The following is a 61,764-nucleotide window of genomic DNA, read 5'->3' on the forward strand; positions in this document are numbered from 1 at the left end:
CCTCTGTCCACCTATATCATCAAGAAATCGTTTATGGCCTTTCTCTGTTCATATAATCGGTCCAACATATAGAGGGTGGAATTCCAATGGGTGGAAACGTTGCATATCAGCCTATGTTGGGGGACGCCGTTCTGCCACTGCAGCTCAAAGAGTGTGTGCTTTGTGGTGTACGAGTGGCTGAAGTGCATGCAAAGTTTCCTGGCCATTTTCAGGATGTCTTGCAGATGGGGTGAAGACTTTAGGAACCGCTTTACAACCAGATTGAACACGTGCGCCACGCAGGGCGCATGGATCAGCCCTCCTTGACGCAGAGCCGACACTATGTCCGTTGTCGGTCACCATGGTTTCAGTTTTGAGTTGTTGAGGATTCAATTTCTTGATGAAGAACACGGAGCAGTTCCTCTCCTGTGTGACTCGCCCAGGCAAACTAGGTGCAGGACAGCGTGACACCGCCGTTCCCTGCACATGTGGTATGCTGGAGGGGCACTGTGAACTGTCCCTGCAGTGGAGGCTGAGGACACGGTGGAGGATGAGGAGGCAGAGTCGGACATTGTCACAGGACCAATGGCGTGAGAACGTGGAGTCGGAAGTGGAGTCACCTGGCCAAGTTACTGTTGTGACTGGGCAGGAACTACATTTTCCCAGTGGGCCGTAAAGGACATATATTGTTCTTGACCGTAGTTACAGCTCCACCTGTCGGCGCTGCCGTGCCCTTTAGCAGACACCGACAGGCTCAAGGACTGACCCACCTTCTGTTCTACATATGTGCGTAGGGCTGGTACTGCCTTTTGCGCAAAGAAATGACGGCTTGGGACTTGCTCACATTTAGATTAACCTTGGCCAATATGTAAAATAACCCTTTCATGTATTGTATATAGCAGATACCAGTATTGTTTAAAGAAGTTTCAACTGTAACATGTCACGCACTCCAGTAATTTTGATGTTCCCACCCCCAATGCCCTATAACACAATAGCAGGACTCTCCACCATCAGTTCTCTGAAAGGTGCAGAGTCCACCACTTGGAAAGGGAGGTACTGCAGCACCAGCAACTTGGCCAGGAACACATTCAGCTTCTGCGCCGTTGGATAAGTGCACGCATACTGTTGTCTCTTAGCAATCACTTTGGTGATCGATTGCTAACGGAATGACTGACGAGGAGTAGGAGGACGAGGAGCAGGAGCATGAGGACCAGCAGATGATGGGAAGGACAGCTTCCTTCGGCTGAGGTGGTGGAGCCTTGACTGCATGAAATTTGGTGCGTGCCACTAGGTCCACGACATCAGAGCCACTGTTCTTCCAGGCCACTTTATAGTGACGCTGCATGTGTTGACACAGGGCCATGGTGCCAACACCTTCTGCCCACAAATTCTGCAAATGGCCTTGTTAACCTCCTCTGGCGTCCTAACAAAAAATTGCCACACCGCCGAGTATGGCATTTTCCCCCCAACACTCCGCACTGACTGACTGCTACTGCTGCCTCTGTGAACCTCTGCACAGCTACTTTCCGGCCCGGTAGGCTCCAGCGAAGTGGGTGGTCTACCCCGGGCACGTTTGGCTCCCGACCTCCCACTGCTGCCAGCCTGCTGACTCACAGCCACGTTACCACCCTGCTGGCTCAGCAACTGCCTGACGCGCAAGCTGCGACCCTCTTCTCATGATGATGATGATGATGAAGCCCCTTCTACACCCGGCTCCCAAGTGCGATCGGCTACATCATCATTATCCGCTACTGTCTGCACGTCACTTATGTCCCGCTCAAGGGTCTAAGGGCCAGGAGACTGACCGCTTGCAACACCTGCTCCCACACAACTGTCATCATCAAAGTGACGGATGACTCCTCCAGATCTTAGCTGGGCAGTAGCTGCTGACTGTACTCTATTAGCTAGTCCTCGCTTAAAAGCATATAATACTTCTCGTGCTGAGGGAACTGAAAATGACAGAGGAAGGTTCAGGACAGGTGGGGGCGCAAGGCCTGCTCCCGGGCCATGCCAACTAAGCGTCGTGTCTGATGTTACTTGCGACGAACTCGAAGAACGAGTCAACCATTCAAGCACCGCTGGGATGCTGGTCAAGACACGACTGCTAGATGACACCGGGAGTTCAGGCCTCTAACTGCGACTCCTCCTGCCACCCCCCCCCCTTCTTCTGCTGCGACAGAAACATTTTGGCCACTGCCCTTTCCCTTTGAAGGGCCTGTCATCTGTCTGTCTGACATACTGTATAATAAAAGAATTATATTAAAATTAAAATAATATCCCCCCAAAAAGTGTGTAGTACAATGTAACGTCACTGCTGAACTGCAATTAAGACATATATATTTTTTTCTGATTAATAATTTCCCTCCCCGCCAAAAAAAATAACAATCACAATTCACTGCAGAACAGCAATTAAGACGTATTCTTTTTCCTATTACTACACCCCAAAAAAAGAAATATAACAATCACAATTCACAGCAGAACGGCTAATGGGACCTACGTATATTTCCTATTAAGGCCTCTTGCACACAAACGTGTGCACCCCGTGGCCGTGCTGCAGTCCGCAATGCACGAACACCCACTGTGGGGCAGCCGCAGCGGATCGTGGACCCATTCACTTTAATGGCTCCGCGATCCGCGATCCGCCGTTCTATCTTTTTGCGGAACGGAAGTTCAGGACGAAACCCCACGAGTGCTTCCTCCGTAGTGCTTCCGTAGGGTTCTGATCCGTGCTTCCGTTGCGCACCATTCCGCATCTCCGGATTTGCGGACCCATTGAATACGGCCACAGGGCTCACACGTTCGTGTGCAAGAGGCCTAATACAGCAAGTAAATGGCTGTAGTACAATATAACTTCACCGCTGAACGGCAATTAAGACATATATATATTTTTTCTGATTAATAAACTTAACCCCCCCCAAAAAAAAAATAACAATCACAATTCACTGCAGAACGGCAATTAAGATGTATTCTTTTTCCTATTAATACACCCCCCAAAAAAAATATAACAATCGCAATTCACCGCAGAACGGCTAATGGGATGTACGTATATTTCCTTCTAATACACCACGTAAATGGCTGTAGTACAATGTAACTTCACCGCTGAACGGTACTTATGACATATATTTTTATTTATTTTTTTCCTATTAATACTCCCCCCAAAAAGTAAAACAATGTAAAATCAACGCAGAACAGCTAATAGGATGTACGTATCTATCCTATTAATACACCCTGTAAATGGCTGTAGTACAATGTAACTTAACCTCTGAACGGCAATTATGACATATATTTTCCCTTCTTTTTTTTTCCTATTAATACACCCCCCAAAAAAAGTAAAACAATGTAAAATCAACGCAGAACGGCTAATAGGACGTACATATCTTTCCTATTAATACACATAATACACCCCATGAATGGCTGTATCACACAGAACTTGCACCTCAATCACAAGCAAGGTTTGCTGGAATTAGTCATGTATCATATAGTGCAAACAACCTAAAAGCAGCAGTATAACTGCAATTTGGATCCCCAATTAGTGCAGCAAGGTGTAATAGAATCGCTCCTATTACCCAGGCTGTATGCTCTCCTATTGCACCCTGTTCTCCTTTTATAGTGTAGATAATGCCTCCCTATCCTTTCCCTACACCTTGAATAATCTTTCTCTGAGGCTACATGCACACAAACGTTGTTTGTTTCCGTGTCTGTTCCGTTTTTTTTGCGGATAGGATGCGGACCCATTCATTTCAATGGGTCCGCAAAAAATGCGGACAGCACACTGTGTGCTGTTCGCATCAGTATGTCCGTTCCGTAGCCCCGCAACAAAAATAGAACATGTCCTATTCTTGTCCGTTTTAGGCATTGTTACAATGGATCCGCAAAAAAGAAATATAAATGGATGAATTTAAAGAGACAGGGGGCACACCAAATACTGCAGGGAGTGCAAAGGGTGGAAAAACAACATATGACAAATAATCTGACCCAAGAAAGAGTCAAAAGAGCCACCCCATAAATGCACATCCGACCATAAAAGGATATAAAAATATATATAAAGTTTATTGGACACAACAACACACACGCATTAAAAAATTGTATACAATGTAGAACAAAGTGCGGTATGCAATAAAATATATGTAACCGACACACACAGGTCCACTGTATTATAACATATAAATGTATGCGTTATCAACCAGCGTATACAGCAAAACAATAAATCACATAAAGCAAATATAAGGTGAGGTGAGGCCACTAGACTAAAGATACAAACAGACCGACATGGGGTCAAAATATCAAGAGCCAAACCTACATAGCCAGCTGGTGCAGTGGACCTGGAAACATAGCAAGCGCCCAACGCGTGTCGCCGGAGCAATCCGGCTTCCTCACCTTATATTTGCTTTATGTGATTTATTGTTTTGCTGTATACGCTGGTTGATAATGCATACATTTATATGTTATAATACAGTGGACCTGTGTGTGTCGGTTACATATATTTTTTTGAATACCGCACTTTGTTCTACATTGTATACAATTTTTTAATGCGTGTGTGTTGTTGTGTCCAATAAACTTTAGATATATTTTTATATCCTTTTATGGTCGGATGTGCATTTATGGGGTGGCTCTTTTGACTCTTTCTTGGGTCAAATATAAATGGATGGCATACGAATGTCATCCTTTTTTTTGCAGATCCGCAATTTGCGGACCGCAAAACACATACGGTCGTGTGCATGTAGCCTGAACTTATAAATTGCTTTTTTTCAGCACAATAAAGTCTTTCCTAGAACTGTCCCTAGCGCCTGCTGACTTCTCTCCCTGCACTAAGCACACTGGAAAATGGAAGAATCCAAGATGGCTGAGGCTATTTATAGGGCTGTGACATCACAGGGGTTGGCTGGCTGTTGATTGGCTGCATGCATGGCATTATGGGTGATCCCTCGTTCCCAGAGTTCTTTGCTCCATGTCCTAACACGTGCAGCAGCCACTTTAGGAAAAATTGTGATTCGTTACCACGAAGCATGAGGAAATTCGGCTTCAGTGCGAATCAAATTTTTCATGAAATTCTGATCGAATTCCACTACGTCAACTTCGATTCGCTCATCTCTAATGTCTACCATTGTGTAGCATCCCCCCTTCTTTTAACCACAGTGTGTAAACGTTTGGGAAGTGAGGAGACCAATTGCTGGAGTTTTGGGAGAGGAATGTTGTCCCACTCTTGTCTGATGATAGGATTCTAGCTGCTAAACAGTCCTGGGTCTTCTTTGTCAGATTTTTCGTTTCATGATGCAGCAAATGTTTTCTATAGGTGAAAGGTTTGGACGGCAGGCAGGCTGCACCTTGACTCTTCTTCTGTGAAGCCATGCTGTTATGATGGATGCAGGATGTGGTTTAGCGTTGTCTTGCTAAAGCCTTCCATGAATGAGACGTCTGGATAGAAGAATATGTTGTTCTAAGGCTACTTTCACACTAGCGGCAGGACAGATCCGACAGGCTGCTCACCTTGCCGGATCCGTCCTGCCGCTATTTCGCTGTGCCGCCGCCGCTCCATCCCCATTGACTGCATGTCCGACTTTTTAGTCCGGCGGCCTCTCGCTGTGCACTGCCGTGCTGCGCCGGAGATCCGCCCCCGTCCCCATTATAGTCAATGGGGATGGAGCGGCGCTCCGGCGAAATAGCGGCAGGACGGATCCGACAGGGTGAACAGCCTGTCGGATCCGTCCTGCCGCTAGTGTGAAAGTACCCTAAAACCTCTATATACTGTTCAGTATTGGTAGTGCCTTTCCACATGCCATAGGCACTAATGCAGCCCCGTACTATCAGAGATGCAGGCTTTTGAACTGTGCCCTGATAACAAGATGGATGGTGGTCTCTCTCCTCTTGTCTAGCTGATATTGGAGGTGTGCGCTTATCAGCTGAATCTAACCCCATCGGTCCCTATTTTTTTATATTATGCCCTTGGGCGTTGCCATTGCACTGGGACTCTGCGCTGGTCGCAACCAACGCTCCCCCACCTTACTCTGGGTGACAAGCCCAGGCAGTGTAGATGTTATCACCCTGAAATCTTGCGGCTGTGCTTGTGGCCACATCACCGCTGAAGCCAGTCTTTGACTGTAGCAGAGCCAGAAGAAGCCAAGCCAGGGACGGAACATGGACACAGTGGGGGCAGAGCTTAGGACTGGAATGACGGAGGCGTAGGTAAAGTATGAATCTTCTATTTAGAGTCCATTCACACGACCGTATCCATTGTGCGGTCTGCAAAACACAGATACTGGCCGCGTGTGCTCCGCACTTTGCGGTCCGGCACATTTCCGCCCTATGGTAGATATTACCTTTCTTGTTTGCAAAACGGACAAGAATAGTACAGGTTCTATCTTTTTTGAAGGCAGCGGATCGGACATACGGAATGCGGACAGCTCGGCTTTACAGCTCCACTTAAATGAATGGGTCCACATCAAAATAAGTGGATCGGATGCAGACTCAAAATACGGTGGTGTGAATGCACTTTTATGGAGTCAGGCTGCGGACAGTTGATAAAAACTAAGGGGGTCATTTATGACCAGATATATACCACTTTTGTGGCGTCTATCTGGTGCAGATTCTGTCGTACACGCCAGGTCTAAAAAAGTGGGCATGGCATGGGCGAGGATGTGCTGGCAGGCCTGTCTCATTCATCATGTTCTACACCTGGTTTAGGGTCCATTTACACGTCCGTAGTGCATTGCGGATACGCAATACACCTGGCCGGCACCCCCATAGAAAAGCCTAGTCTTGTCCGCAATTGCAGACAGGACATGTTTTATTTATTTCTGGTGCCGCGGACCGGAAGATCAGCGGCGCGCTCCGGAAATGTGGATGCGGACAGCACACTGTGTGCTGTCCGCATCCATTCAGTCCCCATAGAGAATGAATGGGTCCGCACAATTGCAGAACGGATGCGGACCACAATTGCAGACGTGTGAATGGAAGGCGTAGAAAATGGTCTAAATGTAAGACAGCGAGGAAGCTGTCTTAGGCCTCATGCACACGACCGTTGTGTGCATCCGCGTCTGTGGTTCCGTTTTCAGTTTTTTTTCGTGGCTCCATTGACTTTCAATGGGTCCGTGGAAAAATCGGAAAATGCACCGTTTGGCAGCCGCATCCGTGATCCGTGTTTCCTGGCCGTGAAAAAAATATGACCTGTCCTATTTTTTTCACGGTCAACGGTTCGCGGACCCATTCAAGTCAATGGGGCCGTGAAAAATCACGGATGCACACAAGATTGTCATCCGCGTCCGTGATCCGTGTCCGTTTTCCCTATCATTTTCAATGCAGTATTCCTGGAGAATATTGAAGGACTTGCTCACTGATTAGTGGTGAGCTGGTGACCTTCACTGTGCTAATGCCCACCACAGTAGAGGCAGGACTCCGGAAACACATGTGCCTCTGCTGGGTATCACATTGCTAGGCTTCTTACCCAGTTTCAGCCTCTTGCATCAGATATAACCCTATTACGGTGTGAGGAGACAGCGCCCCACCGCGGGGGACACCAGACTAACAGCGGGCGTCCTTGCCGGCCATGAAGTCACCTCTACACTCAGCGGTGGCCTTCGCCAGTCAATGGGATAGTAAAACTTCCACTGACCACAAGCTGCGCCCTGATTGGCTCGTCTCAGAACCCACCGTCCGTAAAAGGACAGCATGACCATATATGGGGGGCGTTGCCTCCTCCGGTGTGACCTCTGTGTGTGAATCACGGCAGTGACCGCACTGAGCTCTACTGATCGCAGCTGGAAGCATGGTGAGCGGCACGGAGAGCCACCCCGCCGGGATCCCCCTACCCCCCCCACGGGAAGCCATGGAGAGCCTGCACCAAGGTGAGACTGCAGACATTGGCTGGCTGCACCATAGGAGCTGACACTCATTCCTGCATTCCCAGTGCTATATATTCTACATGATGACAGTAATCCATGAGGGCTCTGCTCCTAGATCCAGTACTGTGTGATGGACTTGTCCCAAATCCATAAGCGAGATGGATCTGAGGGGTAGTCCTGAAAGGTAGGTACTGTACACACAGTGCTAGACTGTTGTGGTCCCTCAGCACGTGGATGTGTGTTCAAACTTGCAAGGTCACCTTTCCCATGCTGGGTGAAGATGAGGTGACCACCTCTAGGGGTGCTGGGTCACAACATGACTACTGGAGCGCTCCTGCAGGTGGACCATTGCTAGTCAAGTCCTGGTAAACAGAAGAGCCTGGGAGCATTTCCCTTATAATATTCACTTTTTACTAATTGATGGAGTTTGTAGTATTTCCAACATTGACATTACATCTGGGTCATGTAATGCGTTCGAAAAGTCTTCAGACTGTATTCAAACTTTATTAAGTCGTAGCCTTGTGCTAAAATAAGGAGTTTTTTATTTTTTTATTTTTTGCATTTTTCTTTCCTGTCTTTCTGGAGCCGTAACTTTTTTTATTTTTCCTTTCACATATCCATATGAGAGCTTGTTTTTTGCTGGACAAGTTGTACTTTCTAATGCCACGATTTAATACAATGTAGTGGGAATGAGCGAATCGACTTCGGATGAAAGATCTGAAGTCGATTCGCATAAAACTTTGTTTCAATTCTGTACGGAGTGAGCGCATCCGTACAGTATTAGAATGTATTGGCTCCGATGAGCCGAAGTTATTACTCGTGAGAATTCACGTAATAACTTCATTAATTGATTTCTACTGTAAAAAAAAACATTTCCCGAACTCGGGTTCGGTTCCAAGTGGTACCTTTGAAATGTTTTTTTTACAGTAGAAATTAATTTCTGAAGTTATTACCCGAAGTCTCACAAGACTTTGCAAAGTAATAACTTTGGCTCATGGGAGCCAATACATTCTAATACTGTACGGAGCGCTCGCTTCGTACAGTATTGAAACAAAGTTTTATGCAAATCGACTTCGGATGTTTCATCCGAAGTCCATTCGTTCATCCCTAATTAAAAATTTTAATTTTTTTTTCATATTTTAATTTACTTTTTTAGGTTTTTGTCTAGGAGGCTACAATGTCCACTACTTATTTATTTTATTTTTTTACAGAATCTTACTATACTCCCATAGAGAGTATAGTAATACATAGTTTTCTGATCTCCTGTGTTGGCCTGCCACCTACTGGCCAACATAGGAACTGCATCTCTAATAGGTTGGGTCTCTTCTGAGAGACCCAGCCTATTAAAATGAATGACCGGCATCCGCGATCGCTGCATAGGGATGCCGGTCTTAACCCGGAAGCACGCAGGTTTTTCACCCTTTAGATGCCGTGATCACACTTGAGATGTTTTATTGGGTTCAAGTCATGGCTCTGGCTGGGCCTCTCAAATACATTCACAGAGTTGTCCCTCCTGTGTTTTCTTGGTTGTGTGCTTAGAGTCATTGTATCTTTCATAGGTAAACCTTCTGCCCAGTCTGAGGTCCAGAACGCTCTGGATCATGTTTTCATTAAAAATATCTCTGTACTTTGCTCCATATGGCTTCTCCTCAACTCTGACCAGTCTCCCACAGCATGATGCTTCCACTACCATGCTTCTCTGTAAGGATTGTATTGGGCACTGTTTGGTTTCCTTCAAAAGTGACACTTGGAATTGAGGCTAAAAAGTTCAGTCTTGGTTTCATCAGACCAGAGAATCTTGTTTCTTTTTTTGCATCCCGTATGGCTGCAAAAAAATCTGAAATCACTCCTTGTGCATTCCGTTTCCGTATGTCCGCATGGCCATTCCTCAAAAAATATGTCCTATTCTTGCCTGTTTTGTGGACAAGGATAGGCATTGTTACAGAGGATTCGCAAAAAAAAAAACAGATGCAATACAGATGTCACATGGACGGCATCCATATTTTTTGCGGATCAGTGTTTAGCGCATGAGCCCTGAGAGTCCTTTAGGTGCTTGTTTGCAAACTTTCATGTGTCTTTTACTGAGGAGACACTTCTTTTGTCCACTCTGCCATAAGGCCCAGAATGCTCCAGTGATGGTTGACCTTCTGGAAGTTTCTCCTTTCTGCACACAGGATCTTTGGAGCTCAGCCAGAGTGACCATTGGGTTCTTGGTCACCTCTGATACTAAGGCCTCATGCACACGACCGTTGTGTGCATCCGCGTCCGTTCCGTCATTTTTCACAGTTTAGCGGAGGTCCCATTCATTTCTATGGAGCTGTGAAAAAAAACTGATAGTCCTCCGTTTTTTCTCCGCGTCTGTGATCCGTGATTCCAGTCCGTCAAAAAAATATAACCTGTCCTATTCTTGTCAGTGGAAAACGAGTCAATGGGTCCGTCAAAAAAAACGGATGCACAACTGGTATGTCATCTGCGTCAGTTTTTTTTCTACAAGACCTTGGTGCAATAAAATTACACTTTTCATTAACCTTCCTTTTTTCCCCCCTGTCAGACAAAAAAAAAGGAAGACACAAGGAAACACAACTGAAGCAAAATCGGACACGGACCACTGAAGCCAAATCACTGACAGTGAAAAAACACTGTCGTGTGGATGAGGCCTTAGGCCCTTCTCCTCCAATTACTTAGTTTGGTGGGGTGGCCATCTCTAGGAGTAGTCCTGGTTATTCCAAACTTCTATTTAAGAATTATGGAGGACATTGTGCTCTTGGGAGCTTTAAGTGCAACATAAATAATTTTTTTCCAGAACTGTGCCTTCACACCATCCTGTCACAGAGCTCTACAGGCAGTTCTTTCCTCCTCGTGGCTTGGTGATTTCTCCGATATGCATTTTTAGCTGTGAGACCACAGCTTCGTCTTCCCAAGTCATGTCCAATCCACTGAATTTACCACAGGTGGCTTCCAATCGAGGTGTAAAAACATGTCAAAGATGATCAAGAGAAATGGAAAGCCCTCAGAGCTAAATTTCTAGTGTTTAGCAAAGGATCTGAATACATGCAAAACCTTATTTTTTCCTTTTTTAAATATAATTGAAAACCTTTCTAAATTTCTGTTTTCACCTTCTTATCAAGGGTTACTGAGTGCAGATTGATCGGCGGAAACTTTTATATTTTTTTAGCCTGCAACATAACAAAATGTGAGAAAAGTGAAGGGGTCTAAAGACCTTCCGAGTGCACTGTATATATAGTAGCATCACTTGTGTATTACACCTAGGGGGGAATTTTATCATAAGGGGAATTTTTTTAAGTCTGTTTTTCCAGAGTCTGTGTTGCTGTCATTTGTGTCAAGTTGATCAAATGTTGCATAATGTTTGATAAATTTGGTGCCTCTTTAAAGGGATTTTCTCATCTCAACTTTTGTGGCATATGACTAGGGTATGACACAGATGTCAGATAGATGCGGGTCCCAGGGTTGCCAACCAGAATTTTTTCCTTGTTCTGGACAACCTATCCCAAAATCACGGACAGACAATATTTTTTACGGACAAATTGGAAAACCATAATGAATGATAAAGATTATAAGTAATCCATGTCTATAGCTCAATATACTGATAGGAACTCGTTACCAGCCTTTATGTGAGCTGTATAATGATGATAATTACCACCAAAATAATCTAGTCAAGTACCACCAGCCTCAAAAAATCACACAAATTTCTGGACGGTTGGCAACCCTGGTGAGTCCCAACTCTGGGACCTCCTCCTGTCTCCAGAATGGGGCCCCTCAAGTGCAGAGAGAGCAGCTGTGCATGTGGAGCCACACTGCATTCACCATTATGGGAGTTCTGAAAACAGCCGAGCGCTGGGTTGGCTATTTCCGGCAGTCCCATAGAGGTGAATGGAGAGGTGGCCGTGCATGTGCAGCTTGCTCTCCATTTATTGTTATGTGACTTCCGAAAATATCTTGCCGCGCTCGCTCAACTATTTTCCGAAGTCTCATAGCAGTGAATAGAGAGAGGTTGCCACTCATGTGCGTTGCGCTCTCCTTTCTGCAGATAGAAGCGGGTCCCTGAGGTGGGACCTGCATCTAATTCCTCGGAACCATCATGGCTCTTACATGGTGCCAGTGCCTTCACAAGCGGCAGAATTGGTTGCAGACTAACAATTCTATTCAGTGTGACTAGCAGAAATCCATGTGCTTGCCGCCAAAACAAACCAAGTCAAATGAGAGGACTGGCGCATGTGAAGCCGTCCTCTTTTATCAAATGTTCTGGATTATCTGAAAGTCCTAGAAAGATATATAACTAGAGAAGTTCCAGGAAGACAGTGCTAAGTAAGATCCTACCAATACAGTGTAAGGACCTTTTATAGGAATTATAAAAGCAAACTCGGAGCAGAGTATATCCTGGTTTACTTGTGGCTGCCATTTATAGATGGCGTCAAAGGCCAAAGTCCATATTTTTTTATAATTTTTTTTTCAATTTACACCTTCTTGATTGTAGTTTTACAACACCATATAAAACCATGTATAATGTCTATACAGATACGTGTTTCTCTCTACCGCCATAGAGCTTCCTGCTTAATGTGCATCTGGGCTTTCTAAAAAGTTATTTCCACATGTCTAGATTTTATAATACTTTTTACTAGTTAAGCCAGCTATTATAGGATAAGGCCCCATGCGCACAATCGGATCAGTTTTGCAGTCCGCAAATCGTGGATGTGGTTTGTGTTTCATCTGCATTGTTTGCGGACCCATTCACTTCAATGAGTCTGCATTTTGTGGACAAGCATAGGACATGTCCTATCTTTTTGAGGAGAAAACCTACAGATACAGAAAGCACACAGGTCTGCAGCCATATGTCCATTCCGCAAAAAGACAGATTTTATCCTCTTTATCCTCAAAATGCGAACCATGAACCCATTGAAAACAATGGGTCCGCAAATAAAAGGCGAAGGGCACACTGACTGCATCCGTATTTTGTAAACCTGCAACTTGGATGCGGTTGTGTACATGGGGCCTGATACAAAGAAGCTAGATTGGAGATAATTCCTACCCAGAAATCTCCTGTTTAGGTGCCCTATATAAAATTGGCAGTTGCAATTATCACCGTTGTACCACATGGAGGGCTGATACCTACTTGATGTGGGGCGGTCATATACAAATGTAGGCCTTATTGGTATGGTGTATTCAGTATGATGGCAATGTTTCCTTATAGTGTCCTCATTATAGGTCATCAGTATTTGGGGGTCCAATACCCGGGGCCCCCGCCAATCAGCTGTTTGTAAGGCCAGTGATGTCACCGTGTGTCGGTCAGATGGCCTAGGAGCAAGTCAGTCCTTTTCAAGTGAACAGCAGTGATGGGAGCCGGTCTGAAATCATATGCGGTCACCGGGAGCAGGCAGTTCCGAGAACAAACGCCGGGGGCCTTCATCGGGCTGTTCTCGGAACTTCCTGCTCCCGGTGACCGCATTTGATTTCAGACCGGCTCCCGTCACAGGTAAGGGTTTACCTGTGCATCGCCGGACGGGTGAGTCAAGATGGCAGCCCGCATGTGTTCGCTGGAGAACACTGCAAACTGATCATCACTGGTATACCAAGTACGTCCACTATCCAATGATTGGCGCTGTGCTTGGTAAGCTGACTGGAGGGTCGCAGCCTCCTCAAATAGCTGATCCTGAAGATAGTTCGTCAATATCATAATCTCAAAAAACCTCTTGAACACTAAGGTTGAATTGAAATGTGGTGTAAACATATATCATAAAATCTACGTGTGGATTTTTGTGCATTGATTTTTGAAGATTTTGAAATAAGATTGAGGTCAATGAATATAGTCTGTATGTAGACAACATGTAGAGGAGGCAAAAAAATCACATGCAGATAATGACTCCACATTTGAGTCGCGCATTTTTTCCCTTAAGATAAAATGGGGGAACGTTCACAGTGATCTCACCCTAGATATAGCTTTTTCCAAGGTAAGTATGCTCAGATATGTGACAGCTCACTATATATAAAAGAATGTTCTGCATCTGCAGAATGCTTTTCTGGAGGGTCTTCATAAGAGCTATGGCATCCGCGTACATCGCAAATATTTACCCCCAGGGGCTAAAATTTAAGAATGTAGCAATCATTTTCTGTTAGCGTTGATCTTGGAGTATTATCTCTGAGGAAGTCATGTTTGGCTGAAACCATGAGTCACGTTGAGAGGAGATCTCCAGTTACATGGTCAACATTTGTTTCTGTTACCAATTTAAACTGAGTTTGGATCTGGTTGGTTTCTGTGGCTAACGCCTCCACTCTATTTCACTTACATAGCGCTGACCTATTCCACAGCGCTGTACAAATCACTCACCGTCCCTGGTAGGGCTCACATTCTAAATTCCCTAAACGCACAAAAACTCCATGCAGATGTTGTCCTTGGTCAGATTTGAACCCAGGGCTACAGCGCTGCAAGGAGCCGGGGCTAACCACTGAGCCGCTTCTGCAAGATGCCGATGCTAACCACTGAGCCACCATGCTTCAATCTTTATATATGTTTCTTGCCTAAGAGGAGCTTCCAAATAGTAGAAACTATTAGTAGAGGCATTTGCAGTCCTTGCTCTCAGGGACCATGTAGGATGTTATGTGGTTGTCCTTAGCACAAGTTTCAGGTTTCGTACTAATCCTAGTAGATAAAGAAGACAAAGTGTTGTAAGGACAGGAATAAAATATTCAAGATTAACAGAAATAGAGAAATAGGCGAGGGAACAGGATATGTGTATGCCGGTATGTAGCGGGGTGGCAGAACAGTGTTGTCCACAGTCTCCATAACGGCTGAGTATGGCTGATACTTCTCTCTAGTTAAGGGCTCATGTACTCAAACGTATTTTTTGTCTGTTCCATTTTTATTTTATTTTTTTGCAGCCCGCATGTGGAACCACAAATTTCAATGGAGCCGCAAAAAAATGAAATGACTGTGTGCATTCCATATCCGTATGTCCGCATATAGAATATGTCCTATTCTTGTCGGTTTTGCAGACAAGGACAGGAATTGTTACAATGGATCCGCAAAAAATACGGATGTAACATGGACGTAATGCAGGTTGTGAAATCTGTGGCAAATCTGCAGCATAATCCTCTCCATTCTCCTGTATGGAGCCGCCGGTAGATTTTGTCATGGATTCATTGAGAATTTTTCTGCTGCTTTTTTCGATCTATGCACATGCCCTCTGTAGGGAGTTTGACTTCTTGGGCCTGAAAGTATAATTGTCATTTCAGTTTATTTTTAATATAGTTCTCCGGATCCAGCATTGCCGGATACTGCCGCCTGCCCGCTGGAGATTCGGCCGCTACCTGGCAAATATGTCGGAAATCGGCTAGGCAAAAACCGTTGCACGCAGTGTTTTTTGTCTGGCCTGTTCCCGGCATTTTCTGACGGAACAGCCAGGTAGTTGTGAAACCAGCCTTAACCATTTTTGTAAGGGTACTTTCACACTGGCGGCAAGGAACTCCGGTGGGTGAACAGACTGTCGGATCCGTGCTGCCGCTAGTGCACGCGTGCCCTCGGACTACCGCTCCGGCCCATTGACTATAATAGGGGCGGGCCGGAGTTCCGGCGGCAGCGCGGCAGACATGCCGAGATGTATTTTTATTACTGCAACCTACACAAAAGACTATTAGCCTCCATTCAGAATAAATACCAAAATCTTTATTAGATACACAATTAATACAGTACATATAAAAACATATGGAAACAATTAGCAGCAAGTAGGACCCCCCAGATGAGAATCCCAAGGGGGCCACAGAGCCGGCCAGCCACAACAAATGGAAAGAGTTAACAATCAAACAATACCTGGCCGGCTCTTAGGCCCCCTTGGGATTCTCTTATGGGGGCTCCTACTTACTGCTAATTGTTTCCATATGTTTTAATATGTATTAATTGTGTATCTAATAAAGATTTTGGTATTTATTCTGAATGGAGGCTAATAGTCTTTTGTGTAGGTTGTAGTTTAAGGCTACTTTCACACTAGCAGCACGGACCTCCGGCAGGCTGTTCCGTCAGGTGAACAGCCTGTCGGATCCGTCCTGCCGCTAGTGACAGTGTGCCCCCAGACTTCCACTCCGTCCCCATTATGAGGGCGGGGGCCGAGTTCCGGCAGAGGCACGGCGAGAGGCTGCCGAAATAAAACTACGACATGTCCGGCATTTATTCCGGTAGCCTCTCGCCGTGCGCTGCCGTGCCTCGCCGTAACTCTGCCCCCATTATAGTCAATGGGGATGGAGCGGCAGTCTGGGGGCACACGGTCACTAGCGGCAGGACGGATCTGGCAGGCTGTTCACCCGACGGAACAGCCTGCCAGAGGTCCGGGCCGCTAGTGTGAAAGTAGCCTAAACTGACAGTAGTCCCTCCAGTAATAACTATATAGGCACCCGAGTTTATTATTTGGTATTACAATGTATTTTTATTAGGCAAAGATGTTTCTTCTTAGAAAGCTGTTCCTGAGCATTGCTAAGGTGAATCTATTTAATCTGTCTTCAGCATTTTACTGACCGCTGAAGATGCTTGTGTGTAACATGCAGAGGCTTCCAGTCTGTCTCTTGTCACTACCCCGGTCACTGACTGTTATGTATATGTGCCCTATCATTACCCATCACCCTGCCTATCTGACTTCTACATAAAGGTGTCTTTAGCGCTCAGAAGAACTGAAGACTCCTTAGAAACGCTCAGTTAGCGCTTTGCTAAGAAGACCCTTTACACTGTTTTCTAGTACAAAGAAACGTCTTTCCCTAATAAAGTATATTACAAATATCTGTTACACTTTAAATGAGGAAAGGGGTCTTGTTTGCAGCACAGAGGTGGCAGCGCAATTTTTACTGTGTACAGTTTATTAATAATGAAATAATTATAATTCCAGATATTTCCAGAGTGACAGAAGGAAAAGCTAACAAGAATATAACTCCAGTAGGAGACACACCGAGTTCTCAGGATCTGTTTAATGTGACTGTTAACCTACCTGGAGGAGACAGTATTGAAATACAGGTGAGTGTTCACACATAAAATGTATGTGACCAGAGATATTTGTGGGGGTCCGGCCGGGTAATATACTGTGTACAGTACATACCACACCTGACTTTGTTTTTTATATTTTACTAATTTACTCAATTAAGTTTCTTCTAAACCAGGGATCCAGCACTCCAGCTGTTCTGAAACTACAACTCCCAGAATCCTTGTTTTACTTCTGTGGGAGTTACAAGGACAGTCGAGTAAGTGTGCATGCTGGGAGTTGTAGTTTCACAGCAGCTGGAGTGCCAACGGTTGCTGATCCCTGTTTTAAACTTTAGCTTATGATAATTCCATTACCTGTCATTGTATAAAATGGACGTTTAGGGGGACAGTTATCAAAAACCGCCGTTTTACACTGGTCTTTGATAACCCCTGCGCCTCGCCATAAATTAGGCTCATCCCCCAGCAGTTTGTGCTCCAGAATGAAATATATGGCAGCCCGGAGCTGCTGTAAATTTCTGTCTTCATTTGAACCAGATATATGTATTGGGCCTGCTAGCCTCTCCCTTTTTTGGAAATTGGCAAGGGCAGCGAAAAAAAACCTCCATCTGCAACAAATTTTGTCACAAGAGGAGTTTAAAGGATGCGAAGGAAAACTGCCACAGGGAGATGATAAATCTGCTCCGATGTACCTGGTAATGTTAGGAGGATTACATGAAGAGGCGAGCTCCGAGATGCAGAAGTAACAGACACAAGGTCATCGCTGCACATTAGTCATACAAATAATTGCATTTACATTGACCTTTACTTTGCTGCTGGATCCAAGGTTGTTGTTTTTTCCAGTTTCCTTGAACTCCATGGAGCAGATGTACCATTGATGCCTAAAATGTAGACAGTGTAGACTGTGGTCACAGTAGCTATGATGAAGATGGTGCACGGCTGGACACTCTTGTGTCACCTTACTTGCTTAAAAAAAACAGTGCCTTGAAAAAGTATTCATACCAATTGAACTTTTCCATATTTTTTCACATTACACCCACAAACTTAGGCTACATGCACACGACAGTTGTTTTTTGCGGTCCGCAAATAGCGGAACTGTGTTCCTGTTTTTTTTACATCCATTCCGTTTGTCTGCAAATTTTGTAGGTTGTGTTTCCGTGTGTCTTCATATTTTTTTTTTTTTTTTTTTGCAGTCCGCAAAAAAAACTGAAGGCTGTAATTCTTGAAATTTTTTATATATACAGGTTTCCCAGCAACCATCCGCAAAAAAAAAACGGATGCGGGTGACATACGGATGGCTTCCGTTGGTCATTCGCATTTTTTTTGCGGACCCATTGACTTCAATGGGTCCGCAAAACGTTTATTGCAGACAAGAATAGGACATGCAATACTTTTTTTGAGGACGGGAAACACTGACAGTGGACGCGGAAAATAAATGGTTGACTACACCGCAATTTTAACGGCTCCATAGAAATGCATGGGTAACCATCCGATCAGCCCAAAAAAACGGAACGGATACAGAGAAAAACAACTGTCGTGTGCATGTAGCCTAAAATGTATTTTATTGAGATTTTATGTGATAGACCAACACAAATTAGTAAGTATTTGTGAAGTGAAAAAGAAAGTAAAAATCTGGAAAGTATGGTGTGCATTTGTATTCTGCCCCCCTGAGTCATTACTTTGTAGGACCACCTTTCGCTGCAATTACAGCTGACAGTCTTTTGGGGTATGTCTCTACCGGCTTTGCACATCTAGAGGCTGAAATGTTTGCCTGTTCTTCTTTGTAAAATAGCTCAAGCTCAGTCAGATTGGATGGACAGTGTCTGTGAACAGCAATTTTCAAGTCTTGTCACAGATTCTCAATGGGATTTAGGTTTGGACTTTGACTGGGCCATTCTAACACATGAATATGCTTTGATCTAAAACATTCCATTGTAGCTCTGGCTGTATGTTTAGGTTCGTTCCAGTCTCAAGTCTTTTGCAGCCTCTAACAGGTTTTCCTCCAGGATTGCCCTGTATTTAGCGCCATCCATCTTCCCATCATCTCTGACCAGCTTCCCTTGTACTGCTGAAGAAAAGCATCCCCCCAGCAAGATGCTGCCACCACCATGTTTCACAGTGGGGATGATGGGTCCAGGGCGATGTGCAGTGTTAGTTTTCCGCCACATATGGCGTTTTGTATTTAGGCCAAAAAGGTCAATTTGGTCTCATCTGACCAGAGCACCTTCTTCCACATGTTTTCTGTGTCCCCTACATGGCATGTGGCAAAATGCAAATGTGACTTCTTATGGCTTGCTTTCAAAAATGGATTCTTGCCACTCTTCCATAAAGGCCAGATTTGTGAAGTACACAACTAATCGTTGCCCTGTGGACAGATTCTCCCACCTGAGCTGTGGATCTCTGCAACTTCTCCAGAGTGACCATGGGCCTCTTGGCTGCTTCTCCAATTAGTGCTCTCCTTGCCCGGACTGTCAGTTTAGGTGGATGGCCATATCCTGGTGGGTTTGCAGTTGTGCCATACTCCTTCCAATTTTGGATAATGGATTGAACAATTCTCCATGAGATGTTTAGAGCTTGGGATAATTTTTTACAACTTAACCCTGCTTTACACTTCTCCACAGCTTTATCCCTGACCTGTCTGGTGTGTTCCTTGGTTTTCATGATGTTGTTTGATTACTAATGTTATCTAACAAACCTCTGAGGCCTTCACAGAACAGTTGTAGTTATACTGAGAATAATGTGCACACATCGGTCTTAATAAAGGACCATAGCTGGCTGAGGATCTATCTAGCTATCTACCTTCCTGAGTATGAAGAACCTTATCTATCCTTAGCATGGAATTTTATGCTGTATGTTGTGTGGACAGGTATCATCCAAAGAACTGGTTCAGGAGATCATTCAGGTATTGATGGAACATGAAGATTCTTGCCATAGAACATGCTTTTCACTGCAGTTTGATGGGAATGTTCTGGACAGCTTTTCCGAGCTGAAGTCTGTTGAGGGACTGAAAGAAGGTTCTGTTTTAAAAGTTGTGGAGGGTAAGTACATCTTATGTATATACATAGATAGACAAGATAAGTTGTTTATTCAGATAACTAAAAAGCCTGTAATTAATACAAAATATTAATAGTATTATTATCAGCTATAACGTGGCCCCTGGGGAACCTATTACATGAACTATAATACCACAAATTCCATTTTTTAAGAACCTTATACCATCAGAGAAGCGCGAATTCACATACGTCATTTCAGAGACTTGCTGAAAAGCCTGGATGTCACAGATGCCTACAATGGAGTAGACTGCAGCTCATTGTCCTTTCTCAGCAGCATTTCAGAAGGCGACATTGGAGGTATCAAGGATTTTTCAATGTGTATGTTACTCTACATGTTAAGGTTTTCATATTTTGCCCTGGATTTATCTATTTTCAAAATGATTCCACACTAGATTCTTCCAGTAATGAAAACAATGGAAAGAGGAAGAAACGTTCATCTGCAGAACACGGGCTGGATGCAATAGACTGTTCTCCTCCAGAATATATTCTTCCAGGAAGTACGGAGCGGCCATTACAACCACTTCAACCTATCAGCATTGACAACAAGGTACGGTGACTTACTTCCTAATGATCTGGTACTTTCGATCGTTAGTACAGTTTGGAGCGTATTGCCTGAGACTTGTGCCTTGTAACACCAAAGGGAGAGCGTGAATCTGGTTATATACTCCATACCTTATGTACACTACTGCATTTGGCTCTGTTCATCTTACTATTGGTCATAATTATGCCAGATTATAAATTAAAGGGGTTTTCTTACTACACATTCATGGCATATCAGCAGGATATGGTATTCATTTTCTCATTTTTTGCAGTCCCCACTGCAGTAACTGCCAAAATTGCAAAAACAAGAGTGCCCGATCACCCGTTGCTTGGTGGCCTTTAATGTTCAGTTACTGGACATCAAAGGGGTTTTCCAGTTATGCGAGAAAAAATAAATAAAACCAGCATTCAACCTTACTGCATTAGATAAGTCAGATGATGAAGTCCTGAGTGCATTTTGACTCCTCCAGCGTAATTGCAATTTGTGACCTGCCTCCTGTGTTTACAACCCAGCGCAAGACTCGCATTGAATGTATGTAGCATCAAGTCTCTGACACTTCTTCCCACCCCATCTGGAAAATCACCGATCCAAGTGGGCAGGCAGCCTCTTTAGTATTCACTTCAGTAAATACTAATGAAGCTGTGTTGGTTATGGGTTGGGGGAGGGGCCCTCTTCCAGCACATAGACTTTAACTAAAGAAATTATTTAGGGCTCTTTCACACCTGCGTTCTTTTCTTCCGGCATAGAGTTCCGTCGTCGGGGCTCTATGCCGGAAGAATCCTGATCAGTTTTATCCTAATGCATTCTGAATGGAGTGAAATCCGTTCAGGATGCATCAGGATGTCTTCAGTTCCGGAACGGAACGTTTTTTGGCCGGAGAAAATACCGCAGCATGCTGCGCTTTTTGCTCCGGCCAAAAATCCTGAAGACTTGCCACAAGGCCGGATCCGGAATTAATGCCCATTGAAAGGCATTGATCCGGATCCGGCCTTAAGCTAAACGTTGTTTCGGCGCATTGCCGGACCCGACATTTAGCTTTTTCAGAGTGGTTACCATGGCTGCCGGGACGCTAAAGTCCTGGCAGCCATGGTAAAGTGTAGTGGGGAGCAGTATACTTACCGTCCGTGCGGCTCCCCGGGCGCTCCAGAGTGACGTCAGGGCGCCCCAAGCGCATGGATCATGTGATCACATGGATCACGTCATCCATGCGCATGGGGCGCTCTGACGTCATTCTGGAGCGCCCCGGGAGCCGCACGGACTGTAAGTATACCGCTCCCCCGCTCCCCGCTCCTACTATGGCAACCAGGACTTTAATAGCGTCCTGGGTGCCATAGTAACACTGAACGCATTTTGAAGACGGCTCCGTCTTCAAATGCTTTCAGTACACTTGCGTTTTTCCGGATCTGGCGTGTAATTCCGGCAAGTGGAGTACACGCCGGATCCGGACAACGCAAGTGTGAAAGAGGCCTTAACAGGTCTTCATCAGGATTTGAATCCCAGACCTTCAGTATGGCAGCAGAAACATATAGAGAGGGAGCTCATAGTACCAAAAATATATAAATTTTATTAGAGCATGATAAAAAATGACAAAAGATAAATAAAGCTAGTACATAAAATGCCGTAAAACATGATGATGAGAGCGGAGAACAGAAAAGAGCGCCACCCTGGGAGGAAAAACACACGGACAAAAAAATGGAAAGGTATGGTATATAGTGGTATATAACATGGGAAAAGAAAGTGCTGGGTACAGTGCCCAACCCATGTAATGAATGAATAAATGATAGAACCATAAAGTGCCAGGTAAAGCAGGGTCAACACATGCACCCCCAATGGCGTAAAATTGCAAACACATATAAGATGGAGGTATGTGGCATAAAAAGACCAAGTATGAGTGAACAACAGGATCATATAGCCAGAGGGGGGCAGCAGGAGACCAAAGCTCACCTAAACAAACCGTGTGCAAAGAGACCCAGGGTGGCGCTACCCCAACGCACGTTTCGGCGTGCCTTCGTCAGGGGGTAGCGCCATCACTGTGAATCAGGTATAAATAGGTTCTCTTAGCCAATGGAAATAAATGCTTACTCGTCCCCAGGTGCGTATGTTGGAGAGGCGCGCGAAAGTCCAGGCAACCTGCATCCAGCCGCTGCACGGCCGGCGTCCCGCTGGCACGCCCACACCATGTGACAAGTCACATGATCGGGCGGCTCCGGCGTGAGGACGCACAGGCGTGAGGCGCCGGAGGCGGCACTCAGATGACGCGCGCACGCATCACAGAAGGGGAGGAGAGTCAGGAAACCAGCGGATAGCCATAGAGGAATAATCATTCATAAAAAAGAAAGAAAACAGGCTACCTCTCAGATCGGAAAAAGTATCCATACCATATTAATGTATCTATGCAGCATGTCTAACTTTATGACAATATATATATAAATGGACAATTCAAAAAATAATAATATACATAAAATAAAATAACAGATACAATGAAATGCATTTATATAGATGTATACATATTGTACATAAAAATACATGCAGCGACATAGTTGAAAAAGTATCAAACATGATCATAATAGAGTGTAATTTAAAAAGTGAGGGGCAATAATCATGATATAAATAAATAAATAAATGAGGACATACTAGAAAATGTGAGGGAAAGGGAAGATTATACATATAGTATAAATGTATGTAGGGAATGGTGCATGTATTTTTATGTACAATATGTATACATCTATATAAATGCATTTCATTGTATGTTATTCTATTTTATGACTATATTATTATTTTTTGAATTGTCCATTTATATATATATTGTCATAAAGTTAGACATGCCGCATAGATACATTAATATGGTATGGTTACTTTTTCCGATCTGAGAGGTAGCCTGTTTTCTTTCTTTTTTATGAATGATTATTCCTCTATGGCTATCCGCTGGTTTCCTGACTCTCCTCCCCTTCTGTGATGCGTGCGCGCGTCATCCGGGTGCCGCCTCCGTGGAGCGGCCGTGGAGCGGCTGGATGCAGGTTGCCTGGACTTTCGCGCGCCTCTCCAACATACGCACCTGGGGACGAGTAAGCATTTATTTTCATTGGCTAAGAGAACCTATTTATACCTGATTCACAGTGATGGCGCTACCCCCTGACGAAGGCACGCCGAAACGCGCGTTGGGGTAGCGCCACCCTGGGTCTCTTTGCACACGGTTTGTTTAGGTGAGCTTTGGTCTCCTGCTGCCCCCCTCTGGCTATATGATCCTGTTGTTCACCCATACTTGGTCTTTTTATGCAACATACCTCCATCTTATATGTGTTTGCAATTTTACGCCATTGGGGGTGCATGTGTTGACCCTGCTTTACCTGGCACTTTATGGTTCTATCATTTATTCATTCATTACATGGGTTGGGCACTGTACCCAGCACTTTCTTTTCCCATGTTATATACCACTATAAACCTTTCCGTTTTTTCGTCCGTGTGTTTTTCCTCCCAGGGTGGCGCTCTTTTCTGTTCTCCGCTCTCATCATCATGTTTTACGGCATTTTATGTACTAGCTTTATTTATCTTTTGTCATTTTTTATCATGCTGTAATAAAAGTTATATATTTTTGGTACTATGAGCTCCCTCTCTATATGTTTCTGCTGTTTCACTCGGGAGCTTTTACCGAGTTATACTTACGGTGTATCCCCTGTGGTTGTATTGGGTGGGCACTGTTCCTTACCCATCCCGGGGATACCCTGGGTCATTTTGTTTGTTTATCCCTTCAGTATGGCAGGCAGAAGAGTTTCCGTTACACTACAGACCTGCTCTTTTGGAAGGACTGAATTGTCTGTGCTTAAAAGGCTATTTTCTTCACAGGCATAACACTAAATAAGTAGTATATTACTGAAATGAAGGGGAAAAAATTGCACCATTTACTTATAATCATAAATAATATGTTGACTATGTTGTATAGCTTATTATGATTACAGGGATACCAAATAATGTTTTGTGATATTTTATACTAAGTATGTTTTTTTTTTTTTTTTTGTAACAATAACTTAGCAAAATTTAAACTTTTACCATAAAATAAAAAAGCTGGAAAGTAAAAAAATGTTATTTTGTGCCACAACAGTGACATTTGAACCTCAGACCTTCTGTAGTACAGTAAACACTTGCCTTACCCATTCCTCCACAGAAAAGCTGTGCTGTAAAGATTGGATTTTTTTCTGCCTAAACTGTTACAATTTTTTTAATTAAATATCACAAAACAGTATTAGGTATCCCTGTAATGATGATATTCCGTACAGTATATATAGTGATTGGTTTGTCTGTATGGAGCCTGAAATTTCTGATGGCAGCCCTGTATTCAAGCCTGCTTGAAGCACCCCACCCTAAGACACCAAATCATTGCTGACACGATGGAGTGCAGGAAAACGGGGCCTTACAGATAAACAATCACTATTAGTAACTGATAACGTGTGTAGTTTACTGTCAATTGATGCTGAAAATCGCAAAACTGTGATAACCCTTTAATCTGTATGTAAATTACAGAAACCATGATCTCAATCAAAATGCTATAAATGTCTCTTATTGGGACACGCTCCTTCAATTTGCTAAGCCTCTTCTCATTTGTTCATATCTTTACTGCAGCCTCCGCAATGTATGAAATCACTGATTATGAGTGGATGGAATCCCCCTCCAGGCAATCGGAAAATGCATGGAGATCTCTTGTACTTAAGTGTAGTAACTATGGAAGACCACCAAATAAATATCACTTCTTCCAACAGGGGGTTCTACATCAACCAGTAAGTAATGTGAGGAAGGTTTCAGTGGTCAATAATTGTCTAATAATTGTAAGTGTCTAATCTCCAGTCTTGGCTATCATCACATGCCAAGACTGTGGATCAGATGAGGAAGAAGACTTGAGGCGGTGGGGTGGGTTTTGGCTTCTATACACTGCGTGCAGAATTATTAGGCAAATGAGTATTTTGACCACATCATCCTCTTTATGCATGTTGTCTTACTCCAAGCTGTATAGGCTCGAAAGTCTACTACCAATTAAGCATATTAGGTGATGTGCATCTCTGTAATGAGAAGGGGTGTGGTCTAATGACATCAACACCCTATATCAGGTGTGCATAATTAATAGGCAACTTCCTTTCCTTTGGCAAAATGGGTCAAAAGAAGGACTTGACAGGCTCAGAAAAGTCAAAAATAGTGAGATATCTTGCAGAGGGATGCAGCACTCTTAAAATTGCAAAGCTTCTGAAGCGTGATCATCGAACAATCAAGCGTTTCATTCAAAATAGTCAACAGGGTCGCAAGAAGCGTGTGGAAAAACCAAGGCGCAAAATAACTGCCCATGAACTGAGAAAAGTCAAGCGTGCAGCTGCCAAGATGCCACTTGCCACCAGTTTGGCCATATTTCAGAGCTGCAACATCACTGGAGTGCCCAAAAGCACAAGGTGTGCAATACTCAGAGACATGGCCAAGGTAAGAAAGGCTGAAAGACGACCACCACTGAACAAGACACACAAGCTGAAACGTCAAGACTGGGCCAAGAAATATCTCAAGACTGATTTTTCTAAGGTTTTATGGACTGATGAAATGAGAGTGAGTCTTGATGGGCCAGATGGATGGGCCCGTGGCTGGATTGGTAAAGGGCAGAGAGATCCAGTCCGACTCAAAGATGAGCTTGTGGGGCCTTTTCGGGTTGAGGATGGAGTCAAGCTCAACTCCCAGTACACCTCTCTGAACAGTGTCTGGGAGGCTGTGGTTGCTGCTGCACGCAATGTTGATGGTGAACAGATCAAAACACTGACAGAATCCATGGATGGCAGGCTTTTGAGTGTCCTTGCAAAGAAAGGTGGCTATATTGGTCACTGATTTGTTTTTGTTTTGTTTTTGAATGTCAGAAATGTATATTTGTGAATGTTGAGATGTTATATTGGTTTCACTGGTAAAAATAAATAATTGAAATGGGTATATATTTGTTTTTTGTTAAGTTGCCTAATAATTATGCACAGTAATAGTCACCTGCACACACAGATATCCCCCTAAAATAGCTAAAACTAAAAACAAACTAAAAACTACTTCCAAAAATATTCAGCTTTGATATTAATGAGTTTTTTGGGTTCATTGAGAACATGGTTGTTGTTCAATAATAAAATTAATCCTCAAAAATACAACTTGCCTAATAATTCTGCACTCCCTGTATGTCTCTGAAATGTTTCTTTGACACAAATTTGCATTTCTTTTAAGATCAACAGCAGAGGTATTTAATCCAAAACCAGCTTCACCGAGCCACCTGAGCCACAGTATTGTGGAGCTCCTGAACCAGGTCAGCCCAGCCTTTAAGAAGAACTTTTCCAACCTACAAAAGAAGAGGTAAAGTACAACAAAGATGTCATAATGACATAAATGTACATATACTCATATGAAATAATATAGTAGTGCACTAATACCAAACCCACATCACTTTCAAAATCACTGTTCGTAGGTCATTCACCTGTGCCAACACATATTCCTAAATTGTATTATCAAAGCAGAAGCACCAGTATACAGTGTAATAAATACATACCAGATAGAGGGTGTATGGTAGATTGGGGTACATGAAGTGAAAGGTAATGTTCACTTTTGAAACCATTTACAGTATATATTAATTTCTTTTATATGCAATACAGAGCTGTTCCTGTTTAACATCATGTATTATAGACCAGTGCCGTATTTACAATTATGCTGGTTGTCGTGCAAAACCGTATACATGCTTGTTGTCAGACACATCCAACTGAAGAGGTATTTCTATTGGTGACTTCCTGATCTTAAGTGCTCCTTAAATTTGAAGCTCTCCACAGCGCTGAACTGGCCGATATCTGCCACCATTCCCTGTGTACCTCTCCACTGGTGCTCGATGTCCTGCTAGTGATGTAAGACGAACCTCCCCCATAAACTGAACCTCCCACTCCTCTTCCTAAGACTTTACTTGTGTTGCCCCAGTTCCCTGGAATGTGCCACCTTGGCCAGTTGGGTTTTCCTTATAGATTGTATGTTCTTGGAAGCAGAGCCCTCGTTCCTCTCGTTGATTGTTTGTAATGTCTGATTTTGGTTGTTCATGCACCCTCTGATTGTACAGTGCTGGGAAATATGTTGGCACCATATAAATAATGATTAGTGTTGCAGAGTACTGTGTCTTTAGTGTCCTTTCCTGCCTTTGTATTTGCAGGACACCAATATAATATTTAGTATTTTCCCACCATCTAGGGTTCATCGTCACCCTCTGGACAGAATTGCAACTCCTTATCAAATTTACAGCTGGATTGCTCCAAGCAGCAATCATATCATAGACTGTGTGCGAGCAGAGGATGCATACAATTCACGTCTGGGATATGAGGAGCACATTCCTGGCCAGGTACAACCATAAATTCATCAACAGTCTGGCATGTCAGCACATATACATTTGTGACTCTGTTTACTGCACTGATCTTGTTTTGGTCAAAAAACATAACGTCATGAGAGCGCTAGTTTCCTCAATAGGAATTTCCTCAATTTCCTTTATTTAAAATTAGAGGTACCCAGTGGTGTAACAACAGGGGTCACAACTGTGACCAAGCCCACAAGCCAAGGGGCTCACAGGTCCTCCTCACCATACACAAACTGATTGTACTTCTTTGATCTCCCATGATGTCTGGTAGCCTGGGTATTGTCGATCTTTTGATGCACTGAGATGCTTGAGTGGAGGAGACAGGTGAAGGGTGATGGCCTAGCATGGCCCACTGGATTTTCTGATACTTATGGCAGAAACCAATGTAACTTATAGTTCAAGTCTGTTCCAGCTCCTAGCTGGCCCAGACTTGACTTTCTGGCGCTCTGAGATGCGACTAATTTACTAGGTGGCACCTCTCTTTTAATAAATTGGGCGCATCTTACTCCAGCGCAGGGGGATCAAGACTGGCTTTTGGGAACGGCAGTCTTGATAAATGTCCCACAATCTATGTGAAAACGTTCTCCCTCTACTCTGTCAAACAACCATGATGTTGTTGTGATCGTTATTGGGAAGCTGAGAACTCCAATCAGAGAAGATGTACATGCATTGTATATACAGTACAACTGGTATCTGACCATTATTTGGTGACTGCATTATAGCGGTATACCACCATACATAGAGCTGGGTCACTGTATCTAAGCCTGCCATGTTAGAAAATATGTCTTTTTGGTGGAATGCCCCTGAGCTTTTAAGACCCTAGCACTGAATCTGGCTGCATCAATGGGTCACCGAGCGATGCTTCTAAAAGATAGGATGCAGCTATCGAGTCTGAGGAGAAGTTGCATGGGGGCCCTGAACCTTCACTTACCCTCCAGAAGGTATCGTTATAATTGCTGTCTAAAATTTTCTGTATGATAACTGATGTAATCTGAGCTAAAATAACTGTTAATAATAATCTTTGTCTGAAAGACAAGGGACTGGAATGAAGAGCTGCAGACAACTAGAGAACTCCCTCAGGAGCTCCCGACAGATCTGGTTCTGCGACGAAGAGCAAACTTTAAGGTAATAAGAATGAGGGTATATATTGCCTTACTGGTGGTCTTAGTGCTACAGACAGCCAGTCTCGTGATGTCATTATCATACATACAGTAGAACCATTCAGTCGCAGTTCTTGTTAAAAGTTCTGGTTATAAAAATATTCAGCTTTCCTTATGAGGTCAGTGGACTGAATGAACAAGAAAAGCGACAACCACTGAGTCAGAAATATTCTCCGAACTGCATACATTTCCCTTCCCCCACTCTACTTTTTTTTAAGGTCATACAAAGTCATCTGCGTGACATTGTGCATAAAAATGACAACAGAGTACAATAATAAAAAAAAATAAGGTGTCCACAGACCCTGGACCCCTCAAGGACACATTGCTTCCTCTATGCGTTCTATAACTTTATGAGGACTTGTTTTTTAAGTTGTTGACAGACCATTTTGGGGTACCGATAATGCATTGTAAAACTTTATTGACTGCAGCATCTGAGGGGGTTAAACATCCAGGATCATAGTTATCTACAATCCCAGCTGTTGCATCAGAGTGTCAGCTATAATATACAGCTGACATCTTCTGTGGTTGGTGCGAGCACAGCACCTCTGCTCGCACATACCTGCGTGGCACAAGTATGCTGCTTTTACATACTGCTAGCCCCATACATACTGTAATATGGTGGCTGGTAAAGTACTGGAGGGGGTGTGTATCTCACCCAGAATGCTCAGATGAGTCAGGTAAAAGAATCCAGGAAAGCTGGGTGGTTTCACCAAAGTGTAGTTTGCTGATGCACTTAAGGCCCCTTTCACACGGGCGAGTATTCCGCGAGGATGCGATGCGTGAGTTGAACGCATTGCACCCGCACTGAATACCGACCCATTCACTTCTATGGGGCTGTTCACATGAGCGGTGATTTTCACGCATTACTTGTGCGTTGCATGAAAATCGCAGCATGCTCTATATTCTGCGTTTTTCACGCAACGCAGGCCCCATAGAAGTGAATGGGGTTGCGTGAAAATCGCAAGCATCCGCCAGCGAGTGCGGATGCGGTGCGATTTTCACGCACGGTTGCTAGGAGACGATCGGGATGGAAACCCGATCATTATTATTTTCCCTTATAACATGGTTATAAGGGAAAATAATAGCATTCTGAATACAGAATGCATAGTAAAATAGGGCTGGAGGGGTTAAAAAAAAATTATAATAATTTAACTCACCTTAATCCACTTGATCGCGGAGGCCGGCATCTCCTTCTGTCTCCTTTGCTGAACAGGACCTGTGGTGAGCATTCATTACAGGAAAATGACCTGTGGTGACGTCACTCCGGTCATCACATGATCCATCACCATGGTAAAAGATCATGTGATGACCGGAGTGACTTCATCAAAGGTCCTGTTCCTGTAATTAATGCTCACCACAGGTCCTATTCAACAAAGGAGACAGAAGGAGATGCCGGGCTACGCGATCAAGTGGACTAAGGTGAGTTAAATTTTTTACAATTTTTTTTTAACCCCTCCAGCGCTGTTTTACTATGCATTCTGTATTCAGAATGCTATTATTTTCCCTTATAACCATGTTATAAGGGAAAATAATAATGATCGGGTCTCCATCCCGATCATCTCCTAGCAGCCGTGCGTGAAAATCGCACCGCATCCGCACTTGCTTGCGGATGCTTGCGATTTTCACGCAACCCCATTCACTTCTATGGGGCCTGCGTTTCGTGAAAAACGCAGAATATAGAGCATGCTGCAATTTTCAAGCAACGCACAATGCGTGAAAATCACCGCTCATGTGAACAGCCCCATAGAAATGAATGGGTCGGTATTCAGTGCGGGTGCAATGCGTTCACCTCACGCATCGCATCCGCGCGGAATACTCGCCCGTGTGAAAGGGGCCTAAGTGTTTTATGGCCCTGGATTTTTATGGTAGGTTGGTAGAGGGACCTTTCATTCCCTCCTTCACTCCAGTAAACCACTTTTCCCTCGACTGAGGCAAATGTAGGTTTGGCTGCTGGGCTCATTACTGTGAGTATAAATACAGGGTTGAAATGCTCTGTCAGAGTTAGCGCCCGGCAGCTGACCTGCTGACTGAGGAGAGCCTGATCATGTGTTTACCAAGTACATAGCTAAGAACTTTATGTTGACCTTGGAGTCATACAAGTGAACATATAACTTGGATGCCATTATCTTGTGTTGGACAAAAAAATAAACAGTGTTAGACTTTTTTAAACTGCTGAATCCTGTGAAATCTGTCATTACGAACCCCAAGAATACATGTATGATGCATTGCACAAAGGGTTTAACGAGGCTATTGAGAATTTTTTTTAAAAAGTCACCTTTTTTCCAGAAACAGCGCCAATCTTGTCCATTAGCTAAGGCTACTTTCACACTAGCGGCACGGACCTCCGGCAGGCTGTTCCGTCGGGTGAACAGCCTGCCGGATCTGTCCTGCCGCTAGTGACCGTGTGCCCCCGGACTGCCGCTCCGTCCCCATTGACTATAATGGTGGCGGTGCAGAGTAGGCACGGCAGCGCACGGCGAGAGGCTGCCGGAATAAATGTCGGACATGTCGTAGTTTTATTCTGGCAGCCTCTCGCCGTGTGCTGCCATAGTCAATGGGGACGGAGCGGCAGTCCGGGGGCACGTTCACCCGACGGAACAGCCTGCCGGAGGTCCGTGCCACTAGTGTGAAAGAAGCCTATGTCTAGTATTGCATGTATCTCCATTCTTTTGAGAATGAGCTGCAGTTCTAGACAAGGCCCATGGACAAGAGTGGAGCTGCTTCTTGGAAAACCTCTTCCTAATCATGGAACTTATTGATCATATACACACCAAAATGCATCCCAGTGCAAGGCTTGGTTAGGAAATCATTGCTGGATCTCCATAATATGTTTTAAGACCAGCAGAGATTAAAATGCAAACGTTCTTGCAAATAGCACGTTATAACATAAAGGTACATTTTTACAATTGACTCTTTTTTTTTTTTTTTTATTATATTATTCCTCATAGATAAATTCTGATTTTGTTGGGGCATCCACCCGAGGAGCCATGGCAGTAATTGATGGAAACGTTATGGCAATTAACCCTGGAGAGGAAACCAAAATGCAAATGTTTATTTGGAACAATATCTTTTTTAGCTTTGGCTTTGATGTAAGAGACCACTACAAGGACCTTGGTGGAGATCATGCAGCCCATGTGGCTGCCACCCATGACTTGAAGGGAGTACAGGCCTACAGTGATTTGGACATTGACGAACTTTATGTCTTAGGCACTGTGGTTCTCGACTACAGAGGATACAGAATAACTGCTCAGTCGATCATACCTGGAATATTGGACCGTAAGGAAGACCAAAGTGTTGTTTATGGTTCTATTGACTTTGGTAAAAGTGTATCATCAAACAGGAAATATCTAGATTTACTCCAGAAAACCTGTAAACCACTTTGGATCAAGAGGCACAGTGTGCTAAATGAGAAGGATGAAGAAGTGCTTCTGTGTTCTTCTGTGGAGTGTAAAGGCATTGTGGGTAATGATGGACGACACTACATTTTGGACCTCCTTAGAACGTTCCCTCCTGATGTGAACTTCTTACCATTGAAGGAAGAGGACAAACCAAAAGACTGCCAAAACCTTGGATTTCCTAAGCCTTATTGCCACCGACTGTGCAGTTTGAGGCCAGAGCTCATAGAAAGCTTTGTTCAACGCAAGTAAGCTAACTGGTCAGCTCAGATTTATGAACAATTAGAAAAACATTTTATGAGAAGCAAACAGTGACAGCCCTCTCTTTACAAAGAGCTATAGGGAGAGACCTATGAAGCCAAATTGAAGGAGGGAGAAGCCGGTAGTGAGCTGTCAGTGGACTCTTCTCCCCATTCCCAACTCTCCATAAAACTATGTTTTCTGAGTAGGGTCTTTGCAGTTGCCCACCCCTTAGCATTAGTCAGTTTTTCTTTGCCAGGAAAGGGGGGCTGCTGGGGCATGTGACCTTGATGGTAGATTGAGGGGAATGCCAACATGCCACGCTCCTGTGTTCAAGGTATTTAGATACACGGCTAAGGCAATGATCAAAATCTTTGCTCTGGGTGAAGGAAAGCCTAACTGTGACTCTGCTAACACCTGAAATGTTTAATGAAGAAAAAATGTTTGACCCTGCTGCCAGATGTATGAAGTAAAGTCATGGTCATTCATATATTCATCTTTTAAAATGACTTATTCTTGTAATTTAAAGGCTATGTACACCTTTGTGGGCAATTTTTGTTTCTGATTTTACTTATTTTGGGCTAAAAATCTGTTTTTCAATTGATCTTTGTTAAAAAAATATTGAGCTGTTCTGTCATAAAAGGTTAACTAGCTGTGTGAATGGTCATCTAATAACCCTTATCTCTAAATTACTTAAAGGTCATAAACGCCTTTTTAAGCCACATTCTTATCAGTAAGCTAAGACTTGAGCTATATTGAGTGTTTATTAGGTCAGAGATAAAGAGCCCATCAGGTGAGCTGCCTGACAGAACAGAGTGAAAATTCAGATCCTGCTACTAGCTAAACTAAAGGCTGCACAAATTATTAATAAAGACCAGTTGAAATTTTTTTTTAGCTCAAAATTACGGTACTACAATTCAATAATAAAAAAAATTGGCCCCAAAGATGTTCATAGCCTTTAACACTTAAGTTCATATGAAGCTTTCTAATACTGTATATCTGTACTTCATTTGATAGATATGCCCAGTTTATGAAGGTCATAGTGGACAAGTCACAAAATGGAGAGTTATTACAGCCGGACAACAGCGGAGATATTTCCCAGAAAGGTAAGCCTAAAATGTAGTAATTCTACAGTATATTCGCCCACACTTTACACTTTAAATCCCCATTGAATATTTAGTAACCTTGCTTTGATGTTTTTTCCAAAATACATAATTTCTATTCCTCACTGGCATCCAGAACTACTTTATAATTCTGCCAGTTGCGTTTGGCTTTGTTCTAACCATTTAGTTCTAACTCTGTAACCAGCAGAATTTTGAAATGGGACTGGAAGATAAGCCATGATGTAAGTCTCATAACAGTATTAATATGATGTGTCCTTCCTCACTTTTCTTCTTGACTTGACATATCTCTAGATTAGTCTTGTGAAACGCCCAGCTTTGAAAGAAAAAACTTTTACATTACTGACAATGCCCGACAGAGTAAAGCTTATTTTTTTCAAAGCTCTTCATCTCATACAACTCATCTCAGGTAACTGTATCTTAAGTCAAGAGTAAAGGTAATTGTAATTCTCAACAGCTTTAATGTTGGAGATTTCTGACACCTGCATTAGATGTTTGGTTGGTCCCACTGAAACTGAGTAGTGGACTGAAACCTTTGTGACCATTTGGAGAGGTTTCTCTTCAGTAAACCCTTCCCCATGCCTCTTGATCGGTGGTTCCAGCATTGCAAGTGTAAAAGAGAATGAGGTCCGGCACTTATGGGCGGGCTTTAGCGCTGCCCTAGCCTGTAAATCGGCTAGGGCAATGCTAAAGCCCGCCCATCAGAGCAGGTGATGTCACTGGCAACACTTCTGGGTGGAAGCCTCCACCCAGCAGTGTGTTATTATAAACAAAAAAGCCCTTTCCCTGCGCGATCCAGCTGATGCTCATATTAGAGTGGGCTGAAGGGGTGAAAATGGGGGTATGTCTGGGTTCAGCCATGTATGTATGGCATGCTGAGGGTGCCAGAGAGTGTAAACAGTGAAAAGGCTGCAGTGCTAACCGAAGCCTTAATCATCTAATCAGTGGTACATGAAAATCCCAGAAAGCCGCTTTAAAGGGGTTTAATATTGATGGACTATCCTCTGAATAGGCAGGCCATCAATATTTGATAGGTGGGTGTCTGACACCCAAAACCCTGGCCGATCGGCTGTTCCCGAGTAGTTTGAGAGTGAATGGGAGCAGCACTGCAGTTGCAAGCTCCGTCAACAGCACAATGGACAGAGCTGTGTCATTCCGGAGATACTCTGAAATAGCGGGTGTCAGACCCTCGCAAATCTGATATTAATAGCCTATACTGAGCATAGGCCATCGATATTAACATCCTTTGGGTTGTACATTATTGGTTTATGAAGAATGATTATCCAACTCTTCCCTTCTTCAGATGATCTCAAGGGGGCAGATATTGTCAAAGAAGCCTGCAGAGAGGTTGGCTCTGTCACAGACTATATATTTGATGTACGCTTCAATCCAGATGTCTATTCACCAGGTAAGTGCCTTATGACCAAAGTCTTATGTGAACACTGGGTCTGTAGGGATGAGATGTCAATCTTGGAATTAACCCTGTTTCCTTTGTATTCAGTGGTTAGGTTCCCAGCGTCCGAAAACCAGGCCCTTCAGATACAAAAACGATTGCTGAGGGAAGCGGCGGACTTTATTCTCACTGTGCAGATCCCCACCTTTGTAAGTACAAAAATCTGGAAATCTACCAGTGATTGCCAGCATTACAACTCATACGTAAATGTAACATGTAAGGTGCAGTTCTTGTGAAGCGAATCCAATCGTGATCTCATCCTGTTCCAGCAGAACCTCGGGAGGTCCGGGTGGCCATTCCGCAAATTATAGAACATGTCCTATTCCTGTCCATATTGTGGACAAGAATAGTCATTTCCATTGATCAGAGTGAAGGAAATGTTGGATTTGAATTTTGCGGATCGTTGTTTGACTTCTGACTGAAACGTTAACAAACTACCCTAGAGATTTGTGTAGCTACTGCCCTCTGGGTTGGCGTATAGGCAGATTTTGGCTGTAGATCCTGTAGGGAAAATCCTCTGTGGGCCACTCGAGCGCCGGCTGGCCCCGTCCCCCCCCCCCCCGCCGGCTGGGTATATACCGATCTGGAGCAGTCCTGAGAAGTTCTATTGGGACTGTAAATTGTGCTGCACTGTGGCATTTGGTTCTATAGGGACAGTATATTTTGCGGCAGAACTATATACCATATACTGCCCATCTATGGTTTTGCTGGCCCCACCTTCTGTCAATTTGGGCCCCCTAACAACATGGGGCCACTTTTAGTTTATTTTTTTTTCCAGGGCCATTTTAAATCCGCAGTCCGCCCCTGGTCCCAGGCCACACTGCAGCAAAGCTACACCCTACAATGTCATACTAGTTGTTACTATTGAAACTCTGTATTGTGAATTTTCTTCTCGCTATCACTTTACTGACAGATAAAAGCCTGTCTAAATCATATCATTGTTCCCATGGATGGTAAAACCCTAAAAGAGTCTCTTCACTCCCACGGAATCAATATCAGATATTTGGGAACAGTCGCTGAGATGATTGACAAGATGAAAGCCCGCCCTTCTCTGGATTACCTTTATGTAAGGCCGATATTTTCAGTGGGCATATATATGGGTGGGGGGGGGGGGGTGTCATTATGTGCTATGAAGAAGTTAGATGCAATCGTGCACTTCAAAAAAGTCAATTATCAAACTGGTGTAAAGTAGAACTGGCTTAGTTGCCTATAGCAACCAATCAGATTCCACCTTCCATTTTTGATAGCTCCTTTGGAAAATGAAAGGTGGAATCTGATTGGTTGCTATGGGCAACTAAGCCAGTTCTACTTTACACCAATTTGATAAATGACCCCATTTATCCCTCAACCCAGAGGGAAATTAAGTGCAACAACTGAACTAATGTGCAACCGTTTGCAACAAAATTGCAATAATTCTGGCTCAGAAATTGTGTCTCAAACAAAGCCAGCTAATACTTGGTATAAAGTTATACAACATTGTCTATCCCTGCACCAGATTTATCATCCAGCCTGAACCACTGTGATAAATATGGTGCACGTCAACGTTTATGCCATATACAGGCTTAGTAAATCTGCCCCGGTGTGTAGCGATAATGTCAAGAAAGCAATTGCATTGCATTGATTTTACACTATATGATTTCGTTTATCGGAAAAGGATTGACTGGTATCCCAAGGTCAGACCGCTCTTACAAACTAATACAGGGGAGCAGATTAGGTCTCTTCCAAGAGAAAGAAAGCTGCATCTGTAGTGCCACCTACTGGACGTAGCTACTTTTATAGTCAATATCCAGCCTATTAACAGGCCTTGCAATATGACTAGGAATGTTACCCAAACCAAAAGCCTTCTCCAAAAGAATGCGCCAAGTCATTCCCCTATTATGTAGGTCTTGGTGGCACTGGTTCTCCTGGGTACCAGAACTAGCATAAATAGTTTTATAGGCCAGACAATGCTCTATGGGAAAAGAGCATTTAGATTGCCTCACTTCCATGGGAAAAGAAAAGTTGTCACTGTAGCGCCCCCTAGTGGAGGTAGCTAACCTATAGCCTGTACTGACCATGGGCAGGACCCCAAAGCAGCCATCAGGAGTCTGTAGATGAGTCCACTTTTTTTTTGGCTACTATCCTTAGTTCTGATGGCGTGTTATAGGGTCAGACATTGACTACCTCCACTAGGTGGCACTACAGAGAACGCTTTCTTTCTCTTAGAAGAGAGCTAATTCTTTTCCAAGGGAGACTCTCTATGCCCGCTCTGGCACTCTACACCGTGCCCCTACCCCCAATCTTATACAGCTGTCAATCAGTGTGAGGTGGGTCGTACTTCCTCTGCTGCTTCCCCATCTACTGTACACATGTAGGGCAGCATAGGTGATCTGCCAAATATGCTTAGACCACAATCCTTCATTCAGTCGCCTCCTCCCCCACCAGTTACCAACGTTCTTATTTAGAAGACCCTCAAAAATGTACTCTGCCTACCCCATTCTTCTAATAACCACTAGTCTTTATGATCATTTTTCCAACAGAGAATCATAATTGTTGAAATAATGACCCGTTCAGCCAAAATGATCCTACGCAGCTACCTACAGGTAAGACCAATAAAACCAGTCTATAGCTGGCTATACACATTAGATCCATGTTGGCCAGACCCGCTGATTTCAAGGGGTTTGGCCAGTCATGTGTATGGGAGATAAGATCGAGCTGGTTGGATTTCAACTGTCCGATCCTTATATTTTCAGTAGATACGGCGTCCGCTAGAGGTGTCTGGCAGGCACTTTCTCTCCTCTCCCCACTCAATACATATGTATGGGAGGATCGGGAGAGATCGTTGTCGGCTGAATAATCGTTTGGTCGACAGTTGCCTTCTGTGTATGGACAGTTTAAAGGGGTCAACCCATGAATAATGAAAAACAATGAAAATCAGACATCATATAGTACACAAGAGCCTCTTTCTAACAAACCTAGAACCAGCCCTGTACCTCACATGGATCCAGAGATCTCTCTAGTCATTGCTCCAATTTTTCGGCTACATTTATTTCAAGCTGGCAGCTTAGGCCTAGGGCGTGTCCTTTCTGCTGCAGCTGGTGGCAGTGGAAGGATGGAACTGAGCATGTTCTTCAGTTTCAGTGAGCAGGACAGAGAAACTAGAAAAAGAGCAAACAGCAGGTGGCGCTATACAGATAGATATCATTCAATACTTCAGTAGCTATACTACATTTTTAATTCTATTCAATTAGAAAAATATTCAGAACCAGGAGCTGGTTTGAAAACTGTAGAATATTATTTGTGGGACAACCCCTTATAAGTCTTACTAGCGTTTACTAGCTAATACGAAAAACTCTTTGTAGTTACTTTTCCTCAAAACTAACTTTCCACACATCCACTGATAAAGTGACCCTTATGGACAAGACATATGAAAAGAAACGGCACCCTCTGGGTGCATCAATAGTCCCTGAGAGAACAGGGTTTTAGGTAACACATGGACATAACAGGACTTGCTTTTGTTATTTCTGTCACTTTGTTGCTGAATGCAGTTCAGTGGTAGTTCTAATTCTCACAACCTTCAGCACTCCAGCTGCTGTGAAACTACAACTCCCAGCATGTAAACCTGCTCGGCTGTTCTTCCAACTCCCACAGAAGTGAATGAAGCATTCTGGGAGTTGTAGTTTCAGAACAGCTGGAGTGCCGGAGGTGGCTGATCCCTGACCTAGGTGGTGGCTACACAGCGGCTGGTGCTATGGGCAGCCCCACCACAAGCAGCACTAGTACCATATACAGTGTGGTCACAATGACCAGAGAACCCGCTCTTAACTTGCCCTGGTTGCAATGTATCCATTGAGGGCAATTACGAGAAGCAGATATCCTTCCAATACTGCAGATGAATATGTGCTGTGTCTGAGAGCTATTTCCATGTGTGGCAGTGTCCTTATAATGGCATGTATAACATGGCATCCATATGTTTTATATCAGGGAATAGAGATGTCGGCGTTGTCCGCTGCGGTCAGCCATTTTCTGAACTGCTTCTTGAGTTCTTACCCGAATCCCGTGGCTTATCTGCTTCCTGATGAGCTGCTGTCCCGTAAACGCAAGAACAAGAAGAAGATGCGTCCGCTGGAAAATGGAGACAGCACGGCCTGGGCCAGTATGACACCCACTGACCTCTGGAGGCAAATCCAGCAGAATGCTAAAGACAACTATGACTTCACACTTTCATGGTAGGATTCTAATCGTAGGGGGATATGTCCGAAACGGAATAGGGCAGCGGCACTTACATTTAAGACAGCTGTTGGCTGAACACAGTCTGGAGAACCCCATACACATTTACGGTTGTTGGCTAATTCCTACAAAAAATGAAAAGTTTGCCCATAATTTACCTCATGTGTATGGGCAGGGGTGCATCTATCCCTTCTGCTACCTGAGGCGAAAACTGAAATGACGCACCCCCATGCCAAATTCTCAGCCTAACCCCTTCCCTCCAGCCTTACTGTTAAAAGCATAGTTGTAAAATATTATATACTCGCAGAAGGACCCGGCTTCGCAGATGTATATTTCATCTATTTCATTTAATGTTTGTGTGTGTCTTTAAAAGATATCGACAGTATCCCCCATAACAGTGACATCCACTGTACCCGCCTCCTTAACAGAGACCTCCACAGCCCCCCACCCCTTAACACTGACCCCCCCCCCAGTGCCACGCCTCCTTAAAATGGGACCTCCACAGCAGCTTATCCCCTTAACTTTGACCTTCACTGCAGCCCGCTCCTTTAACAGTGAGTTTCACAGCACCCCACTCCCTTGACAGTGACCTCCTCAGGGGTCCGCCCCCTTAACAGTGACCTATACAGCACCCCGCCCCTTAACACTGATCTCCATAGGGGACCGTCCTCTTATCTGTGACCTCCACTGTTCCCTGCCCCCTTAACAGAGACCTCCACAGCACCCGTCCCTTTAACAGTGACCTCCACAGTACCTCGTTCCCTTAACAGTAACCTCCACAGTACCCTGCTCCCTTAACAGTGACCTCACAGTACCCTACTGCCTTAACAGTTACCTCAACAGCACCCTGCCCCTTTAATGCTAGGGCTACACGACGACGTGTCGTGTGACATTTTGTCTCAACAATTTTTATAATGATAGGCTATGGTGTCGCCCTGCGACATGTCACATGCTGCGATTTCGACACGGCAGTTGCAAAAAATCCATCCAAGTCGCAGTTGCAGCATGTCACATGTCACAGTGCAACACCATAGACTATAATTATAAAAATTGTCCTGCGACACATGTCGTCGTGTAGCCCTAGCCTAAAGCTGACCCCCAGCAGTAAAGAAAAATGGCTGGGTTGTTATGGAAACCTGGAGTAAAACTGTGTGTATGTGGAGACTAAGGGCCTGCGAGCTTCTATTGGCTGATAAGGGACATGTGACCATGTGTAGGCAGTTGGGATATGAAGAGAAAGACCTGCAGGCTTCTATTGACTAATGCAGGTCATTTTTTGGGAATATCTCAGGAACGGTACATCCTAGAGAGCTGAGACCCCATAAGATTTCATTCCAGGTAGCAAGGGATGTGTATACCAGGTTTTATTGAAATCGATGGCTGCGTTTTTGAGTGATCGCAGAACATACATATATACGTCCTTTATATATATATATATATATATATATATATATAGATAGTGCTACAAAAGATACTGGTTAATATAGCGATACAGTTGACTTTGCAGAGATAAATGCTTCCACAAAGAAAACATTCATTGCCCAAGGCCTTTCTGCTTCCCTCCACTTGTCCCTACCTGGTGCTGTCGCCTCACCTCGCCTCATTGGCAGTGTGCCCATGTATGGGTACCTTTTAGATCACAGCTGGCGGCATCTTATTTCCCCACAGAAACAAGGAATCCAACATGCCTAACTCCTTTTTCCCCTGACATCTGCCACCAGTAGAAAGTCTTGGCATGTCCGCACACATTAGGTGGTCATCCGGTTCTTCTGAAATCAGCAGGTTTGGCTGACATCCATCTGCCATGTGTGCCCAGCTTTAGTTTAATGATCTATGTGTTGCGTTTCAGCGATTCTGTGGAGCAGTTGGTTGAGAGGCATACCCTGCAGAAAGTGACGCTCCTCCGGGAGTTCTGTATAAAGACTGGAGTTCAGGTAATTGTCTCAACGTGTAGAAGGAATGTTTGATATCTGCAGGGCTCAAGCTTCTTATATGACAGATCTCATACAAATAATGTGTGTGCTTTGTGTGTTTTACAAGCAGTGGTTACTTTTTGGTTTCTGATGTTTTATAACATTTTGTAGTTTATTTGCCTCTTTATTTTAACGTTTAATTTTTATAAAATAATAAAATAAAAAAAGCCATGTAGTGTAGGGAATAAGATGAAAGCCTTCTTCAATATCTTCTGAGATTATGCTTGACATTGCAGGCCAAATGCCTAATGTGCCACTACTGAGATGATGATAAATCCCCCTTCTCATATCTGACCGATGCAGTGTTGGCACAGGGTCAACTCACCATTCACATCAACATTTACATCCATACACATATAACTGCCAATTAGGATGTAGATATTGATATGGATTCAATAATCATTGGCGAACATGCCTGGCAGACTAAGGGTGTATTCACACGTCCATAACGGTTTTGTGGTCAAATTGGCGTTCTGCAAAATACAGGTGTGGTCTGCGGACATCCCGCGTTTTTGACAAGCGCCATTGAAAAAATTTGTATTTTTGTCCGCAAAACTGACAAATAGGACATGTATAATTTGCTGGTCAGCCTCACGGATGCGGACAGCACACGGATGTCATCTGTGTGCTGTACACATTTTTGCGGACCCGTACAAATGAATTACAAAATGCGGATCGACGCAGACCGAAAATACAGTCGTGTGAATACACCCTTAGGCTAATTTCAGACGAGCGGATCCACTGTGGGAAATGCACTTCGTGCGGGAGCTTGATTTTCCCATTATGGGCACTGCGCCTGTGACATGAGCACATGGCATTATAATGATTTATAATGCTGTGTGTCCCTGCCCGACCTCCGCTGTAGTGATTTGTACTGACTGCATTATGTGAGTAGCAATCATTACAGTTGAGGTCGGGCAGGGACACACAACTTTGTTTCCCGCAGTGGACACGCTTGTCTCAAGTTAGCCTAACCCATTCTGCTGCTCTTTATGTTACAAACACGATTTTCTTCTTTTAGGTTCTCCTGCGGGAATATAACTTTGAAAGTCGTCATAAGCCAGCTTTAACAGAGGAAGACATTCTGAACATGTTTCCAGTAGTCAAACACGTCAGCGTTAAGGCCAAGGAGGCGCAGGAAGTATTCACTAAAGCACAGATCAGCATACAGCAGGGTAAAGACGTTAGAAATGATTGTAAAACTATACAATATGTTATACCACCATATTAATGCTGACACCTCTCCTTTAAGATATAAATGAGACAGTTAAGGCCCCTTTACATCAGCTGACTGACCAGTCAATTATTGGGAACGAGACATTTATTCCCACTAATTGCCTGATCATGAAAGGAGGTGAGAACTGCATTTACAGGCAGCAATCATTGTCTCTGTATGTAAATGAATGATGGCAGATTCATTGTTTCTGGACAGCACATCCCTGTTTACGCAGGCTGATTTGCAGCCCATAAGCAATGGTCTGGTGGATGTGTTCACCTGATGAAGGAGCGTTTCCTCGTTCACCAGGTGATCGGTGGCTCCTTTACACAGGGCATTAATCAGCCTGTAAATCTGCCTGTGTTAAAGTGCCTTTGGAAACCGCCCACGTACAGCAGCATGCCATTTTAGACTCTGGATCAGGGATCCGCAACCTTCAGCACTGCAGCTGCTGAAAAACGACAACTCCTAACATGCACACTTAGGCCCCTTTCACACGAGCGAGTTTTCTGCGCGGGTGCAATGCGTGACGTGAACGTCTAGCACCCGCACTGAATCCTGACCCATTCATTTCAAGGGGTCTGTGCACATGAGCGTCGTCTTTTCGTGCATCAGTTCTGCGTTGCGTGAAAAAACGCAGCAGGTTCTATATTCTGTTTATCACGCAGCCCTGGCCCCATAGAAGTGAATGGGGCTTCTGTGAAAAACGCATTGCATCCGCAAGCAAGTGCAGGTGCGATGCATTTTTCACTGATGGTTGCTAAGAGATGTTTGTAAACCTTCCGTTTTTTATCACGCACGTGAAAAAGGCATCAAAACGCATTGCACCCTCGCGGAAAAAACTGAACGCAATCGCAGACAAAACGGACTGAACTTGCTTGCAAAATGGTGCGAGTTTCACTGAACGCATCCGGACCTAATCTGTATCGTTCGTGTAAAAGAGGCCTTACTCTGCTGTTTTAGTAACCCCCAGAGAAGTGAAAGGAGGATTCTGGGAGTTGTAGTTTCAGAAGGTTGCTGATCCCTGCTCTAGATATTTAATAAGGACAATAAGAGTATCAGATTGGTCAACAGAATGATGTTGGTTTTCTATATTTTTCCAGTTTTTTTGGCCTACACTGTTCACTAAAAAGTCAATGGAGAATGAGTGACAATGTAATGAAGATGTATTACAATTGTAAAGTCAGTTGGACTTTTATTGTTCCACCTAGGAAGATTTCTGAAACTTGTCTTGACAGATAATACTCTATAGGAAAACTACATACCGCTGATTTCTAACTTTCATAGCCCAGAGCAACCAAAAGAGTTTTGTAAAATGTAGATTGTCACTGATTCCAGGAACACCCTTGAAATAAATTAGCTATCCAGCCACCGTTTTTCTTTTGGTTGGATGACTATGATATAAAGCTCGTTATTAGCCTTGTCTTTGTCCTGAAGAAGTTTTGGAATACACTAGTGCACACAATACACAAAAACAATACTATTCTTGCTATATAGCTAATTGTATGGACACTTTCCTTCTCTACATCCCCCTCCCACCCAAGTGTTCTTTAGTCTACATGTACACGACACTAAACCTGCAAACCGTGGAAACTCGCCATGTGCATCCGGCACTTTTCTCAGTCCCTATTATAGAAATAGATTAGGACATGTTGTACAATTTGCGTGATAGCCACAGAAATGCATAGAGCACATGGATGACATCCATATGCTGTCCGCATTTTTTGCGGCCCTATAGAAATGAATGGGTCCGCGTGCGGTCTGCAAAGGATGTGGATGGGACGCAGACCAAAAATACGTTGTGTGCTTGAGGCCTTACTCTTCTATTTCTTGGATTTGCATATAGAACTTTTATTTCCAGAGCAGGGCTGCAGTAGTTGTAATCATGTCTCAGAAGCACTGGAATCACTGCCAAGTGAATGTCCACTCTGAACAGCTATTTATCTACTTATAGATTGAACTCAGTAATAATCAGCCCAGTGTCTTTAAGTATAGTGAGATATGTTTGTTTTTCACATCAACCCATTGAGCCTAACATGGTCAGTGATGACCCATTTGTGAAAATTTGATATCCTATAGATCTATTTATAATGCAAATGTGTTTTTTTTTTTTTTTTTGATATGCGGAATCTGAGGCTGTGTGGCCTGATCTGTCTTTCTTTGCAGGAAACCTTAAAGAAGGAGTCGTTTTGTTGAATGAAGCCCTGGTCCAATTCAATAGTGTGTATGGTGCTATCCATCCAGATATTGCCACGTGCCTACGCTTGCTTGCCAGGGTCAAGTTAATTTTGGGAGACATAGAAGAGGTGAGAGCCATAATAATAGTTCTCTAACACCGTGGGAATAAACCAGTGAAGATATAAGATAAAACCCAATGTAAGGTCAGTTCCTACATGTACAAGGTGTCCCATAATATCCAAGCTTCTCCTGTCCTGCAGCTTGGATCATGACATTCACTAAGTCTTATAATGCCTAGTGCTTATTTATACTGTTGATTGGAGAGAGGATGACACTTTACACCCTGTGTTTGTCATGGACCAGGTGGATCTAAAAATGGAACCATTTGTAGTTCTCCTTAGAGAAATGGCTGCACACGTGGCCTTTCTGCATTGAAATGAGAGATACTGAAACAGCAATGAGACAGGGAGCCCATTGCATCTGAGGTCAGTGGAGGTCCCAATGCTCACACTACCACAAATCACACTTTCTGGAATATCTGACATGCTGTAATGTTATTCATAAGAACAAAAGGTCCAGAATTGTCATTTCATGTGGAATACAATAAATTACTAAAACAGACCTATCGAGAGAGGAGACAAGGGACTATGATGGATGCTCTACACTGGCATCCATCGGGTCCTATTCTAAAAAAAAATGTATCCATTTAATGTACAATTTCTTTTTACTGGATACTGTTGATGGCATAGTGTAGTCTACCGTGCTATTCCAAGCTGGTATTTTTACGGTATTCTAATATATGTGGCGAACGAACAAACTTTTGGCCTCCATCAGTCTTATGCAACCCTATGAACACATTTTGCATGTCTTTTAAGAGCTTTCCTGGTGTAGATGTACCTCACAAACATGATGTGAACATAGCCTAAGAAGGCAGCATAGTAGAGATCATAAATGTCGTTCTACCAACAGGCTCTGGATAATCAACAGAAAGCAGTAATAATGACGGAGAGAACGCTGGGATACGACAGCACCAGCGCAGTTCAGGACTATGTAAGCTTGATTTTACTCCATGTTCTGCCTAATGTTCCAATGCATATAAAATGAATGCATTATTATCAGTCATATGGCACATTCAGTTGTTCATTTGCCCAACAGGTCCTCCTCTCACATTACTGTTTTGCCAGTGGACAATTACCAGTAGCTTTGAAACTGCTGTACCGTGCCCGATACTTGATGCTGGTCATAGCAGGTGAAGATCATCCTTCCATGGCCACATTGGATGTGAGTAAATGCCCTGAATATTATATGTGAGCTAACCCATATCATATCTGCAGCTTAGGGTTTATCAAGATGAATACTGACAGTGGGGTTCTGCAGTGATCCACTACCAGCTATCATCTCAGGTCACACTGCAGACCTCATGTATTGATTCTAGTATGAGGGTGTCCAGGGAATTTTCTAATTTAAAAAGATGTACTCCATCTTGCCCACTGGACCCATCTTCTATGTCAGAAAAAGTGAAGCAAGTGCTTTATAAATATGAGGATCATCCTGAATACCATATTTCGGAATGTATTTATACTAGACAACTAGTGTAATTGATAATCCCCCTCTATAGCTATAAATCCTTTATATAGCACTTGATAAAACTACTGCATGCAGCCACCACTGTGGGAGTGTACACAAAGCTAAACATTTACCATTGAACTTAATGGAAACTGTGAACATCTCTTTGTATTGAGCTCCCTCTAGTGGTGTCTGAAGGAAAATGCAGTTAATCTATCTCGGAAAGTGGGCTCCATAGTGTTGGTAGGTTCTCACTTCATGGTGAGTACACCACTGATTATGAGGAAACATGCACTACTGTCCTAATCTAGAAGACTTGTTCATTGCACTACTGTCCTAATCTAGAAGACTTGTTCATTGCACTGTGTCTTGTTTCCCTTGCAGAGTAACATTGGCGTGGTTCTACAAGCTGTGCTTGAATGTGACTTGTCCCTACGTTTTCTAGAAAAAGCTTTGAGGGTCAACGAAAAGTATTTTGGGCAGAAGTCCCTGGATGTTGCCTTAAGGTACCATAATTATTATATTACATGTACCCATTAAAAGAGGTTGATTTACCAGGGATTCCATGTATGTTTGACAACCTTTTCTAAATTTGTCCCACAGTATAGAGGGATACAGTATACTTTTTATATCACAAACTAACACAAAGGTGATACTTGAAGGTGAACCTGTTACTGCAACACAATGAAATCTGTAGTCAGCATGTTATAAAGCAGGAGGAGCTGAGCAGATTGATACATAGGTTGTGGGAAAAGATTCAGTAAAACTTGTAATTTATACATTTATATCTCTGCTCTCTCTGACTTCAGTTGTACACAGGAGGTTGTTATCAGTAATTGATGGCATTCTCTGTATCAGTTTGTATATGTAGATAGCTGTCAGGCACTGATAGATGTACATGAGGGAGGTGTTATCAGTGACTGATAGCATTCTCTTTGTAAGTGTGTATACATAGATATCTGTCAGTCACTGATAGTTGTACACAGGGAAGTGTTATCAGTGATTGATAGCATTCTCTGTATAAGTGTGTATACAAAGATAGCTGTCAGTCACTGATAGCTGTACATGGGGGAGGTGATATCAGTAATTGATAGTACTGTGTGTGTAGGTGTATATACAGAGATAGCGGTCAGTCACTGATAGCTGTACACAGGGGAGGTGTTATCGGTGATTTATAACATTCTCTGTGTCAGTGTATATACAGGGATAGCTGTCAGTCACTGGTAGTTATACACGGGGTAGGTGTTATCAGTGATTAGCATTCTCAGTGTAAGTGTGGATACAGAGACAGGTGTCAGTTACTGATAGATGTACACAGGGGAGGTGTTATCAGTGATTGATAGCATTCTCTGTGTAAGGGTGTATACAGAGATAGCTGTCAGTTACTGATGGTGGTCTTAGCAGAGGTTTAAATGTATAAATTACTGGTTATACTGAATCATTTCCGAACACTATATATCAATCTGCTCAGCTCCTCCCGCTCTATAACAGGCTGCCTGCAGATTGCACTGCATTTCGTAATGCCAGATTAGGAAAAAAAAGGTCTGCTTCTTTTCCATAGAGTGCGAGATCCGTAACTACCGTGTACAGCCGTGCACTGCCTGAAGTCTGCCCAGCTCCACTCACTATAACTGGGACCATCGGAGATCCGGCCGCAACACGGCAAATATGCTGAGAGGTGGCTGGACAAAAACGCTGAAAGCAGCAGTACTTATCCGTCTACCTCTTGGCATATTTGCCATGCTGCGGCTGGATCTCCGCCGGTCCCCATTATAGTCAATGGGGCCGGGTGGACCTCAGACAGTGCACTGCTATATACGGTAGTTACGGATCCAGAAGGTTGGTCCCCTGCCAGAACAGCCTGCCGATACGAGTACCGCCAGTGTGAAACAGGCAATAATAGAGAGGACTGGTGTTTCTTTTGGGGAAAAATGTCATTTTTTAAATCTAAACTTTTCTGATGTATGTAACGTTAAAGAGCCTATGTCAGCATAATAAATCCTACTAAACCAGGTAAACAGCCCGGTAGGGTTGATCATTCTGATAGAAATGATACCCTGATTATGACAACCCTTGCTGAGAAAAAAAAGCATTTTATTCATATGCAAATGACCTTACTGGAGCATCAAGGGGCAGGCAAGAGCGCTCGGAGCACCAGTCTGTTACACCTCCTTCAGCTTTAGTCCCCCCCCCACCTTCCTCTGGATTGACGGGGCTAGACATCTCATCTAGCGCTGTCTTCCTGCGCCTGCTTCTCTCCAAGCAGCGCAGATTTCAAATGAGAGACTGGGAGATACAGCACAGGGACGAGATGACGGCATACTTCAATCCTACCAGGCGTTATGCCTAGTTTAAAAGGGTTGACCATACTGACAGATGCTCTTTACATTTTAGAAAGGGGGGCTTGCATAAAAATTTGCCACTTTTTGGCATCACCTTTCTGGTGCAGGGGGTTTATTCTAGGTACCTTTTGTATAGAGTTGTGTGACTTTGTCCTCATCTACTTGTGGAGCTTCACTGGATTATATTGCAAATTCCCATATATTTACAGCACGATCATTCATCTTGTACAAGTCCTTTAAGGCACCATTGAATGACGATCTTCACTTATTTACTGTTTTTTTTACACCGCAATCTGATGGAATAGTATACTTTAGTAGGGGTGGTGTCACACATTATTATTTTTTTTTACTGGTCTTTTTCTTCACTTTTGCAATTTTATTGGTGTTTTGCACTTGCATTTTTTGTGTGTTTTTGCAGTTAAAATGTCAGCTCCAGATGTTAGCTAAAGGTTTGTAATAACGAGACCGGCACTCCGTATTTCTTTGCAGAGTAAAAAACGTCTTTATTCGTCACCCATACGTATGGGTGACGAATAAAGAAGTTTTCTACTCTGCAAAGAAATACGGAGTGCCGGTCTCGTTATTACATGTCTGTGGGCATCCGACCTATTGACCGTGCACCCGGACCTTAAAGTTAGCACAGTGCCGTCCATTTCTTCCGATTCAGTTAGCTAAAGGTTGTCAGAGTTTGATATTGATGTCCTATCCTCAGGACAGGTCATTAATATCATATCCGCAGGAGTCCATCTCCCGTCACCTGCACCGATCAGCTATTTGAAGAGGCTGCGGCTGCTCCAGGGAGCACTGCGGCCTCTTTCTAGACCAGCGAGGTCATATTCATCGGTCACGTGGCCTGGGCTCAGCTCAGTTCAATTCGAATGAATGGGCCTGAACTGCAGTACCAAACACAACTGCTATGCAATGTACAGCGCTGTGCTTGGTATGCTGTGAGGAGGCCGCAGTGCTCCTATAACAGCTGATCTGCGGGGGTGGTGGTTGAAGAAAATCCTAGTGGGCATACACACTGTCTGAAAAACCTCAAAAAAACAATGCAAAAAATGCAGGAAAAATACTGCATGTAGTTATTCTGGCATTTTTAACCCAAAAAATGCCAGTGCATAGTTGTGTGTGGCGGGACTTTTAGTGTGTTGTCTTTTTTTGTTTTTTGCATTTTTGTTGCGTTTTTTCGGCCAAAAGTGCCAGTGCCAGATGTTACATAGGCGTCTATAGAAAATTTTAAACCTACCACACACAAGCACTTTTTTTTATTTTTTCTATTGCAGCATGCTCTGCGTGCAGTGTTTTTTTTTTTCTCTAATTTTTGGGCATTTTTTCCCATAGACAACCATATTTTTTTTTTTCCCTGCTTAAAAAATGCAACTACCAGTGTGTTGTGTTTTTAATGGATTTGCTCTACAGCGGACTTTACATTACAGAGGGCTACATACTGTACCAGATAAAAATGTAAGGCATGCAAAAGAAAATGCCTAAAAAAAGCCTTTGCTCAAATACATTATTTGACAAAAAATGCTGCACAAGTTGGGCATTTGTGCAAGTGTTTTTTGGGCATAATAGTGCAGACCATATAACTATGCGTGGCAGCATAGAGCGCTGTGTAACCATGTCAGACCACGACGATGTGTTAGGGTACAGGCTGTTACCGGGGTTATAGAGTAACAGCTGATGCAACAGTAATGGCCTTGACAGGAGAAGGCTTTGTACTGCTTGTGTTGGCACAGAACAGCGGTCCAGATCAGTGACCGTGTGAAGGTCGTGTGCCAATAGTACAGCTGAATGTTAGAAAGGACTTGTGTGTAAGATCATTTTTACTCGGGTCCTTCTACATGGACTGATGATCTGGCAGATTATCGGGGATGAATGTTTACATAAATGCTCGTTCCCGATAATCTGCCTGTGTAAAAGGTGCCGGAAGTCACCCCATGAATGAGCAAGCACTCGTTCATTGGGTGATCGTGTCCTTCTGCCGACACCAACAAATCATCATTTACCCAATACGATCTGCTGCCCAGGAACAATACATTTTTATCGGGACAAGACTCTTCTCCCCATACCAGGGTGGCCACTTGCTTCACTGCCAAAAGCCGGACACTCTTGCCCTGCCCCCGACTCAGTTAAGCCACGCACCCGTCTGCCAGCAAAGGAAAAAAAAAAGTACTTGAAGGATGGTCAGATGAGCTACAGGTGTTGGGGAGTCTTCTCACCCCCTCAGTCAGTCGTCACAGACTGACAGGTCTACCGGCTCTAGTGACGGACTGGGGGTGAGAGAAGCCTCAGCCAGTCAGTGTGTGGTTGCAGCACAATGCCACTGTCTGAGCGTGAGCCGTGAGCTACTAAAAAGGAGGACATCCCTGTATTCGTCCAGGCCCTGTGCCGGACAGAGAGCCATACAACCAGACTGTCCAGTCTAAAACCGGACGTCTGGCCACCCTACCCCATACTGCATGTCAATTCACAGATTCAGACTGTTGAAATTAGTGGGCCTTTTACTACACTATGCAGGCACACTGACTGGTTCCCTTTAAGGGATTTTCAGGTTTGCATCAACATCCTTTAAAATAATCATTTATGAAGGTAACTGTAATTATGTAATGTATTTCTTTTACTTTTATTGCTCCTATCTTCCGTTCTGGGCTGTGGTCACATGACCATGTCCTGGCAGCTCTTATTTGCTGTGTTATGTCTATGGGCGTGTCAAAGCAGCAATAGGGACAGTCATAGGGGAATGTGTATGTACCAAGCTGGGTGGGAGGGGCTATAAACTGATTGGGAGTTGTTAGGAGGTGTGGCAGAGAAAGGAGAAGTGCATCATGGGTTTGGTTGGATACAGCAACAGGAAGTGCTGCATACAGGATGTAGAAAAACGAGTGATGAGAGGCCAAAAAAAAAAAAAAAAGCATGGGGGAACATGTACATAAGGCCATCAACTACCTGAGCATGTCTGTTAATAACCATAGTAATCCCTTTGACTATAGCAGACAATTTAAATGTCTTCATTTAATGTGGTGTATTTGATACATGCAGTGTCAGAATGGCTTCCCTATAGGTCTGCCAAAAAATAACGGACAGCACATGGATGTCATCCCATTCTGACCGCTTCCATGCGGCCAGGCCGCAAATTATACGCACTGTCCTATTGTCTATTTTGCAGACAAGAATAGGCTTTTTTACAGTGGGTCCTGTGAAAATTGCGGGATGCATCCGTATTTTGCAGATCCGTGATTTGTGAACAGCAAAACGGTTGTGTTCAGGAGGCCTTAAACAAAAGCTGACAGGGTAGGGCCACAAAGACTGGCACTAAAATGGCAGCTGCTGGTTTTAAATTGATGAAGTGGTCACATTATTTTTCTGGGAAACAGCTGCTTCACTTACAAAGCGGGAAGGCATTCTAATCGTCTCTGTGGGTTTTCTATTGAAACAGATGTGTAGCTCTGTAAAATTATGTGACCACCTAAAGGAATTGTGACAAGTTGAAAAGTTATCCCCTAGCAACAGGAAGGATCTATGGAATGGCAGTGTGCCGCCTCAACCTCCGTTCTCTGGATCGGGGGAAGTCCCGGCAGTTGGACCCCCCCAATGATCAGATAGTTATCCCCTTTAACAATCAATTTGAAATCTGCAGTGGCCGCATTAGCGCCATGTCTGTGCACCCCGTGCGAAGAGGCACTGGAGTAAGGGTCATCATAATCTAGTAGGCCCCGTGTACCCCACTCCACTAAATGGCATTGTGTCCGCATAGTTGTCTGCAACTTTTTTTTTCCTTTTTGCAGCCACCACTTGATAGCTCTTGCATATATAAGCAAAGTAGAGTTCAGATCAGCGATGCAACATGAGAAAGAGACCTTCACTATATACAAAGCTTTGGTAAGTTGACGCCATGAACATTTTTCTTGTCTGTGTGTTTTTTTTGTTTTAGAACAAAACAGATTAATCAATTGTCTATATAAATAACACATTGGGGGAGATTTATCAAAACTGGCGTGAAGGAAAATGCCTTAGTTGCCCCTAGCAACCAATCAGATTCCACCTTTCATTTTCCAAAGGAGCTTGTATGAGTGCTGCCTTCTCTTCAAACAGTTGATCAGCGGGGCGGGGGGGGGGGGGGCTGGATGTCAGCCCCCACAGATCTGATATTGACGACCTATCCCGAGGATAGTTTATCAACAGCAAAGCCTCATTCACACATCCGTGCCCGTGCTCAAATCTGTGAGAAGGTGGTCAGTGATGGATCCGTGAGTGTGGTTCGTGTGTCCGTTTTGTGCTTTCCGTGGGCCATCAGTGTTTCACTGACCCTGCACAGCTGAAAAATAATTTTCAAAGCTTCTCTTCCTAATGATCCGTGAAAGACGGATGCAAAAATGGATGGCATCCGTGTCTTTCACAGACCCCTAGACTATAATGGGCGTGGTGGCTCCATGAACACGTGCTAAAAACACGGACCCATGGACTGTGCTAAAACACTGATGTCTGAATACACACACTAAAATAATTAGGGGCGTGTGCTGTCCGTGGCACACTGACTGGTGAATGAGGCTTAAAAAGCGGACAACCCCTTTAAGGACACATTAGGGTGAGAACTACTAGAACAAGTTAACCCCCCTGCTTCCTGAAAAGTTTTAATAAGGGCTCATGCACACGGCCGTTGCCACATACGGCGGGTCCGCATTACACTGGGCACCGGCCGTGTGCACCCCACATCACTTGAATGGTTCCACAAACCCGGAGATGCGGTGCGGAAGCACGGATCAGAACCCCACGGAGTGCTTCTGTGGTGTTTCTGGCCGTCCCTTTTTTGCGGTGCGGACCATCGGATGCGGATCGCAGACCCCATTCAAGTGAACGGGTCCGCAATCCGCATGCAGCTGCCCCACAGCACGGGCCCGGCCAGCACACGGTCGTGTGCATGAGCCCTAAGTCTTGGAGAACCACTTTTATAGGCTATTTATATTCTTTATGTTTGTGCTTGATTCTAGCTCGGCGATTGTCATGAACGCACTAGAGAGAGCTCTGCCTTCCTAAAACACGTTACACAGCAAGCCGTCAACTTACAGCGGACCATGAATGAGATCTACAAAAATGGATCTCTTTCTACCTTACCTCATGTCCAGGTAACCAGGTGTATGTCATACATTAGGGATGAGCGAATCGACTTCCGAAGTCGATTCGCATAATACTTTGTTTGAATACTGTATAGAGCGAAGTACAGTATTCAAACAAAGTATTATGTTTCATCGGAAGTCGATTCGCTCATCCCTATTATACCCTGTACTTATAATTTATGTATTCCAGGAAGCTGCCACCTATTGCAGAGAGGCTGCGTTTTGGATGCGGCAAAAATAAAAAAATTTAAAAAAAGGTGTGCCGTTTTTGCTGCGTTTTCTTCCAGCAAATGAAAACACACTTGGATTACATTAATGTAACTCAATTTTGGATTAATGTATTCAGTTTTGCAGTGTGCGATTTGCTTTTTTCCCTTTGCTGGAAGGAAACACGTTTAACATTTCCATTGAAACTGCGTATGTTTTTTAAGGCTACTTTCACACCAGCGTTTTCCCTTTCCGCTATTGAGAGCCGTCATAGGATCTCAATAGCGGGGAAAAACGCTTTTGTTTTGTCCCCATTCGTTGTCAATGGGGAACTGAAGAAAGGGCACCGCAATGCATTCTGTTCCGTTTCAATGCGTTCCCATACCGGACACAAAAGCGCAGCAAGCAGCGTTTCTGAGTGTGTCCTGGGACACAAAAGAAAACGGATCGGTTCCCTTTTGACTTACAATGGTTTTAGAGACGGATCCGTCTTGGCTGTTTTAGAGATAATACAACCGTATCCGTTCATAATGGATGCAGGCGGTTGTATTATCCTAACAGAAGCATTTTTGCTGATCCATGACGGATCCAGAAAAAAGGCAGATGTGAAAGTAGCCTAATCATGTTACAATAAAGATGCATTTACATTTGCTATTGAAGTGTGGCATTGGCTTTCTTTTTTTGTTGGTGTTTATGCCACACATAGCATTACAATTGCCCAGGTTGTGTAGGTGTTTCATATATATACACTGAGCAAAAATATAAACACAACACTTTCTGTTTTGCTCCCATTTTGCATGAGCTGAACTCAAAGATCTGAAACATTTTCTACATACACAAAAGACCCATTACTCTCAAATATTGTTCACAAATCTGTCTAAATCTGTGTTAGGCTACTTTCACACTCTCGTTTGGTGCGGATCTGTCCGTTCAGAACGGATCTGTTTGTATTATCTTTAACATACCCGTCTTGAACACCATTGAAAGTCAATGGCTCATTTTCGTCAGATGGACACGTGTTTTGGTGTCCGCCTACAAAGGGGAATGGAGACGGAACGGAGGCAAATTGATGCATTCTGAGCGGATCCTTTTCCATTCAGAATGCATTAGGGCAAAACTGATCCGTTTTGGATCGCTTGTGAGAGCCCTGAACGGATCTCACAAACGGAAAGCCAAAATGTCAGTGTGAAAGTAGCCTTAGTGAGCACTTCTCCTTTGCCTAGATAATCCACCTAACAGGTGGGGCATATCAAAGTGCTGAATAGACAGCATGAATATTGCACAGGTGTGCCTTAGACTGCTCACAATAAAAGACCACTCTGAAATGTGCACAGTTTTGCCTCACACAGTGCAACACATCTCCGTCGCATAGAGCTGATCAGGTTGTTGATTGTGGCCTGTGGAATGTTGGTCCAATCCTCTTCAATAGCTGTGCGAAGTTGCAGAATATTGGCAGGAACTGGAACACGCTGTCGTATACACCGATCCAGAGCATCCCAAACATGCTCAATGGGTGACATGTCCAGTGAGTATGCTGGCCATGCAAGAACTGGGATGTTTTCAGCTTCCAGGAATTGTGTACAGATCCTTGCAATATCAGGCCGTGCATTATCATGCTGCAACATGAGGTGATGGTCGTGGATGAATGGCACAACAATGGACCTCAGGATCTCGTCACGGTATCTCTGTACGTTCAAAATGCCATCAATAAAAAGCACCTGTGTTCGTTGTCCATGACATATGCTTGCCCATACCATAACCCCACCACCACCATGGGCCACTCAATCCACAACGTTGACGTCAGCAAACCGCTCATCCACACAACGCCACACGCGCTGTCTGCCATCTGCCCTGAACAGTGAAAACTGGGACTCATCTGTGAACAGAGCGCCTCTCCAACATGCCAGACGCCAACGAATGTGAGTATTTGCCCACTCAAGTCAGTTACGACAGCGAACTGCATTCAGGTCCAGACCCCGATGAGGACAACAAGCATGCAGATGAGATTCCCTGTTTGTGCAGAAATTCTTTGGTTATGCAAACTGATTGTTGCTGCAGCTGTCCGGGGGGCTGGTCTCAGACGATCATGGAGGTGAACATGCCGGATGTGGAGGCCCTGGGCTGGTGTGGTTACACGTGGTCTGCGGTTGTGAGGCCGGTTGGATGTACTGACAAAATTCTCTGAAATGCCTTTGGAGACAGCTCATGGTAGCGAAATGAACATTCATTGCATGGGCAACAGCTCTGGTAGACATTACTGCAGTCAGCATGCCAACTGCACGCTCCCTCAAACGTTGCAACATCTGTGGCATTGTGCTGTGTGATCAAACTGCACATTTCAGAATGGCTTTTTATTGTGGGCAGTCTAAGGCACACCTGTGCAATATTCATGTGTCTAATCAGCACCTTGATATGCCACACCTGTCAGGTGGGATGGATTATCCAAGCAAAGGAGAAGTGCTCACTAACACTGATTTAGACAGATTTGTGAACAATATTGGAGAGTAGTGGGTCTTTTGTGTATGTAAAAAATGTTTCAGATCTTTGAGTTCAGCTCATGCAAAATGGGAGCAAAACCAAAAGTGTTGCGTCTATTTTTGTTCAGTCTGTATATATATATATATGTATATACATACACACTGTATGTATAGTGTATGTGTGTATATATATATATATATATATATATATAAAAAAAAAAACACCAGCAGCACCATCGAAGAAAAAAAGGAGAAGGGAACGGGTGCAGAGCCCAAGTATGGCAATAGGTGCTTACCCACAAGTATAAAAAGAAAAATTGGACTGCACTCCTGTAGACTTTCCAAATAGTCAGTGAAGAAACTTTATTGACCCATAAAGTGACACAGAGCGACGTTTCGGCTCATACATGAGCCTTTCTCAATGCTTGAGAAAGGCTCATGTATGAGCCGAAACGTCGCTCTGTGCCACTTTATGGGTGAATAAAGTTTCTTCACTGACTATTTGGAAAGTCTACAGGAGTGCAGTCCAATTTTTCTTTATATATATATTATATATATATTACACACACACACACACACACACAGAAAGAGAAGAGAGACGTAGATATGTTGTTGCGGCACCCTTAGCACTTAGCACCTGTCATCAACATTAGATCAGGGTTTCCCGTAACCCCTACCAATCAGCTGATGGTACGGCATGTCCAGTCATATTTAAAGGGAAATGAAAATTACCCTAAACGTATATGTTGCCCTGGATAGCTTTTTATTTTTCTATCCCTTATGGCTATCCCCAAGGCAGCTGTGTTATGCATAGTACAGGGCCTAATCCAATGTGGATTACATTTGCTTCATCGTACTTCACAAGAACCTGTGCTTACTGGCACTTACTTTCTTTTTTTCTTCAGTAGTACTTGTATTTCTTTGCACTTGTTTGAAACATACTCTATATTCACAGACTGTTCCTCCAGGGATTGACACTCTCTTGCAACAGCTGAACCTCTTAAATGGCATTTTACGGATCAATGTTGGGTAAGAGATAACTTTACATTTACTGTTTTCTCAGCGTTGACACTTATTACTGTGGCATAACATTTAGAGCGATACCTTGGAAACATTTATATATATTATTTAACTTAACTTTGCAGCATTAATGATCAGAATAGTAAAGAACTGCATACCCAGAATCAAAATTCCACAGAAAGTGGTGAAGAGCAATTAGAACAAGGAGTCATTTCTGAAGAACAAACATTGAGTGCCAAGAAGATAAAAGATGTGATCAAAGATCTAGCTGAAGCTGAACTACAAAAAGAAAGAGCTGAAAATCATCCTAAAGGTGACCCTTCCAAAAATAAAATTACTGAAGACCAACCAAAAGGTGACACTGCAGAGATAAACAAAACTGAAGACCAACCCAAAGATATCATGGCAGAAAAAGATGGAGATCAATCCAAAGATGCCACTTCAGAAAAGGATAAAGCTGAAAACCAAGCAACAGGTGAAACTGCAGAAAAAGACAGAGCTGAAGACCAACCCAAAGATGTCATGGCAGAAAAAGATGGAGATCAATCCAAAGACGCCACTTCAGAAAAGGATAAAGCTGAAAACCAAGCAACAGGTGAAACTGCAGAAAAAGACAGAGCTGAAGACCAACCCAAAGATGTCATGGCAGAAAAAGATGGAGATCAATCCAAAGACGCCACTTCAGAAAAGGATAAAGCTGAAAACCAAGCAACAAGTGAAACTGCAGAAAAAGACATAGCTGAAGACCAACCCAAAGATGTCACTGCAGTAAAAGACGCCGTTACAAACCATACTGAAGATGCCAGTGAAGAGAAAGATAAAGCTGAAGACCAAGACAAAGATGCAGTGGAGAAACAAGATAATAGTCAGACTAACAAGTGTAAGCAGCCAGAGAATGAAACTGAGGAAACAAAGAGTCTGGATGAGGAAGCAACTAAAAATGGTGAGATCCATGATGGGGATAAAGCCAGAGAAAGTGATGGACAAAATGAAGGACCCAAGGCTGAAAATAAAGATTATGTGACTGTTTCTAAGAATGAATCAAATGACAAATAAAATGATAATTGTGAATTTCTGGTCTAGAAGACCAACTGCTAGACAAATACATTAATTCTCCCAACCTAGGATGATCAAAAGGCAAAAATGTTCCAGATAGCAAGATAATTCATTTTTTTCTGCTTCTTTTCCAAAAACTGACTCAAAGCGGAGTATGGAAATCATACTGGACACGGAGTACATTTTGCTTGCAGTGTCACATACTTTTAGCAGGGCTTTTGTAACAAAATAATTTGTAAATATGAACCAACATCTCAGATATGTGCATTTATCTCAGGGGTCCTAGGACTGTATGTGTTTAATCGACTTACCTCTGTCCCTTAAAATGTGCAATATATTTTTACCTGGCCTTTTGGAGATCTGCATCTGAAGCCTGAGCAGACCATGGTAATGGCGCAGTACCTTCATAAGTCACTTGGGGAAGCAAAAAATAAAATACTACAAGTGTATCGAGCAATGAGCTGACCATAACAATTTGTTGCATTTTTTTAGCAGCACTGATGCGGTATTAGTCTCCTGCACAAGGTTTCAAGGTTACATACCACCAAAAGCCATCCCAGCTACATTGCTGGTCTGTGACCCTATTTGGAAGCATTGACCTAGCTCTCCATTGAAGAACATACAGAACAACCACCATATAAATGTTTAGTCGATGGCAATGTTGCGTAAAGGGGTTTGGGAAGGTTCTGAAGTTATCTCCTATCCACTCCATTCATTATCTGTGGGAGCGCCAGAGATAGCCGAGTGATGTACTCCCTCAGAGAATGAATGGAGAGGCACAACCTGCCACCCAGTTCTCGGGATTGGGTGGGTGTCCTGGCAGTTGGTCCCCCCAGTGATCATCTTATTATCCCCTATTCTGTGGATAGGGGAGAACATAAATTTAGTACAACATCTTTAATAGTGACTTGCTGTTCACCATGTGGAATGCTTTACCTTCATTTGTATGTTCATGGGTGGGTAGAGTGGGTAAAAGTGATCATATATTATTTTTACAGAAATAATTTTCTGCCATTATGTTCACATCAGGTGAAGCAATGCATACCAGGTAGATGAGCTGCAGCACATGAGTGCGATATGTTCTTACCCAGGACCAGCCGCAGTAGCTGAACGTGTTCATGTGATTTTATATAGGACTTTGGGCTACTCCTACATACAGTAGAATGGTAATACTGTGAGCATAGACACGAAGACCTTACAGCCGGTCATCAAAGTGGTTGTCTCATCAAGAGTACGCCTCTTTAAAATAAAGGCAGCAGTGGAATCTACAGATCACTGCGGGGTCTTACCTCCTAGACTCTCAGCAATCATCTGCTAAGGACGAGGGAAGTTGTGGCCCGCCATACATTTCCTCTGCAGGGTAATTCCATGTAAAACATGCGCAGGCTGGGTCCCTCATTGTGGGATCCACTGATTCTTAGGCCTCATGCAGACCACCGTATTTTCCGTCTGTGTCCGATCCCAATTTTTTTCGCCTCGCACATGGACCCATTCATTGCTATGGGGCCACAAAAAAGGGGGACGGCAAACTGATGTCATCCATGTGCTTTCTGCATCCGTGTGGCCATGCTGCAAAATATAGAACATGTTCTATTCTTGTCCATTTTGCAGACAAGAACAGACATTTCAACAATGGGGCCCACGGAAAGTGCAGTATACATACGGCCGGTATCCGCATTTAGCAGATCGGAGGTTTGCGGACCTCAAAACGGATATGGCTGTATGTATGAGGTCTTAGTAGCTCTCCACTGTGGTTCGTAGAGAGGGCTCCTGAAGAGGCGTTTATATTATTCATTTTTGTCATTAAAAATATTAACTTATCTGGCCCCTAAATCAGTATCTCAGGGACCAACGCTGCACAGAGTGTTGTGTACTGTTGTACGCCCAACCTACATATATAGACGCTCAATGAGGGTGCACCTATATTTTGTCATAAAGTGTGCCAAAAGTAGTGCAATTTGGAGCATCTAGGCTTAGGCCCCTTTCAGACGAGCGGGTGTCAGGCTCCGGACTCACAGAGCAGCACCCGTCCTGAACTTCCAGCACTGACTGGGTCGCATAGCATTATAGCGATTTATCATGCTATTTAACCCTTACAGTTCTGGAATGTATTGCATAACGCTGACAGCATTATGTCAGTGTTATACAATACATTCCAGATCTCTTAGGCCCCTTTCATACGAGCAAGTTTTCCGCGCGGGTGCAATGTGTGACGTGAATGCACAGCACCCGCACGGAATCCTGACCCATTCATTTCAATGGGTCTGTGCACATGAGCGTTTTTTTTCACGCATCAGTTCTGCGTTGCGTATAAAAAAACACAGCATGTTTTATGTTCTGTGTTTTTCACGCAGCCCTGGCCCCATAGAATTGAATGGGGCTTCAGTGAAAAATCTTACCTTTTCAGCACTTTCAAAGTGAAACGTCGCCATAACATGCTGTATGTGGATAGACATATTGGGGCAGTCTAAAGACGCTGCCTCATGCTGTATGATGACTATGGTGCATCCTTACATACTTTTATCTAACTTTACCCCACCTATTGGTTGGCATACCTTGTGTCAGAATTTTAGCGCAATTTCACTCTGTAAGACACTCCCCTTTACCACTAAGCCACACCTCCTCATTGAGTGAAGCACAAAAAGTGCCTAGGACACATAATAAATAGGGTGTATGGCATTTATGACAGTTTCTTTAGCGCAAATTAAATGGGTTGTCCTATCACAACTAACCACACCTTAGGGGGCCGACCGCTGGGGCCCTGGCTAATGGCTACAATAAGGACCTGTGTTCGCCAGTTTAAATGCAGCAGCAGACATGCATTTGTGCTGTTGCCCCACATTCAACTCTACGGGGCTGGAGATAGCAGGAGGCTTGCACTCTGTTGTCTCCGGGAGTATAGAATTGAATGGAAAGGCAGCGCGCATGGGACACCTGCCGATCAGACATCCCACAGGATAGGGGATGAGTAGTTGGGATGGGACAACCCCCTTTAAGCCAGAATTCTGGCACATTTAGCTTAGTAAGCCTTTGGTGCCTTTACATTTTAGGCAGGTTTCAGTGTACGTTTACACACCATTAGTGTTGAGCGAACTTCGTTCGGCATCTAAAGTTCGGGTCATCGAAGAATCACGTTATGGATTCCGCTACCATGGACCATAACGGAATTTAGAATGCATAACGCGATTCTTCGATAACCCGAACTTTAGACTTTGAACTTAAAACACAAGTTCGCTCAACACTACACACCATATTACAGAGA

General features: G+C 43.7%; 1 protein-coding gene across 1 annotated transcript; it reads left to right on the forward strand.

Moving 5' to 3' along the window:
• The first annotated feature begins 7,708 nt into the window (after nt 1-7,708).
• LOC120988825 (clustered mitochondria protein homolog) lies at nt 7,709-58,940 on the forward strand. Its single transcript, XM_040416553.1, has 26 exons — nt 7,709-7,820; nt 16,703-16,827; nt 19,658-19,829; nt 19,998-20,141; nt 20,237-20,391; nt 25,003-25,157; nt 26,614-26,739; nt 27,613-27,760; nt 28,805-28,897; nt 31,881-32,575; nt 33,585-33,673; nt 34,992-35,096; nt 35,190-35,290; nt 36,055-36,207; nt 37,661-37,723; nt 39,105-39,349; nt 41,200-41,284; nt 42,345-42,498; nt 44,706-44,845; nt 45,687-45,767; nt 45,873-45,998; nt 46,668-46,789; nt 52,414-52,507; nt 53,617-53,751; nt 57,382-57,455; nt 57,572-58,940. Exons 1-26 carry the CDS (start codon nt 7,742-7,744, stop codon nt 58,500-58,502), a joined length of 4,590 nt encoding a protein of 1,529 aa, XP_040272487.1. The 5' UTR covers nt 7,709-7,741; the 3' UTR covers nt 58,503-58,940.
• The last annotated feature ends 2,824 nt before the right edge of the window (nt 58,941-61,764 follow it).

The sequence above is a fragment of the Bufo bufo genome, chromosome 2 (assembly GCF_905171765.1).
Source record: "Bufo bufo chromosome 2, aBufBuf1.1, whole genome shotgun sequence".
Taxonomy (NCBI): Eukaryota; Metazoa; Chordata; class Amphibia; order Anura; family Bufonidae; genus Bufo; species Bufo bufo.

What these genes read in the sequence shown, in the direction of transcription:
- LOC120988825 (XM_040416553.1), top strand. Translation starts at nt 7,742, where the DNA reads ATGGTGAGCGGCACGGAGAGCCACCCCGCCGGGATCCCCCTACCCCCC. An exon ending in AGGAGCACATTCCTGGCCAG is followed by an intron (nt 27,761 to 28,804) that starts GTACAACCATAA and finishes TTTGTCTGAAAG; the next exon opens with ACAAGGGACTGGAATGAAGA. An exon ending in CTTCTCTGGATTACCTTTAT is followed by an intron (nt 36,208 to 37,660) that starts GTAAGGCCGATA and finishes TTTTTCCAACAG; the next exon opens with AGAATCATAATTGTTGAAAT.